Genomic DNA, 52,418 nt, shown 5'->3' on the forward strand with positions numbered 1-52,418 from the left:
GTATGCAGCATATGCTCACAAAAACACCCCTGAGATGCTGAGATGATGTTCAGATTTATGATTTGTTCACACTAGAGCTGTTCACAGCTTGTGACAAAGAGAAATAAGACTAAATATGTACAAATAAGGAGTCTTAATGACATAACAACAGCAGTTTATATTGTTGTTGGTGGTGGTTTTTTAAATAAGAATTCAAAAACAATTCCCTGATAAATTGGTACACAGTCTGAGTCTTGTCTTACAATTCAGTCATTATCTTCACACAGTCACAACAATTTGCTCAAGCACTACAGGAGCCAGTTAAACCAGTTAGTTTAAAAGAAGTGCACCGTTGGATTAAGGGGGTTAACCGTGTCAGTGAATTGGTCTCAAGTCATCCGTCCACTGTGCCCTCCTTTATATGCTTGTAATTGAGTTTCGCACAGAATTAAAAGCAGATTACGCTACTGCATGTTAAATCACCCCATTCATTTCTAACATCTTGTTCATCCACCATGTCCCTCCCCGCATAAATGCCCGAACACCCCCTTTCTCTACATTTTTATGGGGGTGGGCATTCGGGTTGAAGCTCAGAGCTCGTTGCTCGCTACAATGTGCTGTGTTGGTGTTTGACCCTGCAGTGGCTTTGAATGGAGACAGAGGGGAGACCAGCGTCATTCTGACGAGTGGTCCGTGCGGAGCGCGTTTAGAATCGCGTTTGCAGTGTGCTCAAACAACCTGCGGTCACTGCAGACGCACCAGCAACAGCTGCAGTTCATCCGCCACACAAGACACCTGGAAGCATGTCTGGCATCACTGGGAACGTGGACTGCGAGGAGTGCTTATCTTCTGGACATTTACCCAACAGCACGGAGTTACATGTGCATCCCACCTTGGATGATGACGAGGAACTTCTGAGATACATTTGGAGAGAGTATTTACACCCCAAGCAGTATGAATGGGTTCTCATTGTGGCTTACATTATTGTATTCTTCGTTTCACTCATTGGGAACTCGCTTGGTGAGTCGTACCTTTAAATGCATTCATTTTTCTCTCCCTCCGTTCATCTTAACAACTTGCAAAAATCATAAAGCAAAAGTACACTTCGAACAACTTTTTTTCCCCACCTCTCCATAATATCAGCGCAAATATTACTAGAAGTATGAGAAAAATCTGAATGAAGAGCGATCAATAACTAAAGAAGCGCATTCCCCCCCCTCTGTGATGTTCACTAATCGCAGTCGCGCCTCTGCTGATGTGGAAGCATCAATGAGGAGGAGAGCCCGTCAATCAGTGCAGGAAAGTGAGGTTAATTTTGGAAAATCGGTAACCTTCCGATTTCTTTGAAGATACATCGAGCACAAATAAATCATTTCACACCGTGCATGTGCGTAACTTGCAAGTTTTGCAGACCTATTGCCTGCGAAATTCCATTATTGGACTGCTTTGTTGCTGGTGTATTTTCTCAATGGTTTAACAGCAGGGGCAGTTTTACTATTTAACAAAGAGAAGCCAGACTGACCTGTAGCTCTGTGTTTTTTATTGTGAAATTTCTTATCGGGCTGCTACCACATATTTGAGAACCTCCTTCTTTGTGTCAGTGTGGGAGTCTTAGTTATGCTCTACTGAAGCTCTATTGTCACAGTCACTAAAATAACCTGCTCTTTTGCGGCTTGCACTTTGATCTGTTTCAACTTTGAAAGCTGTCTTTGTGCAGGTTTGTGTTCTGTATCTCATCTCAGGGATCCCACTAGCTATTTTTAGACTTTTTTTGGTAACAAGGAAAAGGGCCCCTGACATAGATGCAGCTGTGCACTGCAGAATTGCACTCCAGCTTGGAAGGCTGAAGGTGTGCCACATTATCTGTCATTTTAGGCAGCTTGTACCAGTCTAATAATTTGTATGGTATTTCAGCGAGGAAGACAGCATTCACCCTCTTGCCATCTTCATTATCCTTAATGCAACACCCACTCCCCAGACAGTGGATGACATTTTGAAATGGGCCACTGTAAATGCTGTCCAAGAGAATTTTGTAGATGCTTTCAGAAAACAGCTTTCCACCCTTGCGCAGAGTCTACTTCCACTTTTATGTTTTCAGTCTCACAATAGAATGAACAGACCGACTGAAAATGATACATGAGTGGATAAGTTACGATTCCAGAAATCAGACAGGCCAGCTATTCACAATCTAATGTTCAACAGTTTCATATTAAACATGTTAAGTGAAATAAGCAGGGTTATCATTTGCTTTTTAAAGCTCAGATTACAAAAATATGTGCTTTATAGTACTGATTTACTAATAATACCTGGTTGCTGATGTAATCAATGTTTTAGTAAATACTTCATAAATGACACAGAAGTCATTTAAGAAACAAATTAGTCATTTTGTTTATGAGTAAAATTTGCATTTCTTTGCTGAACAGAGCAGTCGAGGACATTGGAGGGGTCCCTGTGTGTTTAATCAGTATGGCCATGAGTTTCAAAGCCAGAGATGACAGGTTCTCATTATAACTGTCAGTGTTAGATGAGTAAGCACAGCGCGAATCTTTTAAATCATCGCAGCTTCTCTTTCTTTGTTTCCTGCTCTGTGTGCTGTTTTCTCTTGATGCTTGCTGTAGTTTTACTTGCTATGAACAGCAGGAAGTGACAATAGAGGTGTCACCCCTGCCTGGAGAATTTCTTCCTTAGACAGAAGTGAAGAGTGAGATTTTATAAAATCAGCATTTATGGTTGCATTTTTTTCCCTATAAGGGAAAAGGAATCCAGTGGATTTTTTGCTAGAGCTGAAAGTATTTGTTCTCATAGTAAATGGCCTTGCTGCTGTAATGGATTCAGGCACACCTTGTACAGTAGATACTCAATTTAAAACTTTAGTCTTCCTTTTCGTAGAGGGTCTTTCAGTGTAATCCTCTTTAACATACCTTTCCTGCTGCTGTAAGTAGAAATTTTGATTCATCAAATCGCTGCCTGTATGAAAGGAGTGATTTGAAGATCTTATAACTTCACTGTTCACAGACGATGTTAGCGACCACCTGGCGAGCATAACATTAAGCAGCTAAAGCAGGGGTCTGCAACCTTTAACACCCAAAGAGCCACTTGGACCGTGTGTGAAAAGTGGTCAATAAAGAGATGCTGAAAAGCATGTTCATGCAAACATCGTCGGGTCTGCTGTGATATGTTTACAATGAGACTTCTGGTCCCAAACCTCGGCGCACAGCGTCTGCAAATCGGGGCTTTCATCTTTACGCAGGACTGTAAGCTGTCATCTGTGAGGCGGGAGCAGTGTTTGTTTTTAACATAGTTCACGGTGGAGAACATCTGCCGACATAATGTGGATCCGAAGATCCATAATTGGGCTATCTGGGGTTGAAAGTCTCGATAAATGCACGGCGTTTCCGCGAGTGTGACGCTTATTTTGAGCGATGAAAAAAATAATAAGATATAATTTTATTTTTATATTTCAAAATCACAATAATCTTCCAATTTAGAACTACAAGTTAAAAAAAAGAACTAAACACAAATAAAGTACACTTCAGCGAAATACTTCTTCTATTTTCCCAAACCACCCGGAGCCGCAAAATAAGGACTAAAGAGCCGCATGCGGCTCCGGAGCCGCGGGTTGCCGACCCCTGAGCTAAAGCATCAGATATTTCCCTCAGAGAGTTGGCAGACACTGAACATGGAGTAAAAAGTAATGAGAAACCACAAATAAATCTGCTCTGTATGTGACGGATGTGTAACTACAAGAAGCCTTTTGCTAAAATGTTTGCAACATTATTATTTTTTTAAACCTTGGACACAGTGTTTACACCTTGTGTTCAAGACGCTCAAGTTGCCCAAAAATTCAGTTGATAGGGATTTAACTAAGATTCTGCTACAGGAAGCCACCATCCTGTGCCATCCCAATTTTACGTCAAAGGCACTGCAACATTAACTAAAATTCCAACTGATAATGGGGGGGGGAGGGGATTCTTATTAGATCACTGGAAACATTAGGGCTAATTACCCTGCTCAACTTCTTGTTAACACAACAATCCAATGAGGCAATCATATGGCAGCAACTCAGTGCATTTAAGCATGTTGACACGGTCAAGAAGACCTACTGAAGTTCAAACCGAGCTTCAGAATGGGGAAGAAGGGTAATTTAAGTGGCTTTGAATGTGACACATGGTTGTTTTTGCCAGAAGGACTGGTTTGAATATTTCAGAAACTGCTGATCTACTGGGCAGAAAACCATCAGAGGTCAGAGGAAAATGAGCAGAATGCCTTGGGATGATAGAAAGGTAACATAAACTCAAATTCTTTAGAACCAAGGTATACTGAACTGGATCGCTAAACACATAAGATCTCAAACCTTGTATTCTGGTGCTGGGCTACAGCAGCTGAATACCACACTGGGCGCCACTCCTGTCAGCAAGGAACGGGAAACTGAGGCTGTGATTCACACAGGCTCACCTAGATTAGACAATAGAAGACTGGAAAAATGTTGCCTGCTCTGATGAGTCATAATTTCTGCTTCAGCATTCAGATGGTGAGAATTTAGCATGAGCAACATGAAACAACATGATCCTGTCTTGAATCACTGGATCAGGCTACTGGTGGTGTAATTGTGCGAGGGATATTATCGTGACACACTTTGGGCCCCTTAGTACCAAATGAGTATAGTTTAAACACCACAGCTTACCTGAGCATTGTTATGACCTCAGTATACCCATCTTTTAATGGCTGCTTCCAGCAGGATAAAGCACATTGCCACAAAGCTCAAATCCCACTCAAACTGGTTTCTTAAACATGACAGTGAGCTCACTGTACTCAAATGGCCTCCACAGTCACCCGAGCTCAGTCCAGCAGGGATAAGGTAGAAGGAGAGCTTCACATCATGGATGTGAGGCCAAAGAATTTCCAGTAACTTTAATGCTACCATGTCAATATGGATCAAAATCTCCAAGAAATGCTTCCAGCACCTTGTTGAATCTATGCCATGAAGAAATAAAACAGTTCTTTCCAACTCCAAAGCTACCAAGGTCTACCTAGCAAAGCGTCAAGTGAGTGTAGACTATGTGACTAGTGATACAGCCAATTAATCACACTTTAATCATCTCCAATTTATTTCATTGTAACAATTTTTTCATGTGAACCCCTCAGTCCTCCTCAGTCTGCCTTCAGTTGGTCTTAACTGGTCCATGCTTTTTCTTTAAATCCACAGATGACGAAGCTTTTGAACATTTAGTGCATAAACTTTGGAATGGCACTTCCTCACTCATTAGGTCAACCAAATCAATAGTCTGCTTTTAAATGTGTGCTGAAAACACATTTTTATAGATTAGATTTTCTTTTAAACACTACTTGTCTTCATTTTTCGGTGATGTGCCCTATAAAGGGCAGCGGGTATATTATTTGCCATCAGCCAGAAGCATATATCAGAAGCAGATGCAGGCTTTTTTTTGCCTTTAGTGATAAACTTAAACTTATTATGACTGCACTGAGAGGAGAAATCTTTGAAGTAGGCATGCACATCTGCTGCTGTGGCAGACACCCACAGGCAGCAGCAGGGGTGGCTGTGGGAGGTAGAGTGAATCGTCTACTAATCGGAAGGTCGGGGATTCAATCCCCGGATCCTGTAGTCTGCATGTTGAAGCATCCTTGGGCAAGATGCTGAAACCCAAGGTTCCCCTTATGCTGATCCACTGCAGTATGAGTGTGTGTGTAAATGTTAGACAAAGAATGAAAGTGCTGTATAAATAGCGCTGTGTGACTGGGTGAACGAGTGCACAGTAACAGTAGAAAAGCACCATTCAGTGTCCCAATCCATTGGCTATTTAGCATACCTTCTAAAATTACTAATTATTTCCTCAACTGCAATAGGTTCATCTCTGGACCTACAGTAGGTTCATTCTTTTTTCTCTGTGTGTGTGTGTGCCAACATCTCAGATCTGACTCACTTACTAAAGAGATAACCTCCTTTGGAAAATCAATCAGCATATTTTATACACTAACTTGAACCACACAATGCTGTGTACTTGTATAATAAATCATACTGTTATGTAAAAAGTAGAGCAGCAAATGTCCTGTGAAACAGTGCTATCTTCTGTGTGATGCTCTGATCAGTAAATGCTTGGTGAAAGTTCAAACAAGAATTTAAACATGCACGTTAAATTTTACAGGACTATTTGGCATTTATAAGTCTTTTTTGTTTAAGAATAATTGATCACAAGCTCTTCAAAAAAAGCAGTCCTGCATACTCTCCTAATCAAATCACAAGATTACAGGCCTTTTAATAGAAAATGGAGATAAAAAGTATTTTCAAGGTGATTTGAAACTGTTAATATAAAAATTATTTATTATCTTAAATCATCTAAAGGTCTTTTGTTCCTACACAACAGTTTAGGTTTGGCTATAACAACAGTAGAAACTGTTTGAACTAAACTTACCACACAGAGCCTGCAACAAGTCAACTCTATAATCGTACACAGTAAGAACAGGCTATCCAACTGAAACAAGGAAGTATTGTGTTTTTCTGATCAACTCTTGTCCAATATTTAATAGCTTTTAGCAGTACATTGTTTGTCAGTTCCACCTGAGTGATTCTGTCTTGCTAAAAAAGCCCCTCATTATCTTTGTGCAGCTTCTATGCACTTATTATCTACCTGTGAGTTTCTGCAAGTAGGTTACTGGGAGTTTTCAGGACAAACATTATCAGCTGGTTGGATTATGCTGATATTTATAAATCTATGGTATAATGTCCATTCAGTCCTTTTTATAGCTCCCAGGCATCACAGCATTATAGTGGTAGTTATGTTAATTTTGATTTAAAAAAAAACTTAATTGGGCTGTCAACTGGATCATTTGTTCTCATTCTAAATACTTATATAAAAAGAATCACAAAGAATTCACAGTTCAGGTTAATGTTTTTTAACCTCATCAAAGGGAAGCCTGCGAATCCTCAACACAACACTCAGTTCTTGTAACCTTGCTGTGTTGCAGCTAAACTAAATAATAGTTCTAGGATTTGTTTTTGATCTGTTGTTTGTAGTTTATTTATTTCTTACCTCACCTCGGCTCCAGTCTAGTTTGAATCCAGCAAATCCCAAACCAGGTGCCGGTCCTTTAGGACTCTTTTTATCGTCATGGTCCTGGGGGGATGTCAGGGGGAGTTTTGTCTGATGTTTGAAGGATGTTTTGATTGTAAGCAATTGTAAAGCAGGCCCACTCTCTTAATTAAATTAAATTTGTTTTCCCACTGTTTCCTTATTGTTGTCTTTTAAATGAGGGACTGAGCGCTGCTGTAAGTTAATTTTGTGCTCAGTATTTAATTTCCTGAAGTGGGAGGTGCTTCTGACTATGCAGACATGAGTTTTAGTGCCTCTCGAGTAATTTTATATTAGGTTGTTTTATTGAGCAGGCCATAGTAGGTATATTGACAGGGGCGCTATTGAAATGGGGAAAAGCCTGGTGCAAAGCTGTTTCCTCAGTTTTTAGTTTTTATTATCTTTAAGATGGAGATTCTAAATAAATTCTACATGTATTTTTCCACAACTTCAATTCATTTTCTTAGCTTTGTTTTTTTTTTATTTTGTCCAAATGCAGTAAATAGGGTACACCAACCCACTGCTCTGAAGAAAACGGGAATAAAAAAGAAGATGGCACCACTGAAAGAGCCTTTTATTTTTGCATCCACCACTCACTCAGCCATCGCTCACAAACCCCATAAACAGGTTTTTGTTTTGTAGAAATGCACTGATTGACTGGCCTGGGACCAGAATTGGCTGATTTTTTAGCATGGACTGGTGACAATAAACGTAATGAACTTCGTAAATCACCCTCCCCGTCTCTGTTATTTTATTATGCTTTGTGATATGTTGCAGCTGGTGAATCAGATCAGGAGGAAAACCAAAGCCATGAATTTTCTTTGGGTTATTTTTTGCAGGGCTACTTATGACCACTGAAAAATGAAATGGGAAAGCAGTGGCTCACATATTTGCTACTACAATTATTTAGGCAGTAGCATAGTTTTGGATTTTTTTAAATGATTTTTTTCCATTTTTGTAATCACTCACCTCTATGAGCTCATCCTCAGCTCCTCATCAGGATCAGTATAATATTAATTTCTATGGACAGAAATTCTGTGCATATCCAGGTGATGGAGCGTCTCCACATCAGTCTTATCTCTGCTTTTTGTAGAAGATACGGTTCCTTTGGTTTCATTGGGCATTGACCTCCAGCTCACTCAGGGGTGGTTCACAGCTGAGTGTGAAATGCAAGGAATGAGAATTAGCACTTCCGAGTCCGAGGCCATGGCTCTCGGGTGAAAAAGAATAGAGTGCACACTGCACTCCACCTTTTTCAGGGCTGACTCACTGATGAGTGCTTTTTGAGGAGGAGTTAACATATTTTAAGAAACTGTAGCAGGAGACTGACAGATAAAGTGGTGCAGTGTCTGCAGTGATGTGGATGGTGTGCTGATGTGTTGTGCTGAAGAGAAAGCTAAGCATGTAGGCATTACAGTAGATTTGACGGTTTAACTATGTTCCTACCTTCACCTATGACCATGAAGTGTGGGAATTCAAAATCAAATCAAAATCAAAACAAGTAGCTGAAATGAGGGTGGCTTTGCTCAATCTTAGTAATAGGATGAGAAGCTCAGTTATTCAGGAGGGACTAAGAATAGAGCCACTACTCCTTCACATTGAAAGGAAACAATCAGTAAGGGTTTTTGACCAAGATGTTTCCAGGACACCTCCATTCTGTGGCCGACCAGGACACATTCTAACTTTTGACTGGCTTGAGAATTCCTCAGTGTCCCCCTAGATGAGCCGGAGGAGGTGGTGAGGATGAGAGTTTAGTAATAAATAAAAAGTGGTGCATAAACACATATAGAGTGAAAAGAAACAGGTGAAGAAGAAACGCTCAGCTCATCTGTGGAAGCTACAAGAGGCCGAGCCCTATTGCAGCGTAACTAAGGAAGGTTTCAGAGTCACCTGATACAGACCTATCTATAAGCTTTATCCAAAAGGAAAATTTTAAGCCTGATATTAAAAGTAGGAAGGGTATTTGTCTCCTGAATCCAAACTGGGAGCTGGTTCACCGGAGAGGTGCCTGGAAGCAGAAGGTTCTGCCTACCATTCTACTTTTAAGTACGCTAAGGGTCTTAGGAGTAGAAGTAAGCCTGCAGCTCAAGAGTTAAGTGGTTTCTTGGGGTGATACTGCATGATAAGGTCTTTAAGATAAGATGGGGCATGATTATTTAAGATATTATATGTGAGGGAGAGGATTTTAAATTAAATTCTGTGTTTAACAAGGAGCCAATGAAGAGAATTCAATATGGCTTCTGTTCATTGGTTCCTTCATTGATTTGGCTCTCTGTTTAGTTCCTGTCTGTACTCTCGCTGCAGCATTTTGGAACAACTGAAGGCTTTTGGGGGAGTTTTTAGGACATCCTGATAATAATAAATTACAATAAGTCAGCCTAGAAGTAATAAACGGAATCTATAGATATATAATTTAAGCTGAATTTACTGTCAGAGGCCATAAGAAGATTATTTGTGACTACTATAAACATAGATTGATTTTCACAAGGATATTTCTCCTGTATAGTAAAAGATAATATTTTATTTCATTTTGTTTCCTCATAATATAAACACTGAAACTAACTGTAGAATCTGCCATTTCTTCATTTTTAAATTGTTATTTTGTGGTGCAGTAATTTCAGTAACAGTAATCGTTCAAATATTTCATTTACAAAACATTACAGATAAAGTGGGAGATACTGCATACAATTTTAAACTGATTTTAGCATTTTATTTTGGGTTTAGACCTGAGAGTAATAGAAAGGCCTGTAATCTGTCAACATTTTCTTAAAAATTACGATATTGAATGTTAGTATTCTATCATGGCCATAAACAGACGTTTCAGTGTAAGCAAAGTTCTAAAAATGATCTATTAATCATAGTTTTTATAAAGAAATAAAAATTGGACTTGTCATCAGAGTTGGCACTGAAAACTGAAGTTTCTTTATTTCTAGTTCACTTCTGGCTCCAACAACATTTACCCTTTAAAGCAGGACTTCAGAAACCAGTGAGCAATCAGCTGAGGGATCACAATTTGTATCACGTCAGCTGCTTCGCCAATACTCACTGCTGTTTTTGGATTTAACTGAAATCAACGAGATGTGAGCAGATGTTTCACAAGCTATCATGGCTGATTTCTAACCCCTAGACACTATAAGGTAGTATGAAAAGTGGAATTCAGTAAGTGAATCTATTCAGCATCATCACTTTAAACATAAATGGATGTTTTCTAGCCTTGATGTAATCTAACATTGAACACCACAGCCTGCCCTGCACCATTACTGTAAACCTTACCACAGTACGTCAAACTGCCTGATATAGTATTTGAATAACAATGTTAGTGTAGTCAGAGCATGCAGTATTGCCAGTGAAACTTCTTTACTGATACTGGTGATTTGCTCTCAAAGCTGCTCAAATAATCCCCCCCCCCACACACACACACACACACACACACACACACACACTGCCTAGCTCGTGGTCTCGGCATCACTGAAGTAAGGAGAGCATGATTAGTATATTGGGCTCAGCTGCCCCATCAGCCAGCCTGGCATCTCGCCCCCTTAGCCCACTGCACCACCCCTCCTCTGCAGTGGAACCGCAGACCACATCGCGCCACAGTTAGTATACTTCATTTGTTATCCAAGATGTTTTACAGAAACATAATTCAACAACACGCTGCTCATAGATCCATCGGATCTAAAAACTAAAAATGTATTAAGCCATCACTAAGGGCATAATTGACCAGTCCGTACCTTTGAAAATCTCTCAAACTTTCTTGCATCTTTTTTTCTCTCCCTGGGGAAATATAACAACTGTGTATTTATGTAGCTAACAGACAGAGTTTGTGTCAAACTGTACGGAAAACTTTGTGTGTTTGGTGATATTTGTCAAACTGTTTGAAAAGCTGCATTTTAAATGATCTTCCTTTAAAAATTTGGTTTATGCTCACTTGTACCAAGGGCCATGACTGCAGCTATATTTACTTTGCACCATAAATGCACAACCAGGTGAGAAGAAAAACAGGGCTGATGGATGTCATTGTTTTGTCATTACTGTGCAAGTGTCACCTTGCTATCAATGCAAGCAACACCAGGCTGCAGCACACAACCAAATATGCATTAACCTGCTGATCAGATTTAATTGCTCACGAATTGAAGGTGCTGTCCCAAATTGTTCCAGCACACTTAAAAAACCTCGGTGTCATCGGATGATCTTCATCTCTTCATCTCAATATAGTTCTTTTTTTTTTTTTACTTTAATATCTTAGTCTCTGCAATCTGTTTCTTGATTTTAGCATGTTGTCTTTACATTTTGGGCACATGAAGTATCAACAGCGTGTTGACAGGTGCTTAAAGTCTTTTCCGAGTTCAGATCTCACTTGTATGCACGACATGTCAGCATCATTGGCTCTGTCTGTCAGGGTGAGCGTTAAATGGCAGAGGTGGTGACCCCTATTCTGTTTCAAAATGTCAGTCTCTTGTTACTTGTTGATTGCAGTGATTCAGTGTTTGATGCAGCTCGAGTTCCTTTTCCCATCTAGCATCTCGTTTTTTTTGTGAAAATCTTAAGATCTAAGCAAGTAATTTTTAAGAACTTACTGAAAGTTCTTAGTTGTTAGTCTAAATGTTAATTAAATTGAGAAAAAAACTCTGATAGCGCAGCTTTATTTAAAGATTTTTAGATGCTTGTAAGATCTGAAACCACATCGCATTCTAGGATAATCAAGTCATATTTCAAATGGTGCTCAGATTCGTGACAGTTTCTTTCTAGTGTGGCTCAAGTGAGCAGTGCTGAACTCAGATGCCTTCATTCCTTGCAGGTTAGCATTCACATGCCTGTGCAGACTCTGCAGTCGAGTGCTTATATACCATTTCACTCCAACACAGCCTACATTCAACCGTTTATTCTGTAGATCAAAGTGCTTCAGAACAGCTGTCTTATATTCTCTTTGCTTGTTCAAAACTTGCTGTCACTTAGAGAGAAAGAGAGAAAGGGATGCTGCCATCTTAGAGCCAACAGTTAACTGACATTGCACATTAATATAATATGATTTTTTTTATCTATTAGGACTCCTGATACTGAAAAACCAGTCACCTATTCATGTGCGTCACTTGACTTTACACATAAGGTTCTTGATCGATACACAAAAAGCTCTTCAGTGAAATCAAGTGGATAAACACATTTTCATCTCGTTCCTGAAACTCATTTGATACAATATGAAAAATAACATTGCCTACTGAAGCTTAAATGCCAACAGCGCTGTGTTGTGCAAATGGTATCTCAATTTTGATTAGAAATTATTCATAGATTACCTAAATCAACATATCTGTCTCCATGATGAGCCCAATTCAAATCCTTGTGTGGCTGAACAAGAGGGAATAAAAATGGAAAGATATATGAAAATAAAGCAACACATAAGCAGACATATTTTTTTTCTTAATACTGGAGAAATCATTTCTCAGAATATGGAGCCTGTAATCAGGGCTGCTTTTCACTGGCTTTTTTAGTTTGTTTACACTGTGAACATTTGTAGCAGAACATATTGTAAGTATAAATTTCTTTGCTTAAGAGCATGAAATTGTTTGCTGTGCACCTAGATGGATTTTAATTAGATATAAATTAGACAGAGACCCGGATACAGATAAGTTTAAATAAGACATTTTTATCTAACTGAAGCTTTTATATCAGGCGCTGCCAATTTAAAGTGACTTTGCCTGACATAGACTGACATGTGATATGGACTTTTATGGAGCTTCCCTAAAGTTTGTTGTGATTTGCTTGCCCTTGATCAGAAATGACATGACTTTGAGACTGTATTTTCTTTTGGACGGTATCTGAAAAATGACAGAGAAAGAAATCCACATTTAAACGGATTTGATTAAAGAGGTCAACAACCAGATGAACAACGACTACAGTGGACCATTCGATGCCTTCATTTCCTGCTGTTTGTTGAAGAGATGTGCTCTCCTTTCATCTTTTGTCCCTGCACGTTCCATCCACTTCCGCTTATCCTTTTCAGGGTCGCGGGGAGCGCTGGAGCCTATCCCAGCTGTCATAGGGCGAGACGTGGGGTACACCCTAGACAGGTCGCCAGTCTGTCGCAGGGCTAACACACAGGGACAGACAACCATTCACACCTAGTGACAATTTGGATTATCCAATTAACCTATCCCCACAAGCTGCATGTCTTTGGACGGTGGGAGGAAGCCGGAGTACCCGGAGGGAACCCATGCAAACACGGGGAGAACATGCAAACTCCACACAGAAAGACCCCAGCCTGATGGTGGAATTGAACTCAGGACCTTCTTGCTGTGCGGCAACAGTGCTAACCACCGTGCCACCGTGCTGCCCTGCATGTTGTTAATCAAATTACTATATGCTTGTAGCGCTGGCCTTATAGGGTTTCCCTTTGTTTGTTTTTTTACAATTTAACTGATCAATGAATAGCACATGTGTAGTACAGACTAATTAGCTTTGAATATGGGTAGGCAAAATCTCACTGTTTTCTGTCACAGAAGGTCATTTTTTCTAAAAATCTGTGTACACTTTTCTTTGTTGAGTCTGTTCATGGTATATAAAGTATAAAGCTAAAGAAAATATAAATTGGATGTTAATACTTCTGTTTTCCATATTATTGAAGATAAATTCATCCCCAGTATTGTAGCTTTAATGCAAGTAAAGTAGTTTGCGTATTTGCCTAACAAGTGAAAAATCGCTAGAATGATCTCAGGAGGAGACACAAACACCCCGGAGGGGGATTGTGTCAGGAAGGACAGCCAGTGTAAAAAATCTGCCATATCAAACATGCAGAGCTACCCGCTGTGGCAACCCCTCATGAATAAGAGCCAGCTGAAAGTAGCTTTAATGCAATGTTTCAGTTTTACACAGTGCCTGTAGTGCTTTTGCCCCTATACCTGAATGTGAAGCTTTGAACCTACTTATATGTATCCTTTACTGATACACATCTCAAACGTAGCAAGCAGTTGGCAGCTGCAGGCAGTGCCCAGAGATTCAAGCTCTAAGCCAGCACATTGGTCAAGAGCACTTTGAAGGAGATTTAACCTATCATGGCTTTGACAGTGAGAGCAACCAGAGTTCCTACAGGAATCTCCTGCTAGCACGCGGAGAACATGCAGACTCCGGAGAGAAAGGCCTCTCTCTGGTTTGAATGTCTAACTTTTTGCAGTGATGCAATGGTAGTCAGTGATGCAGGCATTAGAAAGAAAAGCAGCGTACAGACAACTTTCCCTCAGCAGAAAAGATATGAATCCTCCAACAGCAGCTCACACTTCATGTTAACATACAATAGAACAAAGGGCAAGGAGAATATTAGTTTATATTTGAACGGTGTGTTTTACTGCAAAAAGATCAAACACTAATTCAGTCAAACCAAACGCGTGTGTTGACGTCAGTATTACTCTATTCTAGATCCTCTGATTTATTCACAGCATTGTAGCAACTTTTCATATTCAAAGCACTGATCAGATATGCACAAGATAATTTAAGTTGACTGTATCTTCTCTTTGATGTTGTGTGTAGTTCAGTTACAGTCTAGACTTTTTATCCTCCTTATATAATCCACCCCAGGTCTGCACCATCACAGCACATATACAGGCCTGAGGAAAAAGTAAATATATGAGCCCTCTTTATACACATATCTTACCGCAGTCATAATTGAATCTACAGGGTACTGAATGGATTGAGGAGCAAACTGAAGAGCCAGAAAGCCAGTCTGGTCTGCATGGGTATGCAGTGAGATTTTGATGGGAATTTTCCAGCTGTTAAGGAGGGGAAAACTTCTTTCTTTATCATTCTTTCTGGTATGTTTACTTGTGTGAGCTAATGGAAAAGTGTACTAGGAGGAATTTCTGTTTCTTATTCATTCTAAAGTGAATCCAAGCCTAGTGAAGACTTTGCTCATCTCCTGTAGGGTCATTCTGATGCAAAATTACAAGCTTCTGTAACATCTGCATGCTATAGTGGAAAAAAGCATATGCATATTAAGTAAATTCAGCGGTTTGCTACATTCTGCTTGTCATGTGTTACCACTAACACCAGCACCTGTGCTTTTCCTGCTATGACAACCGAAAATGTCTGCTGGGAAAAAGGCCAGTGTGCTGTCCCTCTGAAGTTGCCCTATGCTATCTGGCAACAAGATGTTAGCAACAGATCAAGTCCTTCAAGTTGTGAGACGGAGGCTCCTCTGAACATATTTTTTATCTAGCAGATCCACGAACATGTTGGTCAGCAGTCACTGTTGCTGACCAGAAAACCCCAGCAAACCTGGGTGATTTGGAAATGATCCAAGCCAGTCATCAAAACCTCCCTTTGGTCTTTCCAAAAGTTGGTCCATGTAAATCCTAAATCTTAGCATTATTCTTTTCATCCGTGGGTGGACATAATATCTTGGCCCACTGGTGTATATTATGAATGACGCAGGGGCATAAAACCGATACATACTGTCACTAAAAGATAGTAGATTGTACCTGAAGTCCACCTTGGTCTCTGTCTGTGAGGTAATTTTCCGCTCTATTGTTTTTAGTTGTGCAGTGTTGCATTTTCTTGTCAGCCTTTTTCCCGGAGCTCTTCTTGGAGTGAATCAATTCTCTGCGGCAATACCATCTAACCTATAATTCTTATCCTCACTAGAAACAAAATGTTGGAACAGCAGCACATGAAACGAGGGAAGGCAAAGCTACAGCAGGAGTTTTCTTGCGTATTTGTCAGTCACTGTGTTTTCGAATAAATCAGAATCCATTTGGGAAATGATTTTGAAAGTTTAAAAAAGTGTACATTAAAGCTTCATTTGCATTTGAAAGCCTCTCACCTTGAATCATTAAAGGAGTTAGACAACCTTTGGCAAATGTGTGCATTACATTCCCTGATTCAAACTATTACTTTCGGCAGTGCTGTCTAATTTGTTTTTGTTTGTTTTTTCCTTCTGGAAAAATATATTTTGTGACAAAAAAATGCATTTCTTCCACTTCAGAGATATTAGTGTTTTCTCTACCAACCTTCCAAATCTTTTCATTTTCTAGGTTATAATTTCCCTGCACAGGAATGAATACTAAAAGCTATTTCAGAAGCAACAGCTGCCTCCCAGATACACAGAATATACTGTGACTGTACATTATGCACTAATGTGGCATGAAAAAAAAAAATTTATTACCTTGACATGTGACACCACCGATTTCAGCTGTGCATGAAGAAAACAAAAAAGGCAATGTTTGAACCCACAGTACCATGCAAATATCTTGAGCCACCCCACATTTCTTTATATTTTACTTTCAAAGGGACTTTCTTCTAATTTTTTATTTTTTAGTATGTTACAGGATAGTTCTTTAGACTTTTTTTCTCATTTGGATTGCTTTTCACTGATTTTCAGTCCAGTCGTTGAACCTGACCTGTAGGAGCCATTTTTGTGTTGTTACCTTACGTGTGCGCTAGGGGTCACTTTTTGTAGAAACATGTAATTAGCGCCAGTTATTGGACTGTGATAAGTTGAGAACATAACAGTGGCATCTCTTCATCCCCGCCAACGAACACCTCAGTGGCTTCAAGTGTAGGCTTAGCTTCTACATGACCTTTATTAGAGGAATGGTTTTTTTTTTTTTTTTTGGTTGTTAAGCCGAAAAACACGTGAGTGATTCAAGCATGAAAAAGGCACCTACTGCAACTCTATTACAACTTGAGACTATGAAAAATCCCATAAATAAGAGAAAATAGTGTTTTTCCACTAACAAGGCGATTCTCAAATAGTTATTTACTGAAAAGCTGGCATGTTTCAGCATTGTGTGCAGTATATCCTTAAAAAATTGGAGGGAACTGAACAAGTGGGGAACAAAAGAAAAAGTAGCAAATAAAATAACACTAAAATAATATCTACAGCAGATGAGCAGTATAAGTCATGTCCTTAATGAACATGAAGAAATCAAGCAAAGACGTTACACAGGACCCGATGGATACATCTGGCCCTTCTACTGTTTACTGAAGTCTCATTTTCCAGGTTTGGTTATTCACTCCACTTGGGCACATTCTGTGTGTAACTTACTGTTTACTTTTTGTGCAATGGGTATGACAGAAAGAGGAGTGCTAACATGATAAATAATGGACTTTCAGAGTTCTCCAAACAAGAACTTTCAAGAAGTGAAGTGTTTTCAGGTTAACAAGCAACCAAAAGTGTTCTACAGTGTTTTAAATTGGGGCTTTGCATACTGAATAAACATGTGTAGTCAGACTGTGGACCTTCACTTTGTGACTCATGGAGGCATACTCACTGGTTGTCATGAAGCCATTTTTAAGATAAGATGAGATAAAATAGCCTTTATTAGTCCCACAGGTAGGAAAATTCACATTATTAAAGCAACAAAGTGGGCATGGCAGAAATAAATAGATGCAGCAGAACTGAACAAAAATAATACTATACAGAAACAATAGAAGAAAATGTTAAACATATATATATATATATATATATATATATATATATATATGGCAGAAGAAGATAGTAGCAGCAAACCAGAATACTTCATAGTGGCATAGTTAGATGTTAATAGCAGCAGGGATTGAGTGTTGAACTTTGAAATATATACAGACCACAGAGTGTGCATGTGTCTATTCATATGTGTACAATCACTGCTGTCATACATTTACTGCTGTTGACTCTGACAGTAGCTGGAAGGAAAGACCTCTCCTTGGCACGCCGTGGGTGCAGCAACCTGTCACTGAAGGAGATGCTCAGTGCTGTCAGAGCGACCTGCATGAGGTTGGAGGTGTTCTCTAGAAGGGATGACAGCTTAACCACCACTCTCCTGTCACTTACTACCTCCACCTGGTCAGGAGGGTGTCCCACAACAGAGCTGGCCTTCTTGATCATCCTCTTCAGTTTCCAGTTTCTTACTGTCCCCAGCAGAGATACTGCTGCCCCAGAAGACCACACACAAAAAAAGATTCCACCACAGAGTCATAGGGCTTCAGGAGCTCCTCTTGCACTCCAAAAGACACAACTCTCTGTAGCAGATACAGCTAGCTCTGTCCTTTCCTAGATGGCATATCTGTTGTTAGTCCAGTCCAATTTATTGGTCAGGTGAACACCCAGGTCCATCATCTCAATCTCCAAGGAGATTAAGAGCAAAAAAACAGGAAGAAAAGGCTTTGGTATGCCAGTTTACACAAGAACTAAACTGAAAATCAATGGAATATTATAACAGGACTTATGGAGTGATGAACTTGATGTTTTTTTAATTGAAATTGTTGTCAACACAGACAACAATTAAAATAAAAGGAGAAATAAAAGGAGGCTCAAGATTTTTACACAGTACTATACATGAGCTATTTTTCTTTTAAATATCTGAAAGTTTTATGTCTATTTCCTGATTTAGGCAACTGAAACAATGCTGCAGTTTAATTTTAATTCATACTCTGTGTATGATAGCATACACAGAATATCAAGAAACTGGTGGCTCAAATAAAATTCACACGCACTGATGTGATAAATGTTTGCCTGTCTTTGGCCCATCCTTGATTGTGCATCACTTTCAGTTTGTTTTGCAGTATGGAAGAACCGTCACATGCGCACCGTGACAAACTATTTCATAGTGAATCTTTCCCTGGCTGATGTGCTGGTCACCATCATCTGCCTGCCTGCGAGTCTTGTGGTAGACATCACAGAGACGTGGTTCTTTGGAAACACTCTGTGCAAAATTGTCCCTTATCTGCAGGTAAGAGTTGAACCCTGACATCTGCTTTTTTAAACAGGATATTAGAATCTTTGACATTTTCATAAACAATTCACAAGGGCTATGAATGCGAGCTAAGACCGATATTTCTATTATTCTACCATTTTTCTTCATGGTATTCATGAGGGTAAAAAACCTCTTTTTCATATCCCCCAGGATGTGCACTGAGTGAGACCTTTGATGTTACTCTAAAGTGATTTAATGCCTCAGGCAAAACACTGCTTTAGCATCACTCTGACAATATGTATGCAAAAAAGACAATCTTATTTGGCATTGGTTCATGCTCTCAATGCATATCATTGTGATCAACAAAGTCCCACACTACCCTGCAAAGATTATATATCTCATACTCTTAATAGACTGTGTTATAGAATAGAATAGAATAGCTTTTTATTGTCACTGTTACAAGAACAGTGAAAGGCAGTTTGGCATCTCTCCATGTGTGTGGAGTACACAATAGCGTAAGTATTTACACAATAACAGACAAATTTACATTTACACAAGAAAGATATGTACAAGTTATACATACACCTGCAAACATACACGCACATACATACATATATGTATATATACATATTTGCATCCGTACATACATACACACACATATTTCCACATACACACTTGCATCTATATACATACACATAGATGCCATCTAACTAGCAGGTGCATTGAGAGGTGCAGTGTGATCAGTGATATTGCACATTGAGTGTGGGGGGGGAATGATATTGCACATTGAGGGGGAGGGGGGGGGGGGGGGGGGGGGTGCTGTTGGAACTATACTAAATACTAAATAATGTTATAGTCTGTTTGTCTTCGACCTGATGGACCTGTAGCGTTTACCAGAGGGAAGGGGGGAAAAAAAGTGAGTGTCCAGGGTGTGAGGGGTCTTTGATGATGATGCTGGCTTTCTGCTGAAGTCTGCCAGTATAGATGTCTCTGAGGGGGGTTAGTGAAGTGCCGATTGCCCGCTCTGCTGCCCTCACCACCCGCTGCAGTTTCCTCTTGTCCTCCGCAGTGCAGTAGTTGAACCAGAGTGTGCAGCAGTAAGTCAGAAGGCTCTCAATGGTGGAGCGGTAGAAGTTTACTAGCAGTCTCTGGGGTAATTGGGCCTGACGTAGTTTCCTGAGGAAGTACAGCCTTTGTTGTGCTTTCCCTACCTGGTGGGAGATGTTTGTGGACCAGGTAAGGTCGGCCGAGATGTGGACTCCGAGGAACTTAAAGCTTTCTACCCTTTCTACCTCCTCCCCATCAATGTAGAGGGTAGAGTGCTCAGATCGCTTTGTTCTTCTGAAGTCGATTACCATCTCCTTGGTCTTGGCTGTGTTCAGATGCAGGTTGTTGTCGTCACACCATTGCTTCAGATGCTGAACCTCCTCTCTGTAGGCTGAATCATCGTTGTTGTCGATCAGTCCTATGACAGTGGTGTCATCAGCAAATTTTATAATGGTGTTACTGGTGTGGATTGGTGAACAGTCATGGGTGAAAAGTGAGTATAAGAGGGGACTGAGGACACACCCCTGTGGGACACCCACATTCAGAATGAGGGTGGAGGAGGTGTGCTCTCCCATTCTTACGTTCTGGGGTCTGTTGCTCAGGAAGTCCAGTATCCAGCTGCACAGTGAGCTGCTGAGTCCTAAGTTGCTTAGTTTATTAACCAGTTTGTGGGGTTGAACTGTATTGAGATATTATATTATATTATATTGTTTATGCACAGCAAAGTAAATTCTAGCCTCATGGTGGCACGACTTTGACTACATGTTCTGCAGGGATGCAGCTGTAAAGCAAAGGAATTAACATAATGTGAATTCTTGTGTGTCAGGTGCTAGTTTGGTAAACATACTGCACCTCATGGCATTTAATTAGCAATCTCTTTGAAGGTCTTCATAGTGACATTCACCCTGTTTACTGTTGAGCTTTGTATCATAAACTGCTGCTGCAGTAAGGGCCATCTCCCGCTGCTTTTTTTAAAATCCAGGAGCATCTACTCTAATTCCCCTTTGGTGATTCATTTTATGTAACATTTTGGTATGATTCCTATTCTGCTGTTCTACATTGTATGCTGGGGGTCTATAATACCTTGAATAGGTTCACAGCAGGGTGCAACAGAAGCCAAATGCAGCACATTGTATAATATTTTAAAAAAAGGGGTCCATATTTCAGCTTGCAGCTGGTATCCGGATTAAACTCATCCATGATTTCCCAGTGTATTGTGCCAGCAAGTGAAAAATGATCATTGCAATTTACAATGAGCAGTGTGGTGGAAATAATGCTGTTTTGGCCTAAAGGCAGCAGTCTTTTTCGTTTGAGTGGGAACGTCATTTTAACATATACATTTCAAAGCATTTAAATGCCACCGACAGTTCCTGTTATCGTGCAAACAATGATTCACTTTCCTCAAGGTTTCTTTCAGTATTTACACACGTTTCATTTTCAGCATACTTAACCTGTAACCATCCAGGATTCATCAAAACTCAATAACATCCAAACTCAATGAACAATTGACTTTCTGTCAGTTGAAGGGCAATGAGGATGTGCCCTGCTCTGACTAAGGTGCAATCTTTCCTTTTTTTAAGACTGCTTAAATGAACATTTTAAATTAGGCAGCAAGAGTGATTTTAGTGCGCCAGGCATCATAAGCTAACCCTTTACAAAAACAAGAAACCTCCGCCTTTTATTTCCAAGAAAAATTGACCACCCACTGCTTTTAAACCTGCACGTGAAATTTGTGCCGCTGTTTTGAAGTGAACAGACTCATCTGCAACACAGAGATAAGAGCGTCTCCAGCATAGGAGGCGTCTGTTATGTGAAGGCTGTGTGCAGGCAGGAATGGTAGTAGGAGGACCCAAAGTGCAGACACTCAATGGCAAAACATGAACTCAAAAGGTAACAAACTTGCAAATAAACTTACTCAGACAGAACACACAGCAAGATAAGGGTAGATCACAACACGGACACAGAGAAACAGGGCTTAAATACACAGAGGGAGCAATCAGGGAATGGGTAACAGGAGGGAAACACAGCTGGGGCAAATCAGGCCTAATGAAACAAGGGAAGCAAAACCAGATACATTAACATCAGACATGGACCTTCAAAATAAAACAGGAAACAACACAGACTGAACCAAAGACACAGACTCACACGCAGGCACTGCAACAGAGGGAACCGAGACGTAAACCATAAGACAGAACACAGACCAAGAAACCAAAGACTAGAAATGATAAATAATATAATAAACTCAAACCTCTGGATCAACGACCCAGGCATCCTAACAGTGTCCCATGCATCAGTGTTTGCCAATCTATGATTCAAGCCTACAAATACATGTTCTAAAATTATTTTCCTCATTAGCATTTAGTATTGTCTGTAACAACTGCAAACTGTATGGCTATTAAATGGTGAACATCTTGTGTGTCTAGTTAAAAGTTTTTTTTCATTCTGTGCAGACCATCTCCGTTTCTGTATCAGTCCTAACGCTGAGCTGCATCGCCCAGGACCGTTGGTATGCGATCTGTCACCCACTGATGTTCAAGAGTACAGCCAAGAGGGCGCGCAAGAGTATTGTTGTTATCTGGGTTGTGTCGTGTATCATCATGATCCCCCAGGCCATTGTGATGGAGTGTAGCAGCCTGCTGCCTGAACTCACAAATAAGACCAGTCTGTTCACGGTGTGTGATGAGCACTGGGGAGGTTAGTTTTCACAGTTCTTCCCAAACTAAATGAACACATTATGAAAATACATGTCTCCCTCGCTGCTAGAAGCACAGCTTCAACTTCAACTGAGTGACTCACTAAATTACTTAAACAACAACTGCAGTGACATTTATTGGGCTTTTCCACCCCCAGCATAGATGGGTTGATCACGTGTCATCCCACTTGGCATTTTATCCATAAAGTGTGAGCACCTAAGCGGGATGGGTGGATTTTGCTTTTGCTCAGATGAAGTCACTCAGGGTGCGTCTGTGATTGAAGAAGTCAAAAGAGGCAAACCTTACAAAGAGAGGAAGCTTTTCATCCCCTCACATTCATTATATTACAGTAATGATGGTACCTTTAATGACTACCTTTGAAACGTAGATTGCTTTCTTTAATAAGCTTGCAGTCATCATTGAAAGTGTGCAGTGCAAGATTGACAGGCAGAGCAGTAATAAGAGGAAAATGATGTTTTTTTGTTACATAAAGTACACAAAAATGTCAGAAGTCGATGAGGGGTAAATGAATCAGTAATGACTTGATATTTTAATGGCAGTCAGTTAGTAGCTCATGAATGACTCTGATCGGAGAGCTATACAAGGACGGAACACAAAGTTCAGCGACTCCGCCCATGAAAATAATCAACAGTCTTACCAGATTTGCATTTGGCCAAACTCCCCTCTAATTTCATCTCCTTCAGCAGCACTCCAACAACTTTTCACAGTTGCTGTTTTTTTCTTGGTACTTTTGTGTCTTCGATGCAAAACTTGATTTCCTGTAGCATTTCAAAATGACGACCCTTCAACTTCATTTTCATTCTAAAAAAGATGTCAAAACAAGATAAAATGATAAATATGACTGAGGAATTCTTCCGTGTGCTGATGCAAGATGGCAGGATGACACAGTGGTATGCACCACAGTTCAGGTTGTCTGATATTGGGGCATGAATTCACAGTGCTCTGTCAACAGAAGAATAATTATGAGCAAGTTGAACCCCTTACTTATTGTGCCATCTTTGGGTTTGGACGCTGAAGATTCTTCTTTTGAAAGCAGCTATTTGGCTGACTAAGAGTCAGATCAGCTTGGCAAAAAAGTGGATGTTTGCTGGATGTCTGCACTGGCAAATGGCCCCAAGGTGAAGGTGTCAGGCCTTTCAGGAAACAAAAATACCAGCCACATGGTAAACTGACTTTAAAGGGAGGGACTGACTATATTTGTGGAATCTCCTGAATTTGGAATTTTATGAGTAGTGTTGCAGAACATTTAGTATATAAAAAAAGCATTAAACTTTACCCGCTCTCCATCATTAGGCCATTAGTTTGTGCCACTCAGCAGAAGGGTCAGTTAATAATAAGCCGCTTATGAAAAAGTTGTCAGCGGACATGTTTGTTCTCTAGACGCTCATCATTATCTGCCTTTTAGTCTTTAACTACTAAGTAACTACTCATGTTTTCTCTACAATATTGTTAAGTATTTCCTTTTAAATCCTTCAACAGCTGAGATCTACCCAAAGGTGTACCACACCTGTTTCTTCATTGTCACATACTTCGCACCACTGTGCCTCATGGTCCTGGCATACATTCAGATTTGTCACAAGCTGTGGTGTCAACAGGTGTGTATTCCACCATTTGCTATAAATATAAATTTCACAATGGGCTTCCAGGGTCAGATGTATGCGTGTATCCACTTTAATGTATTCAATCAACAGATTCCTGGAAGCACATCAGTGCTGCAGAGGAAGTGGAAGTCTATCAAATGCTCAGCTCCAACTCCAGGACCGGGGGAGTCGGTGAGGGTTAGAACCAGCACGGTTTGTGCTGAGATCAAACAAGTCAGAGCCCGGAGAAAGACAGCTCGCATGCTGATGGTGGTGCTCTTTGTTTTCGCCCTGTGCTACCTGCCAATCAGTGTGCTCAATGTCATGAAAAGGTAATAATCTCTCAAGGAAGCTCTGCTGCATCCCAGATCAACAGTAGAGCTTGCTATAAGCCATATTTTGTATTGTTTTTTTCCGCCCTGACAGGTTTGTGATTAAAATGCATGCAAAAAAAAAAAGAATGAATAAAATGATACCATGTCACATTTTACCTCCAGAGTGTTTGGGACATTCAAGAAGACAAACGACAGAGAGACAGTGTATGCGTGGTTCACTTTCTCACACTGGCTCATATATGCCAACAGTGCTGCAAATCCAATCATCTACAATTTCCTAAGTGGTAAGTTTTGAACTCTCCTCTAAGGATTCATTACTGCCCTCTAGTGAACAAACTGGCACCAACAACACAATTCACGGCTTTATATTCCTCATCTGCTAATATCCTGAAAACAGAAAAATGTAAATGCGAGCTAAAGTTAATTCTGAGAAAGCAGCAAGTTTTTAATTCATGCATTTATGGAAAAAAAAAAAAAAAGCTCTTAGAATGATTTGCTGTCATTCCCAGCAAATTAAAGCTATTTTTTACAAAAAATTTAAGCTATTTTTAATGCAAGGCTTGTAGATGGTTTTTAAAGAAGGTGGACTTTATAAAGATTTTGTTGTCGTTTTTTTCTTAAGGGAAGTTCCGCGAGGAGTTCAAATCAGCCTTTTCTTGTCATTGTTGTGGCCAGCGTGAAAATGAGACAAGGAGGATAAGGACCAGAACGCGCACAGACAGTCGAAAATCCCTCTCCACTCAAGTTCACAATGTGGACAACGTGTCACGCATATCAGATCAGATGGTGTAGTCGTCTTATATTCCAGCTGGGGCACCTGAAGGACACGGTGATCTTTAAGTTAACGTGTGAAATGTGCAGACCTCATTAATTTTGGATGACATTTTAAGGGAAAGAATTGTATTTAAGGTTTTCTGTTTGGTTGATTTGAAAAGGACAGACTTTCTCTCTTGTTTTATGCAAGAAAACAGTTCGTAATGTTCAGTGTTTTATATCTCTCTTTCGTGTGTAGTTTCTGTAAATTTTGTACGTATTTTTGTTTTGTTTTGTCTAATTACGTCTAATTAAGTAGTAACATCACCTTTGATATAATGTGCGAACTAACTGGTTTAAGGGATTTGAAGCTTTAAAGGTGCAGGCGGTCACATGCCCATCTCAAGTCCTCAGTGTAAATGCCCAGAAATGTATGTTCCTGTGCACTGAGTATGTTAATGAAGCCAGCTCAATTCATCAAAGTGCAGAATATTCAATGTGACCCCTGCATGAACGTGACCGCAATGTGAAGCCTGTTTCTTTCATTTGAAACACTCCAGGTTTGTGTTTGGATAACATCAGCAAAGCGGACATTTTCCAGCAAAATATATGTCGCAAAATAATCATCGTGGTTGAATTTTTCAGCTGTGGGTAAGAGCTGTTCACAGTTACATTTACTAAGAGCCCAGGCGACTCTATGGTGGGTTGTTTTTTATACTGATGCTAAATGTAAAAACAAGAAACATGTCCTGGATGTGCTTTCCATTTTTTTGTGGCAGAAGTCTGCAAGCATGTATGAATAATAACTGTGTTGCCCACATATTTTGCTGATTATCTGTTATTACTTAATTATCTGCTGTTATAAGTTATTACTGGGTCAGAAAAAAGGGAATTATGGCAAGATTTGAAATTGTTTGCACAGATGAAAAAACTATGCTGAAAAATGTATTTTGTAAAATAATTTTACATTTTTTATTTAAAGTGTAAGTAAATATTTATTGTGATAGATTTATGTATCAGTATCAGAAAACAAAGGCAAATCTTGATCTCTGATTCATCAGGACATTTTTCTGCTCCAGAACTCTTGGTATCAATGTTTTGACCTTTTCTTGATAAGAAATGATTGTACTGACAGCTACAATGCGTAGTGTTTTTCTTCTTCTTTCGTATACTTCATTGTTTCTTTTGCAGGAATGGCCTACTCGTACTTGATGACACACTGGGAAGTTGCCTCTGAGCATCTCTGATAGAGCATCTGGGAGGTCAAAGGCTTTGATCAAGGGCATCTCAGTGGTGAAAATGAGGCAATTACAAACATGCTTTTTCATGTTCCCCACCAAAAATTACTTGCTGCTGCAGAGACCGCACGTATGAAGCCTTCTTCCCATTTCTAACCACGACAGTGAATTTCCCATTTCAAACATGTCTCATTCAGATGAGCAGCTTGCAGCCTGACTCAGTAATTGCAGTCATTCGTAGCAGAAGTAAAAGGCAAAATACGCAGCCGATTTGGATTGTCAACACTTTGCTGTGGTGGTTCAACAGCATTGGTTTAGAACGGCAGTCAGTCAGGCATATAGTATTTGGTGATATCTTAAATGATTTTATCTGCATGAGCTAGCATTTAAAGACAACTGCTGCAGCTTGCCCCGTGTGTCACTATCAGCCTGAGAAGCACAGTTAATGCCCACATACATCATTTTTAAAAAGGGCATTCCCTAAACTGTACTGTTTGTATGTGTGCCGAAATGTTAACGCTAACATGCAGAGCTATTTTTATTAGTTGCTTGCGAGTTTGATTTTATGTCAGTGAATGAAATCTACACACACAAATACACATATGGTGAACCCTGTTCACAAGCAGCGACGACTTTTTGTCAGACCCCTCATCCAAACAGCATCAGATATGACTTCCTTAAAACCGCAGCAATTGCCTAGGGTGAAGTGGATCAGAGTAATGGTTGTGCAGAACAGAAAGACATGCACACACCTCTTTATGCAGAGAGCACCCCGATTAAACAGATGTCCCTTCAACCGTAGCTTCCATCTTTCTTGAGAACCCCTCACCCAATGAACATGAGTAAGCGGCTGAAGCCATTCATTTTAGCTACTTGCACATTTCTGGAAGAAGATAAAAGCAGAAAATTTCTTTAAAGAGTATTTGCAAAGATATTTACAGCTGTACACTGCAGCACACTGGAATCTCAGAGAATCCACATCCTCAAACATACAGCACAACAAGGTTTGCAGTCAGAAGCAAATATTGATCATCAGTGTAATCAGCAGTATAGAAAATCCTTCAAAGCGCTATAGTTTGGATGCAAAGTATAAAAATGAATAAACAAGGAGGATGTGGAACTCTTGTCAAATCAGGCTAATCAATTCAAATGAAACTGAAAAGGCAATCAGGGAAAAGGCATAATATGAAAGAATGACAGAAAAAACAGTAACAGGAAACAGAGAGGAAAACAATCCCTGCCAGGGCAGCTTGATTGTAATTAATCTAGGTTTGATTGTTCAGTTCAGCTTGATGTGTTTAATGTGTGGGGAAATTGTTTATGAGCATAGATTTGATTTATTAATTATGTTAATATTTTATAGACTTTAAACTACGACTATTCATTATGTTTAAAGCATGGCACAACAATGACACATGCTGGACATTTTTCACCAGAATTTCTTCATTTTTGAACTAAATGTGAAATGTTTGCATCCCCACATCAAGTATTTAGAAAACACCTCTCAGCCCAGGTCTTGATTGCTGTTCAGAGTGAAACAGTCCATACAATTCTCTTCAACAACTTCTGAATAGACATGAAGCTGTCGAATTAAAGTCTCTTCTTTTTGCATCATTTTTTAAGAAAATGTATAATGTATGTTGTAACTTTTTCCAGTGCACTTTAAGCCTTTTTGCCTTCCAGTGTTTCATACTTCATTGTGCAACACTTTGATCAATATTTGTTGACTTTTTTTTGCTTGATAAATAAATCATCTTGATTGGAGGCTTTATGAGAGTTAATCACTGTTGACTTCTAGCCACTAGGGAGCAGCAGAAATGAGCTAAAACGAGAAGGTTGCTTCAAACTGACTTCAAATTGGGCGGAGTTGTTAGCAAAGCCATCCATCTTGCAAATGACTCTGCTGACATGTAACATTTGCGTAAAAGCCGATGTCACTCAACGTACAGGTCAGACCAAAGCAATCACCTAAAAAAACGAAAAGCAATTTACAGCTGAGGGTGAACACTGTTTGTTTATCACTAAACACATGTATACATATACATGGTTGGTACCTAAGGCAGTGTTGTGTTGATTCGTAACAGAACAACTTATTGAATAAACTCTTTTAAATGTTTTACATTTTTCATGTATTATTGTATTTTTTCACTGGTCTATTGCAAAACTATATAGTTTGTCCCATTGCCTTTTGTCGAATCTATGAAAAATGGCAAAAATGACACAGTTTGACCGCAATAAAATAGATTTTTTTCTCCAACAAAGAAATGATTAAAAAGCTATTAGCGTAAAACTTGGCATGGTGTGCAGTTTGTCCTTAAAAAATTTGAGGATAAAGGCAGAACAAAAGCAGAGGACAAAAGAAGAAGTGGTAGCTCTAAAAAATTATGCCATATTCCTAAAAGTATTCACACTCCTTCCTTCACACACATGTGAACTTGAATGACAGCCCATTCTAAATCCATAGGGTTAAATATAAAATATAATGCAATGTAATAAAACACCTTCAACTCTTCTGGGAAGGCTTTCCACAAGGTTCCACTGACTGTGGAATATTTAGTAGCGAGGAAATTTCAGGACTGCACTTGTTGCAGAGCAACCCATGTTTGGAGAAGGGACACAGATGTTTGAGTTTATACACCTGTCGCCATTAAAGTCATTGGAATACCCGAATTCAGTGATTTGGATGGGTAAGTGAGTAATTTTGACAGTGTAGTGTATCTTTGTTTTGGTTTTTGGTTCAAATCAGCTTCAGTATGTAAGGGCGTGGTGACTGGCAACAGCAGTAAAATCATACCTGGCAGGAAAAGACACAATGCTACACTTCAATCATGGATTGGTCTCCCAAGAACTGGAACAATGTTGAAGCCTCAAGCCATTAAAATATTAAATAATATTAAAAGTCTTTTGTTTGCTTGTTTGTTTGTTTTTTGATGATTTAGAGCACATCCAATTGCATTTTGTCTGAAATGTGCTGCATAAATATGTTTACTTTCCTCTTAATTATTGTTGGGAAAAAAATGCAAGTGAAAACAATCTGACACAAATTTAAATCAGCAGATCAGACCAGGGATTTTTTATTTCCTATCTCTGAAGTAATATAGCACTACTCCTAAGAGATAATACTATTACTTAAGCCCACAAAATATAATAATGATAACATTAAGATACTGCATGCACTACTTTTTCCCCTTTTTTTGTTGCAGGTCTGTTTCATTGCATTTGTCATTTTTGTTCCATGGTGCAGGGTACAGCCTCCAGTAAATGTGTTACATCCTCCTGACAGCGGGTGGTGTATCCCAGCTTAAATGCTGACACCAACAAGAGGGACAGACCAGCTGCTGGTGAGAGCTTCATTTGTCTGCTCAAAGCTTTGCAACAGCTATGATGCAACTGAGACGACTGGAAGCTGCAGTCATATTTGGTGAGTTTAAGCCGAACCATTACCATAAAATGACAGATTTCTGATAGAAAAAACAAACAAGTTGATTAGTGTCATTGTATGTTTTTTGTGCTATAAAATTGCCATTACTAGAAGTGTTTCATGTCTTGTAGTCTGTACCGCATGTATAGTCAAAGCGTAGCTACAGTTAGTCATGTGAGACATTAACATTTAATTTTTGAATGTCCCTTTTCCTATAAAACCTCAAGAAAATAAATATCTCCGTGCAATAGATCCACATAAAAACCAATGATCAAGTAAATAAATTCTTAAAGTCTGCTTGTATTTCAGTGATTATTGCTCCTCAGATTTCATCGCTGGCTTCTGATTGTTTGGCTGCTGTGAAAATCTGCATGTCAGATTTATGCAAGCGTGAACAGGCATTTTATGGCGGCATCTGTGAAGGTAAAAAAACAACACATTTCCATTATATTGTTATTATTACCAAGGGTTGAGACACATAAGTATTACGTAAAGTGATTACATTTCCTCAGGAAGTTCAGCAAATGAGACTATTCGACTGAATTGCATTTCATGGAAAATGGCTAAAATGTAATAAGTGAGGAAACAGCCTGAAGCAAAATGTATATAACAAAATAAAGTGACAATAAATCACTGTTTTGATGCCTTTAATGCACAAAGTATGTCTGTTTTGACATTGAAATCCTCCATTATTACACTGAATTTGATATATCAGCCTATATCGGGATAGATAACCAGACATCACAAGGAAAACTGTCAGAGCAGCAGGCACATAGAAAACACCTGTTGCTCAAACAAGCCTTGCTCGCTTTTGGAAAATCCTGTTTTTCTGCCTTCCTCTTATGTTTCTGTCATTCAAGATGGAGGGTGCCAAATAAAAGGCTCAGAGGTCTGTAACATGACCATCCAGACAATACTGCACCAATATCCTTCTCTGCGAGGGTGCATGTGTGCCTGGGAGGAGGAGCTTTGTGATTCTATACAAGTGCTGGCCACACAATGCCACCAAAAGCCAGGTGCGGTATTCTCAGAAGTCTCTACGATAAGCATTTAGATGTGAAATTACGTTTTTGTTTGCCAAAGGTGGACAATTATTGCGCTACAAAATGACTGTTAAGAGGATCTTTAATGCGCCTTTGTTGGTGGAAGAGATAATCATGTTGATTATTTGAACAGCAGTTCAGCTCACGAGGAGTGCAGTAATGGATTGGCAGTCAAGCACTTTATTAAACTATGGTAATTATTTCATTACGCTAATCTCAGATGAAATCTAGTGAAGATGATTCAAAACTGGTGAAACCCATTCACTACCTTTCTTTCTTTTTTTTCAGGATATGATGGTGCCGGATCATGTTTGGATCAATTTAGGGCTTGTGTCAGCGATTCAGTTTGCAACAGGTACCTGGCACCTATGCTCCAAGCCTGTAAGTCAGGCCAGTGCAATGATGAAGGCTGTCAGCGGGAAACTCTGCGGTTCTACAGGAACGTACCCCAAAATGTTGCAGAGATGCTGGTGATGTGCGAGTGTGAAGCTTCGGATCAGAGCTGTGTGAACATGAAAACCGGATTACACAGTGGCACCTGTGGAGATGAGATTTGGGTCTGTCAGCGTGTACTTAACCAGTGCACTGAGGACAGTAACTGCAGGTATGCTGTTCTGTCCTCACATGTTGTTTTTTTCATTGTTTTTTTTTTTTTCAGGATTATTGTACACTTACTATTATTATTAAATGCACGTTTGGGGATGAAACGACCAAATCAGATGCAAATGCATTGTTTGCTGAAGATGAAATGTATGAGCAGCATCTGGCGGATGAGATTGCTGGAGGGAACAACAAAAGCTGACAGGAACATTGGTTGTGCGACGCATGCGAGGAGGAGAAAAAAGGTGTCTTGTGTATAGGCTGTGCGGCAGGAAAGAAAGCACTTTAAAATGCAAGGAAGGGATTCAGTCAGCAAACTAACAATCACTAAGATGGAGCAGGAAAAACAGCATTGTTAGAGGATGCTGATAGTTTGATTGTTACAATGAATGAGAATTGACTTCATTTGTTTCCCTTGTGGAAATGTCTGGGTAGGTTTTAACAATGGCTACAGATGTACAGTAGCGCTCCTAACTGAAATCCTTTTTACATTGTTCCTTCTGTTTAGCCTTTTAACACATACATGGCAGCAAGCTTTCATTCAGAGTGCCAAGTGCTGGTCCAGCCATTAGGAGCAATTTGTGGTTCAGTGTCTTCTTCAAGTGGATGCCCTCTTTACCTGTCCATACTCGAGCTGAATTGGAAACCTAGATTTTCAGGTTATAGTTCCATCAAATCCAATGCTGTTTTTTTTTTAAATGGCCATTTTTTAAGACCACATCTCCAATTACTATCTAATAAAAGTTTTCAGAAACCACTTTACACATAGACTGCAGCCTTTTATAATCAATATTCCACCTGTGTGATTGGTGCACTTTTCCCGCTGCCATTTTTAATGTAATTACATAAATATATGTGAAATGATCATGAAACAATATGGACAATCTACCAAAACACATCTATAAGTCGCAGCACCCACTGATTCCACATAACACACATTTTCTCTGTATTAACAGGGGCTTATTAGAACATTTCCAAGCCAAATGTTGGAGTCCTGAAGAAGCCCAGTGCATTGACAGTGACCTCCCAAGAGATGAATGCTTCACCCGGATGGATCCAGAGCTCATCCTTGGTGCAGACTCTGAATGCAAAAGGGCTTTTGTGGCTACTTTAGGGACAGTGCTTCACCATCCTTGTACATGTAAAAGACTCTACAATGACGATCTGCTGACATGCAGCATGATTCACGAAGTACTTCACAATAGATCACGCTTCAGTGAGTATCTTTTTTTTTTATCCAGGCATTTTTAAATGTAACATTCATTTTCCTGGAAAGATTCTAAATTATTTTTATTTGCATTTCAGTGGCATCTTCAGAAACAATCACTCGCCCATCTAAACCTCCTCAGATCATTGAATCAGATCATGTTTATGCTTGGTCCCAAGGTAAATTTGCATTCAAGAAATAACTCTTTTTCCTCATTTTAGTATGATTCGCATAAATTTAAATGATCAAAAACATTTTTGAGTGGGTTTGGAGATATTTTGCTAATATTTTGTCTCTCCAGATTATCTTCTGTACGTTATTGCAACCATCCTGCTTGCTGGTGTCATATTAATGCCTCTGGTTATTGTCAGTAAAAAATGGTAAGCATCGATGTTGAATCAATGTCAAGTCTCTTTATCAAAATATTATGTATAATTTACTTTTATTTCTTTTTCCTTGTAGGATCTCAAGAAAGAGAGATAAAACAAAATTTCACCATCCGCAGAAAAGCAACTGTGTCGTTATTCTCTGATGTTTATTGCTCTTTCCACTGAATAAAATAATCAGCATTTTCTCTCTTTTAACTCAAGATCACAGCTGAATAGATTCGTGAGGTGGCTTTGCGTTTGCTGCACATGCAGTCGTCTCATATTTCTTTACTGTAATAGGTAATAGAGTTTATAAAGAAAATAACTAAACCGAGACTGCTTTAAAACACTGTCATCACTAGCCAAATGAATATTGCTGTAACCATCCTTTGCCAAGATCTCCAAAGCCCACTTTGTTTTTCAAGGTACTTGGTAGGTGATTGATGAGTTTGACGAGTTTGACATGAAGGCTCCGTGGGAGTCATACCATCTGTACAAGGACTGATTGTTCTTCTTGCTGTAGTTCAGTAGCTCTAGCTCCACAGTTGTCACACTGCCCAGTGGTGTTACTTGATTGATAAGAATATAAGAAGCTTTTGCACAATCTTGTGAGGTAGCATTGTTTAGTTCTTCTGTAGCGCACCCTTAATCTTTGTGCTGTCACAAACAGCGATCTTGTGCTGCTTTATTAAAGAACATATTGTATTGTATATTTGTAGATACAACCTTTTGTTTAAAGTTACTTGAAAAAAGTCAGGATGTGTCATGTGTGAACGCACAAAAGCTAGGTTTTTCTCTGCAGCAAGACTGTCATTTTTTTTTCTATTGTTAATCTTTCACACTGAGACTTATTATAGAAAAACAACAGATCTGACAAGTTTAAGATTGCTTTAAGTTATAACTTCAAGTTGTTTTGTGATGATTTATTTGTGCTCTGCTCACTCTTGTGGTCTGTTCCTCTGTATCTGATAATAAACTTCCCACTGAAAGCCTTAAAGCCCCACAGTTTGTTCAAAGTGCTACATTTTATCTAATGATTCCTTTAAAATGAGCTTTTAAAGAAAAACTTCAAAATCAGAATTTAAATCATTTGTCATTTTTTTTATAGTTGCAGTCAGTGTGCGTAAAAGCCCCCCAAGAAAGGTCTTCAACCTGAAGCAGTGGACACAAAAAGATTTGTTTTTCTTTTTTTAGTTTGGAAACAGCTATCGAGAAAGCCCTGTCAGCGTAGTCCACTTAGTCAGGGACAGAGTGGAGCCTTTGGTCAGGTGATGTCTGATCGCTGTTTGATATAAACAACAGGAGAAGTAGAAAGGGAGGACAACCCCATTCACCCCTTTTATGCACAAACAGCAGGAGAGAGGCACTGATGGGAGTTATCTGTATTGACCTTGTAAACACACTTACTTTAGTATTTTGAGCTATTTGGAGACAGGGTAACGAGGTCTGAGTGGTGGCAAAAGAGAAGCAATTGCAGTAATCAAGATGAGTGGATTTGCTTGACTTTAATCGGGCCAAAGACACCAAATTGTTTTTGTCACTGGAGCTGATCTAACCCTGATTCACTGGTCTGCTCTGTTTTATACGGTTGAGCTATAGGTGAGTATTTCTGGATTCATTCTGCTGGGGAAAGATTTTAAGTTGTGTCCAACCCATGTTTAACCCATGATTTAGTCCTTTTCTCTATCATACACACAACATACAGTCGTTTGTGTGGAGGGCTCTGTGTCTGTGAGGAAAATCTGGAAATCTATATATTTGAAAGGAGGCAACAGTAAATAGATACAGAGATATATCCAAACACATGATAAAAAGGTCCCAGCTGGTTTGAAGGCAGGGATTTCTGTTGGACAGGAAGAGTTGATTGGGAGGTGAAGAAGGCTTTTTTGCAGGAAAACAGGACAAAGGGGAACTAAAAACTAAACAGTGAGTTAAACATGTTCATTCACAGGCAAACACTGGATTGGTGGGACTATTTATACACTTAGGGCTAATTGTAGGCAGATGTAGGAGATAATAAACTACAAAACCTTTATTACTGTACTTAAGTAGAACTTTTAGGTGTCTGTATTTAATTTAAATTTCTATGTTATTATACAAATCTTTACTTTTTAATTCTTACATTTTCAAAACGCGGGGTATTATTTCTGTCACTGCATGCTTTCAAACATCAAAACAATATGAGACTAAATCGAGGGGAAAAATAACATAAAAAACAATTCTGTTGGTGTGTATCTATCGCATGTGCTTATCTCACACAAAGAGATGGAAAACACATCATCTATCCATCATTTCTAGCACTGTGCTCAGGTTTTAGACGGAGTTTTAATGTGGCAGGTGATTTCAAATGCTACGTTTCCAACAGCTCAACAAATATTAGCAAACACACAAACTGTTTCTGCACAGTGTGTTGCTAGCTAAAGGCACAGCTGCTCTATTTCCCAGGGAGAGAAAACGTGGGCGATAACTTCACTCAGAGATGGAGAAAGCTGTAAGAAAGGTAGGAAGAAAAAGAGGTTATTTTTAAAGCTGAGGACTGCTCGGTGACATTTGATATACTGGAAATGTAAAGCTTACATTTTAAAGGTTTGGTTCATTTTATAGTTTATCAAACAGATATTGATCACATGAAAATATCTGGCAGTTTAATGCAGGGTTAGTTCACCAGAGTATGCTGTACTCTGGTGAAGTTTAGTGATGGAGCAGAGTGACTGTGGTGATCACAATCAACCTTAGGTTATATCACAGGCAGCAGACATGAAAATGAATTGGATTCATTCACTGACTTCCACATTTATGTTAGCGTTATATAGACTAGTGGTGGGGCATTAGCTGTGATAGTTCATGTAACATCTGCTTATATTGTGTTGAATTACACTGTGTAAATCCACAAAGAGAGGAAGCAGCACATGCCATGTGATTAAAATCTATTTGTGCTGACAGCAGAAACTACTGGGACTTATTTCTAATCATTTCAATCAGTCTTAGAGTTCTCCCACCTTTTTCTGTTTAGGTGTGGAGCCAAAGTCACCCGTCAGTGTAGGCAACAACAAACAGAGCAAAAGATTTTTTGCTTTGTTTTCTTCATGTTTGTGCTACATAACAGCAGATATAAATTAGATTAAAATTAGAATTGGAATTTAATATGAAGATTGTATTCCTTTATATCGGTGTTATTTTATTATGATATCGATAATGACATGAGGTTCAAAGCAGAAAACAAAGGGAGCTAAAAACAATTTATAAACTCAAACAATGATTGGAAAATAAATACCAAGAATCAGAGACCCATCTAAACAGGCGTCCACATTTCAATGGAAACTAGAAGAGAACCCCATCATAGTAAAACTAAAGCTCAGCCAACCAGAATGATGGAAACATGAACCAAAAGACAGGCTTGCAAAACTAGAAAAAACATGAAGTAATCGTAGAAATCAAAGACTCAACCATATCACAAAAACATCAAAGCCACTATTAGAATAATAAAGAGATCAAATCAGGAATCCAAAACATCAAACACTACAACAATCAAATCTAAGAATCCACAATTTATATCCACATTAACTCTGGGACCATGACAGTAATTTATTTTCTCTTTCTCATCTTCCACTTTTTGTTTTGCATGACAAAAACTGACCCAAATTATTGGCTGTTTAAGCCTTTCAAAAAGATTTTATATGATCTTAATATTACAAAATTCTACTAATACAGTTGATAATTATGGGATTGAAGCTATGTGATTCCCCTCTTTCTACTTAATTTACCCAAGACGCATCACTGCACATGACTGATAGATCTAGGAAAACAAAGGTCAGAACTAAGAGCCTCTTTGGAGTCATGTGGCCAGTAGAGGGCCCCAAAAGGGTGTAAAATGTCTCACTTAAGTTGTTGTTTGTCATTAAAAGCTAACATAAAGTAAACAAACAAACAAAAAAAACACTCACAAGGGCGAGAACAGCATAGAGGGGAAAATTATGGTGCTATTTTTAGGTATGTTGCTCTGTGTTAGTAGCATAACTTAAGCGTCTTGGCCCACTTGTAGCTACTACCACGACAATGATCTGTGAGTTTTTGGCTCATAAAAGTGAGAGTCAAATACATTTAATAATTGCCTTTAATAAGTGTTTACTGTGTTTATAAGGCACAGCTCTGTTAAAATGCATTTACACAAATAAAAACTGTAGAGACCAAATCTTCAGCAATGTATAGACACTAGCTACTGTTTACCTGGGTATACTGGGCAATATGAATGCACAGTCAAATATCCAGGTAAGCCAGGTTTAATATTAATATTGGATAAAATATTGATTGTCCATAAATATTGTTTGTTTGAACATCAGTCATTTCTTAGAGATGGAAACTGTTTTAAATGGACTGTAGTGGGAGCACTACATCAGGTGTGACTAAATGTGGTTCACATGGTTCACAGGCAGAATTTTGCTTGGGGGTGGAGACAGGTCAGGACTGAGTCTGCGTGCAACTGCACATGAATGCATAATTTTCTTTTTTGTTACGTGATTAAGATGGACCGCCATGGGCAGACAATTATCACATTTTAATACACCTATGCAAATCCAACATCTATTCATTAGTGTGGAGTGCTTTTCTTTCCCAGTTGGCATCATGCTGGCATCCTAATTAGTCTGATTTTTGAAAACAGGGACGTAAGGTGAATGCAATTAAGCCGTAGGAAAGAAAGCCAGAGGAACAGGACAGCAGAGCTCACGATAGATTTTTTTTATTCTTTACTTTCTGATTTACAGATTGCACAGCAGGGTGTAAACATGACAAAAAATGAAAGGACATTTGACTTTACAGAGACAATTGTCTCAGACGGTAGTTTATGTCATGGTAAAATTCTGAAATACAAAAAAAGACTATAAAGGGGAACTTTTTAAGGGATCTTTGGCAAACCTGATGGCAAAAACTCATCTGTGCCTCCTTTAAAATGCTATCTTTGTGGTAATTTGAGAGTTGTCTTATTTTGAATTATTTATACAAGTTCACAGGAAATCACAAAAGGTCTTCAGAGAAGCAAGGTGCATATGGAGGCACTCATACACGTAGGATTATAATACGCTGTTACATAATTTTATAAGGCCACTGATCAATGCAAACTAATAAAAGTGACCCAGATCATAAATTATCGAGCTGTCAACACAAACCTCGATCACAAATGAATACTCCTCTTGATAATTACCAGCTTCCTGTCACTTTCCATTCAGTGTGGTCGACGCTTGCTTTTGTTATATCAAACTGTGCAGAGCGAAAACTAAGCCAAGAAAGATGCATGTGTTCAGCAGATTATAAAGGTACTCAGATGGCAAATATAGACTGGAAATGAACAATAAGGTAAAAAAATAAAAATGAGATAGTTTTCAATATTATTTAGATGACATACAAGAGATACATGGAACAATGTAGTTCAAATACAGACAGATAGGCAACAAATCTGAAGGCAACAACAATGGGGAAGCACTTTAAAGGGAACAGACTAAAATATTTAAAGACGTTCCATTACAGAGACTCATCACAGCAGGCTGTGCTTCTTGCTTGGGCAACCTTGGAGTTTGTCTTGCGAGATAAAGCACTGCAGATGAAGGAACCAGCCTCTATGACTTTGGCAATGTTCACACCCTGCAAAAACATTCCAGCATCAGTTACAGTGCAATTAATATAATAAGAGCAAGGCAAAAAAGAAATGGCGAGTTTAAGGTTTTGTCACTGAAATTAAAAGAAGATGTGCAACAGGTGACAGAAAATTAACCCGCAGTGAATCTTTTCTACCAGCAGGGGTAGGAATTGTTAAATAAATTGTTCCTGAGAAGTGTGTGCAACACCACAGTCTTGCACAAGTTATGTAGAACCACTAATATGATCAAATAAACTGTTACAGGGCAGTATGTTTGCAGAACGATGTGTTTATGTAAATGAGCTCTGAAAAATTGTATAACTTTGGTTTTGTTGAGATTAGACACAAGCGTATACACACCAGACAGTGAAGTCATACTTACTGTTTCAATGCCCATGCCATGAAGCATGTAGAGAACATCCTCTGTGGAAACGTTGCCAGATGAACCCTGAGCGTAAGGGCATCCTCCCAGGCCAGCTACTGCAGAATCCACCACAGAGACCCCCATCTGCAAGGACAAACAACAGAGGCATTCAGCAAAGCCGTGAAAGACTTCACGTCAGGTAAAATCCAGGAACAAAGATCTTTGTTCTATTGGATTGTTCTGCCTGGTGCCGCGCACCTTGCCAGGCCTGTGGTTGTGTTTTACAGCTGTTTCTGAGAACCGTGGGCTTAAGGCTTGAAGATGAGTGGGCACAGAATGTCCCGCAGTATGGCTTAGTCATCCTCTTTGTCAGCTCAAACCACCAGCACCACATAATTATGGCCTTGTTCATATGACAGGAATATTATAAAGGCTGAGCAGAACATTTCATATGTTTCTGATTGTCCTGGTTACTCGTGTTTTTACAGTACGACTCTGCTCTTAACCATGGGGATTCACTTTCTTGCCACATCGAGAAGACATTTTTTCCCCTTGGCCGCTTAGTGTCCAATCAAACCGTGCCAATAAACTTAATGCATTTGTACACAAATGGACATGTGCTACAAAAAAATCATTAATGGCAAACTATTTCGCTGATCTCCTTGATTACAAATGTTTCTCCTTTCTAAGGGCCTCTTTGTTTACAGGAATGTAAGAATATACAAGAGATAAAATTCAAGTTGTGTACTCTACTACGTGTTTTTTTGGCTCACCAGCGCTCACGACAAACATTACTGCAGAAATTTGTGGGAAAGTTTTTCCTTTTTTTACTGCTGACGATAGCGAGCGCCTGGCCTCCATATGAAAATTAATGATGCGTTTTCAGTTGTTCTTCTCAATCCGTTGCTTTTGTTGGACAGCTTACCCAACATTATAAAAGGCTGCCCAGGAAACAGTACTCCAGTGCTTTTGTTGCAGCTCGATGTTGACATTGAAATTTACAGAAACACATTTTACTCTTTCTCTGAATGCACATATTACTCAAAGACACACAGTCACAGTTCTTGCCATAGACGTGCACGACCAAGTCATGAATAAAACCTTTGTTTTCACACCAAGACAGGCCTTCAGTTTTCAGAGTCATTATGGACTAAGGTCTTGGGATGTTTTCCACATGTCCCTGGGATTGTCATGAGAATATTAAAGATGTTTTCCAGCTTCCGTGGTAGAACCAGATGTCAGAGGATCCTACAGTGAGACAAAATTAACACACTGATCCTCTCAGTGGCACTGGGTCATGAAGGACTTGTACCCCACAGAGCAGGACCAAGCAAGTTAAATTAAAAGAATCTCTATTGCTTTTTTGGAACAATGATGCTAATTGGTTGCTTTTCCTCCAGACAAAAACCTACTTCTTTCAGGGGGCTGTCTGAGCCAGCCGTAATTGCTGTTTATGTTGGCAAGGGAAGAGGAGGAGGTGGGTAGAAGGAGGAGGAGATCTACACCGGTGTGTGCAGTGCACGAGATTTCCAGACCTTGGTTAAAGCCAGAGCAGGATATTGTACTAGGCAGAATTTTTTGTAGTATAAACACAGAGTTGTAATCTGCCATGCCAATCCTCTCGCTTCTAGCTATAAGGTCACAGGTATTCAGCGTACTGTTTCCGAGAGGAACAGAACAAACCCTTTCAGCAGCGTGCCCCGTACCCCTGGACACTAATCACGCAGGAACTGGTGGTCAGCAGCTCGGGCTTGCCAATGCTCAGTTAGGTTCACACTACCCAGAAACCAGATGTGTGCTCAGTGTTAAAAAGCCATACTGAGTGAGCTGCGGCTATACAAAAACAATGCATTCCTGGGTAAAGACACAGAGCATTTTCAAACTTGCATGATTTGGGATAAGCTTGTTTACATTCTGCGCTCTGAGTGGACGAGGCTGAAGATGGACAAGCTCCCATTTTGGTTTTATAACTGCGTCACAGAGCGAGCGAAAGAGAGAGTGTGCATTCAGCGAAGGACACGAAGCAGTGATGCTTCACCCACAACTACATAAACTAGAAGGCTGACAGAAACTGCCACGGATCCCGTGCTGACACATATATCACTTCTTTCGAGGAGCCCGTTAAATAAGGGAGCGAACCCCGGACAGCAAAAGGCAAACAAGCACTTAAAGAATAAATAAATCACATGTTACTTCATCATTTCCAAAAGAAAATAAAGTTTGACTAATGTGATGTGACAAATATAAAGTTATTCAACTTTAATATGTAATCCTATTTTTAATATAATGTAAATGAATACTAAAAATACTACTACTACTACTAATAATAATAATAATATAACATATTTATCACCTTAAAACATGAATTTGGTTGGAACTGAAGAAAAAATATAAAAAAATTAATTCACAGATAATCAATTTTTCTGGAATTTACTTACTTGCTAATTAAATTATGCATTGATTTTAAATAATAAACATTTATATTTCAGCTCTTCATCTGTTTTTATTTATTTTGTATAACAGCAATCTTCCCAGGGGCTCCAGATGAAAATGAGCTTTTTGACACATTTATTACATCAGTGTTGCTTCCTTTACATACATGTTAAAAGCATATAAGCTTTAAAAAAAAAAGTAAAATAAACCCTAAAAATACAGAAAAGGGAAAAATAAATTTTCTTTTACTGTAATATTTTGTCCTTTTGTGGTTTTTATGTGGGTTTTACGGTTGTCTTTTAAATATATATTCGAGTATGTCACAAGGGCTCATTTTAAAAAAAAAGTTTATAATCTATAATAAATATTTTCTAGTTTAGCTGAAATTGATTTTACTCGTTTACTCAATAGACAGTATCATCAGTGGCTTTGATTCAGAGCGGATTTCACTCTTTGAAATAGCAAATTGCCGTTCACAAGATAAAATGATTCTGATAAAGATCCTTTATAACTGTCCAGTATAACTTCTACCAATCAGTCAAAGAAGCCAACATAAAGTTGCACTAAAGTTATCGACACACTGCTCAACACAGCTTTACTAGGTAACTGAATGTTAGTAAAATATGTTGGTAAACTAAGGCTGAAAAGTGCCTCATGTATGGAGACAAAAGAAAATACTGCAGATGGATGTTATTGTCAGTAGAGATCTCTAGTGTGAGCCCAGACAGGTTATACTGTATTCCCCAGCTGCAGTAGTACACAATACACCAAAATTGCAGGTAAGATTAAATAATTTTCCTTGCCAAGCCTGTGAAATCTAAGTACATACATTGTCATTGTGTGACCTGCCAGGGTAGGTTTGTAACAAAGCCCCCCTAGACCTCCTGAAAAAAGGTACAAAGACTAAGGAATGTCTTTATCGGGAACAAAAGAGGTGACTCAGGGCTGACAGCACTGGGGGAATTCATTTCTCTCCCAGTTGGTGGTGTGGAGTTCTGGCACACAGTAATGAAAAACTATGATAAAATCTTTCATTTCCTACTTGTTTATGGGTGAGCAAATGGTGAGCTAAATATCCCTGGCTGCTATTATTTCTTGTGGCCATGGGGCAGCTGCGATGAATCATTGTAAATATGATCCACGCAGGAATTTCACCATCCCTCTGTACTTTTTTTTTTCAAAGCCATCCAGAATCAGATTTAACCTTAAAATATTTGCTTCTTTACATGACATGGATCAGCTGCCTTTCTAAACAATGTTTGACCATAAATTATACCAGAGAAGTACAATATTAGATTAATTCCATCATAATTATTAGAAGGGATAAGTGTTCAACTGCAAGTTTCACAACTGAAAAACAGTTTTTTTAGCAGATGTGTAACATTAGTGAATTAAATGTTCCCAGCTCTTTGCTATCTTGGGTGATCCTGGACTACAGGACTGTAAATGAATGATTTCATTTACACATTACATTTGCAGTCATGCAGTGATTTGTGCAAACTGAAGCATAAATACTATATTCACACTGTTTACAGTCGAGTAAAATAAAGTACTTGAGTAGACGTTTCTAGAGCTGCGTCTGCAGCTGCAGCACCATTCATCACATGCTCACCGTAGAGCGAATGAAAGGATCATTTTCCACTGGCCTTTAAGCACGCCATTGTCAGAAAGTTCAACAGCCAAGCGGCAGACGAGCTAGAAGCCCCCCCCCAGGGCCCTTCTATCCACCTAGCTCTCAGTCGCTTTGTCCAATAGACACTGAATAGGTGAGCCTTTGTGCTGACCCCCTCACATCTGTTGACCCACCCAGCCCCCAGTGTGCTTCCTCCTCTGCTGTGACAATGCGCTCCAGTAAAACTGATACAGCCCTACCTGCATTGCCTCTGTTTTATGTTTGGATATATGTCAGGTTCACTCGCTCGCAACAGGCAAAGTGGTGACAAATGCCCCAGCAACAGCTCCTTCACAAAGATTCACAACCCAAATGCACTTATAGAGTGTATAACTTTAACTGTACAATACATAACGTTAAGTTCATTAAGATTCTGGGATTTTTTTTTCTTTTTGAAGGCAGTTTTTGAATCATCTTGCTTTGTGGGGAAGCTTAGATCATGTTTCTTAATGCCGATTTTCCTCGTTGACTGATGGTTTCTGGTTCTCTGTGTGTCCCATTGTAGCCTACACATACATAACAGAGAACACATTCATCATGCCATAGACTGACAGACTGTCATTAAAGCTCAGGCAGATATGTGCGCTTTTTAAAAACTACAATATTTTAAGGCCTGATTTCCCGAGTATTTTGGATTTCCCCAGGATTTCAGACATTCCAGTATTTTTTTAAGCTCTAAAATACTCTAAAATAAAAGTTTGCAATAAAAAGTTTTACATCATTTCAAAATGGCATATATGGCCAAAATAACTATACATCAGTCTTATTGATATATTACATTATTTGGCTTCCTTCTTCCTGACTCCAGTGGAAAATAAAAACAATTTTTCTTTTTCTCGTTGCAAAGAAAGGACACTGTATTTCAATGGACTGTAGCATGTGAGCTGAAAAGTGTCTAAAAAGATGGATTGGGAGAAGCTTAACAAATGATGCTTCCCAGCAGGGATAATGATTTAAATCAACCTAAAAAAACAAAAACCTGTGATCTCTATGATGCTGGCAGAAAGTTGAATGATATCCTGGAACAAGAATCACCACCTCTATTTTGCCTCCACATCTGGTTGCTCCTCTTCATGTCATCATGAGTAACTACATTGATTTATGCAAAGGCCGGGCATTTATCCATAATCGGTCTGTGGTTCTCCACGAGAACATTCATATTCATCACAGGGAGAGGGATGTCCATGTGAAGGCAAAGGTACCCCAAATCCTTGCCAAGCCACTGGGAAAGCAGAAAGTAAAGCTGTCAGACAATTTAAAATGAGAGGATATGGGGATCAAGAGGATGATGCATTGCTGTCTTGTGCTTGTCCAAAAGGAGAATCTATACTACAAACAGAGGGAAGGGGGCTTCCTCTTCTAACTTCACCAGCATTTGTAAGCTTAACACAGACTTCTCCACTTAAAAGTGTTAGCACCTTTTATGTCTCTCCCACAAGAATCTGAAGGTTTTTGTCTCACAACAGAGGTGTGGGGCACATCTGTCCTCCCAGAGTTGTCAGGCTTTATATTATCCCTTTATTCACTCAGATCTTTGAACTGTTTTACCTTTCTGCTTGTTCAGAGACCTCCACGCCCTCCAATCACACCAACAAATTAGCTGAACTGTGTCTGATTGCCTCTGTTTTTAAAGATCCCTCTTGGCTGCCTGTTAGGTTCAGAGAATTTTTCCATAATTCACAGTTCCTACCCTACCCACCTTTCAATAGTCCTGGAGCTAGTACCCTTCCTTTATTGACTTCCGTTAGCAAAGTTAATTTACTTTTAAATGTTTGTTTTTAGTTTTTGACTGTTTGCTGTCATTGTTAATGTCTTTTATGTCTAATTTTAGACTTATGAAATAGCTGCACAAAAGCTGGTTTAGCAGAAAGATGTAGGGCATTAAATAAGATAATCCTGTCATGTACGTGATGACAGATGCAGAATTAAGGATGCCTTACAGTGTCATTACAGAAACAGGCAAAAGACTCATCTATCAAGTGACAACTTCAATAATCACCAAAAATGAATTACAACAATAATTACATTAATGCATCCAGTAGGTTATTCCTAGCACTGATTGCAAAAGTACTTGACTATATTATTCTCTAATCCAGCTCAGTGTCTATCTCATCAGACACAGGAACAAATACATTGAGTAATATGAACCCAACATGATATTACATATTACAATATCATGGCTGCGATCCTACCTGTCTGGGAGGTCTCAGACTGTTAGTTTTAATAATGATCTCTCCGAGACCTGTGCAGTGAGGCATGGGGTCCCTCAGGGCTCCGTACTTGGACCATTGCTGTTTTCTATGTATCTGCTGCCTCTTGGTGTTCTTTTACGTTCTTTTAATGTAACTTTTCATTGTTACGCTGATGACCTGCAGTTTTATGTTCCTCTAACCATTGGAAATTGTGCTGAAGTCTCTAAACTAGAATCTTGTATATCTGCAATTAGAGGCTGGTTATCTGATAATTTCTTGCTCCTAAATACTGATAAGACAGAGTGGATGGTCATTGGACCACAAAAATTTCAGCACTTGTCCCAAAATTTCATCTTGAAAATTGATGACAGTGCCATACATTGCAGGGACAAGGTAAAAAACTTGGGCGTGTCTCCTTCGAGTCTCATGTAAAAGAGATAACAAAGACTGCCTTTTATTATTTGAGGAACATAGCCAAAATCAGACAAGTTTTGTCAAGTGACATGGCAGAGGTTCTTGTTCATGCATTTGTGTCTTCACGTATTGATTATTGTAACGCTCTTCTTTCTGGGCTTCCAAAGAAAAGTTTCAGAGGTCTACAGATGGTGCAAAACGCAGCTGCTCGCATTTGAACAAGAACTGGGAAATTTGAGCACATCACCCCTGTTTGAGATCTCTTCACTGGCTACCTTGTCAGGTTCGAGCAGATTTTAAGGTCCTGCTGCTCACCTACAAGGCTTTAAATGGATTGGCACCTTCATACCTCTCCGACCTTTTACACCTTTATGTTCCATCCCGTGCTCTACGATCTCAGGACTCTGGCCTTCTACAGGTTCCTAGAGCCAGAAAAAAGACAGTTGGAGAGCGTGCTTTTTCTTTTCGTGCCCCATTCTTGTGGAACAACCTCCATCTAAATATTAGGCAGGCATGCTCGGTGGAGGTTTTTAAAACTGAGTTGAAGACACATCTGTTCACCCTATCTTACATGTCTTAATTCTATGTCTTTTAGTTTTTAAATTCTTATTGTTTTTAACTTGTATTGTGTTTTTACTTGTACTGCTATTTATCCCTTTTATTTATTCATCTTTTTAGTTTCAAATAGCTGTACAGCACTTTGTTTAAACAGCACTTTGTTTAAAAGCGCTTTATAAATAAAGTTATTATTATTATTATTATTATTATTATTAACATTAAGGGTTCTTTTATTAAGATATTATATAGAAACTGTTTATAATGGACAATGGATGTATTAACCAGTTTCCACAATCACTGTTTGCATCATTAAGCTACTCACATGCATGACTGTAATGAAGCTTGGAAAGCCAACTATATAATCTACACACAAGAGTAATAAAAGTTCTAGTGTCACAAGCTGATCCTCAACAAGTGTCATCTGTTGCTTTTATCATCTAATAGTTCTCTAGTTAAACACACTAGACTGTCTATTTGATTTCTTTTCAGATTTCCATCTGCTCTCTTTGTTTGTCAAGCTAACTGCTTTGACAAAGACTTTGCTGAACTTTCGACTTAAGAGCTCTTTCTGTTGCTACATTACTCATAATATTAACAACTGCAGTAATAGCAATAACTTTAAATAACAATGAATAAAAAATCTAATCATCATTAGATCATTAGCAATTTCTCGGATGGTTCTAAGATTACTGGCCATACCACATCTTAGGGGTTCTTATCTGGAGTTCACTAAGAATGTTGGCAGTGCTTGCCCATAGGTGTCATGGCAGTGAACCATTAAAACTTCTTGCTTTCTTGGAGATAATATTTATAGCAACAATAATAACAATAACGTAAGAAACCAAATCATCATGGGCAGAAGCATAAGTACTTTTGAGACTACTGGCCACACAATACCAGTGTTCTTACCTGGAGTGCAGTAAGGATGTTGGGCAGTGCTTGCCCATAGGTGTCATGGCAGTGAACTGCAAGCGCATTGATGGGCACGTCCTTCATCACCCTCTGCAGCATCTTAAGCATAGAACCTGGAGTACCAATACCAATGGTGTCTCCCAAGGAAATCTCATAACAGCCCATTTCATATAATCTCTTTGCCACCTAAAAAATATAAAAATATAGAAAAGGCTCTCTTTATAAGAGGATTACATAGTAAAAGAACAATTTCTCCAAATATAAGTACCATATTATGTTTGGTTAGGCAGTGAAATGGAGAATATAAATGCTATGTTTTACATTTCTTCAGTTAATTCAATCTGTGCTTACGGAAAGAATATGAAAATTTCTGTTGTGGTTTTAAGCACCGACATCCACAAAATTAATTAATTCCAGGAAAAACAAGTAAAATAAAAAAAACAAAAAAACAAAAACAAAACCAGAACAACATCTCAAGAAAAAATTCAGTTTAGTTTAGATAATTTAAATAAATGAACAGACATGTTTTAAAAGGCCTGTAAGTGTAAAGAATTATCCTACCTCTGCCACTTTGGAAGGTTCAATGTGTCCCTCATGGGGACACCCAAGGGCACAAGAAACATACCTGAGAAGATAAAGTTAAACAAGTATCTTTATTTTGTCACTTTCAGCAACTGTCAACAAAAAAACGTCAGAAGCTGTTGAATATTTTCTATACTATAGTGTGCTCTTCAAAAAAACTGAATTGGGTCCAATGTGTCCAGAAGCCTGTTAGTGTTTTGGTGTCCTTTATGGACAAAGCAGTTCATATAATTAAAAAATATATATATATTTTAAATTTCCATGTATGATAAAAGGCCCACATTAGTAAAAGTTAGCCTGTTTGGTTTACTTCATCTGGACTTGTGGTTTACTAATGTATAGATATAGCCCTGGTGAACATCTGGAACTTTGCTATAACAGTATCATTACTGAACTGTGTGTTTTCTTCTATATAAAAACTGCAGTATGTTCATCTGCCCTGTTTTCCTATGGGGAAAAGTGAAAATCTGTGTGAAGCTCAGAAATCAAGGGAATCTGAAATGTGTTTTCATTTTTGTAGCAGACAATTAATAGCCAGAATACTAACCCTCGAACTGGAATTTGTCGCTTTTTGGCAGCGTTAATGACTTCCTCAAACCTCAGCATACTTTCATCAACAGAACAGTTAATATTTTTTTTACTGAAGGTTTCAGATGCCGACCCAAACACAGCCACTTCAGTAGCACCAGCTGCAACCTTAAATCGCCAGAGAAAACAAACTTGTAAAACCGTGTTCACTGTGAGTCACGCTAACGTAAGTGCAGGAACTATTTTAATAAAAACAATGTAGTGCCAACAGTTAACTCAAACTGACAAGCTTGAGTAAACATGATGAATTATATAAGTAAAGATATATAGCACAGGTCATTACGCTGAAGTGAAAATTCATGCTTACAGCATCCTGAAAGCCTTGCAAGTTAGGTGTCAAAACAGGATACTGAACATTAGATGCTTTCTGGATTCCTCTGAGTACATCAGTGTGGTCTGCCATCTAAATAAAGGGGGGAAGATATATTAATTAGATGTTAAAGTTAATAACATAACAGGCAATAACATAGGTAAGGTAATATCATAATAACATCTTAACATGTTCCTGGAAATTCACAAATGCTTTCACACGTTTAAAGGCAGCATTAAAGATCAAATTAATTATAATTTTTCTCAGTACAAAAAGAGACACGTGTTAACGTCTGACTTTTTTTCCAAGTAGTAAATAGGGGTACAATTTGATTGAGAAGACTATAAAACAAATAAAATACTTTCTCCAAAACCATCTGCAGCTCCAACAAGGATGCTAGAGGAGCAGATTTTCCTGATGCAGGCAAGAAAGAGGGCCTAATAAATCACTCAGCACTCAATTGCAGTTCAAAAAGAAGAATTCTTACCTGCGGTACCCACTTTGAAGAGACAAAGCTGGTGACCTCGATCACAGACAGGCCTGTTCCTGAGAGCATATCTATCAGCTGGATTTTCACCCCAGTTGGAACAATCTCCTGTGGAAAAATGAAATTGAAATAGCTTATTCAGTATTTGAGTCCTCTCATGATGCAGTTGGAGATGTAACAAGCAGATATATGGATTATTATTTTGCTGTGCTGTGTGTTATTTACACAGATAGCCATATTTGACATGATCAATCTTGCTCTTGCTGAAAACTCTGAGATAGCTTTGCTATATGCCAAATTTCAGATAATATGTTGTAGAAATAAAATTGCATCCCCCATCCAGTATAATCTCTAAGCGGTAGGTAAAGAGAGTGAACTCAGCCAGAAGCTGTGTCATCTTTCCTATTCAATTTCAAAGAAAATGTGAAACATATGCTTCTAGCAATTATGGCACACAACCCATATGTTATGAATTGTTATATGTATAGAAAAAATGGGAGTTTCCAGGGAGGATTGTGTATAGTAATAGAAAACAAAGGTACCCATAAATATAAACAAGGTTTGTGATTGTAATGGCAGAGTATACCTTTTCATTTTGAAGTCCATCTCTTGGCCCAACTTCAACAATTTTAACAAACTCTGGATAGGCATGTCCTGTAATTGTCTGGGAAAATATCAAATGGGGAAAATAAATAAATATATAAAAAGAGAAACACCGCTCAACAGGACACAGAACACTGAAAAGTCAGCCATCCTTTTACCTTGGGATGCTCCAGGTCATGTTATTTCTAACATGAATAACTTTCAACCTCAACCCAGCTGAAACTTTAGAACCCAAATATAAGCTTGCTATGTCATTAAGATGCAAACTCATGAGATGTGACACAGAGGAAAGGCTGGGAAGAAGGGTTAGAGTAACTCCACTAAAACCACAAGGAATATTCTGAGGATCAAGGTATTTTTTTTCCTGATCTCAACCTTATAATTTTAAAGAAAAAGACCCTTGTTGAACTAAATGCAAAACCTCAACAGACCTTAAAGATTACAATATGAACCTAGTGACAGGGATATTTAAGCAGAATATGAAGACCACATATCTGACTATACCCGGCAAAAATATCCATTTACGTTTTTTCCAGTGGGGAGCAGTGAAACGAGGAAAGCTAACAGAAATCCCAGCTTAACTCTTTCTTCTATAAAGACAGCATCTGATGACCTCCTCTGTAGTTTTGACACCTCAGTATATAGCAGTAAAGTTGTGCTTTGACAACCATTACAATAGTTTCCAGGTTTTTGCAAGGGTAGCTGCACTGGAGGAGACCACCCTCACGAACTTCTGATGCAAACCCAGTCACTTTGTTCTACAAGCAGGCCTGAAATGTGAAAGAATCCGCTCAGTTCAGGGCTTCAATTTTTAATCTAATCTCTGTAAGTTTTCAAGGGGTAAAGAGCTAAAGCTAACAAATAATGTTGGAAGATTACCTTCAAATATTTATTCAGAACAAACTGAGCACACACGTGAAATATACAGTCTGTGCAAAAGTGTCCAGCTACCCCTTGTTTCTTTATATTTTACTAGAAAAAGGGAAAATAGATGCAGCTGTTTTCTGAAACTTGTGCAAACATACATGGAAACAGAGTGTATAAGACGAAAACAGTGTTTGCGCAGTTCTAACAAGCTTGAATGTGAATGTTTGATTTGACCACCTTTGTTCTTCAATACAGCTTTAACTCTTCTAGACAAGCTTTCTTGTAATTTAGTCTTCAGGAATAGTTCTCCAGGCTTCTTGAAAGACATTCAAAACCCCTCTTTGGATGTTGGATGCCTTTTGTTTGATTCTCTATCAAGATTATCCCACACTGCTTTAACTGCTTCAATAATGTTGATGTCTCGGCTCTGGGGAGGCCAATCCATGATTGATAGTGTTCCACTGTGTGTTTTTCTATCCAGGTATGCTTTCACTGCACTGGCAGTGTGCTTGGGATGATTTTCATTTTGAAAAATGAAGGTATTCCCAATCAGACCCTTTCTAGGTGGTAATGCATGGTGGATTAAAATCTGATGGTACTTTTCTGGGCTAATAATTCAATTTTGACAAGATCCCAAACACCATTGGCTGAAATCCAGTCCCAAACCATGACAGAGGATCATTCGTGTTTTACAGTTAGCTGGACAGGAGACAGGAGACAGGTACAACAGTCTGTTGTATCTTTCTCCTGACCTCCTCCATACATAGTGAATGACTTTTGCAATTCTTGTGTAATTTGGCATACCTCAGCATTGACAGCCACTCTTCCACTGAGACTTCAGTGAACAGTAGATAGATTAAGTATAGAGGCAGATGTATCTCTCAGTTCTTGTGTCAGTTCTTTTCCACATTTTATCCTGACTAATTAGAGAAGAGGAACAGATACTGTTTAACTACCGTAGATGGTTTTTCTAGGTGTGACATTTCCTCTTTTATCCACTTGACTAGTTTCTTCAATTTTTTAAGGCTACACTACACACCATGCAGAGATATGCCAAGTTTTAAGCTAGAAGCTCTTTGGGAATCACCTTGTTGGTGCAAAATTACTATTTTATGCCTGTCAAACATTATCTTTGGCATTTTCATAGAGTCAACTACAGAAATTATAGCAAATTATGTGGCTTTGCAATGGGTGCTAGTAACAAAGTGCCTACAGATAAAATTTAAAATTCAATCTTTACTAAGTTGTCTGTCTTTTTATGCATAGCTCAGTGTGTAACAAAGAAACAAAACACATTCCTCTGGTCATGTATAAGGACTGGACTGAAAATGAGTGAAAAAGCAACCCTTAGGTTAAAACATTACATAAAAGACTGGCTCCTTGGAAACAAAATATACAGAAACAAGAGTTGACTGAAGACTTTTGCACAGTACTGCATGTGGTTTAGCTTGCAATATCTTTTACTGAATTTAACTTTAACTGCTATGAATGAATGTATGTTTTTACACATACACATGAACTATTTGTAAAATATACTCATACTTTGGATTACAAAAACGTTATAAAGTAAAAGTGAAAATAAATTAAAAAATGCAGCAATAACATGGAGCGGACACTGTTTCACTCACACGACTTTTACCTCTGATAGGCTACATTATAACTGCAAATGAAGCCTGGGGTAGCTTATATTCTAACACAGGAAAGATTCTTTAAAACTAAGATGATCACTTGCTAGTAATATATGTAAACAATGTAAATGTATGTAAATAGC

The 52,418-nt window shown here is 38.8% G+C and overlaps 3 protein-coding genes across 5 annotated transcripts in view; 2 read left to right on the forward strand and 1 right to left on the reverse strand.

The window, feature by feature from the left end:
* The first annotated feature begins 572 nt into the window (after positions 1–572).
* Positions 573–28,466, forward strand: hcrtr2 (hypocretin (orexin) receptor 2). The gene is made up of 7 exons (XM_013269038.3): positions 573–999; positions 18,585–18,763; positions 22,225–22,468; positions 23,968–24,083; positions 24,180–24,400; positions 24,566–24,687; positions 25,026–28,466. The coding sequence occupies exons 1-7, from the start codon at positions 783–785 to the stop codon at positions 25,193–25,195; spliced, it is 1,269 nt and encodes a 422-aa protein (XP_013124492.2). The 5' UTR covers positions 573–782; the 3' UTR covers positions 25,196–28,466.
* Positions 28,467–29,641: 1,175 nt separating this feature from the next.
* Positions 29,642–34,029, forward strand: gfral (GDNF family receptor alpha like). 3 transcript variants are annotated; one of them, XM_005474080.4, is made up of 9 exons: positions 29,642–29,815; positions 30,125–30,238; positions 30,676–30,831; positions 30,992–31,051; positions 31,147–31,462; positions 32,415–32,674; positions 32,764–32,844; positions 32,967–33,045; positions 33,128–34,029. In XM_005474080.4, exons 1-9 carry the CDS (start codon positions 29,776–29,778, stop codon positions 33,195–33,197), a joined length of 1,176 nt encoding a protein of 391 aa, XP_005474137.1. In that variant the 5' UTR covers positions 29,642–29,775; the 3' UTR covers positions 33,198–34,029. The 3 variants fall into 3 exon arrangements, with proteins under 3 accessions (XP_005474137.1, XP_005474138.1, XP_025753085.1); XM_005474081.4 differs by having other exon boundaries at positions 30,995–31,051; XM_025897300.1 differs by having other exon boundaries at positions 29,677–29,815; positions 30,142–30,238.
* A 3,721-nt stretch (positions 34,030–37,750) lies between these two features.
* Positions 37,751–52,418, reverse strand: part of hmgcll1 (3-hydroxymethyl-3-methylglutaryl-CoA lyase like 1) — a 15,258-nt gene continuing 590 nt past the window's right edge. Inside the window, exons 2-9 of the mRNA XM_005474079.4 lie at positions 49,764–49,841; positions 49,178–49,285; positions 48,688–48,783; positions 48,340–48,488; positions 47,772–47,835; positions 47,208–47,396; positions 39,048–39,173; positions 37,751–38,670 (exon numbers count right to left, since the gene is read on the reverse strand). Coding sequence (XP_005474136.1) covers positions 38,551–38,670; positions 39,048–39,173; positions 47,208–47,396; positions 47,772–47,835; positions 48,340–48,488; positions 48,688–48,783; positions 49,178–49,285; positions 49,764–49,841 — 930 coding nt within the window. The 3' untranslated portion in view covers positions 37,751–38,550. The remainder of the gene's footprint in view (positions 38,671–39,047; positions 39,174–47,207; positions 47,397–47,771; positions 47,836–48,339; positions 48,489–48,687; positions 48,784–49,177; positions 49,286–49,763; positions 49,842–52,418) is intronic.

Source organism: Oreochromis niloticus, linkage group LG13 (assembly GCF_001858045.2).
Source record: "Oreochromis niloticus isolate F11D_XX linkage group LG13, O_niloticus_UMD_NMBU, whole genome shotgun sequence".
Lineage (NCBI taxonomy): Eukaryota > Metazoa > Chordata > Actinopteri > Cichliformes > Cichlidae > Oreochromis > Oreochromis niloticus.

Excerpts from the sequence above, each read along its gene's own strand:
- hcrtr2 (XM_013269038.3), top strand. The coding sequence starts at position 783 with ATGTCTGGCATCACTGGGAACGTGGACTGCGAGGAGTGCTTATCTTCT. Across the intron at positions 18,764-22,224 it reads AAATTGTCCCTTATCTGCAG|ACCATCTCCGTTTCTGTATC; the intron begins GTAAGAGTTGAA and ends CATTCTGTGCAG. Across the intron at positions 24,401-24,565 it reads GTGCTCAATGTCATGAAAAG|AGTGTTTGGGACATTCAAGA; the intron begins GTAATAATCTCT and ends TTTTACCTCCAG.
- gfral (XM_005474080.4), top strand. The coding sequence starts at position 29,776 with ATGATGCAACTGAGACGACTGGAAGCTGCAGTCATATTTG. Across the intron at positions 30,239-30,675 it reads TTATGGCGGCATCTGTGAAG|ATGGAGGGTGCCAAATAAAA; the intron begins GTAAAAAAACAA and ends CTGTCATTCAAG. Across the intron at positions 31,463-32,414 it reads ACTGAGGACAGTAACTGCAG|GGGCTTATTAGAACATTTCC; the intron begins GTATGCTGTTCT and ends CTGTATTAACAG.